Source organism: Chiloscyllium punctatum, chromosome 19, assembly GCF_047496795.1.
Source record: "Chiloscyllium punctatum isolate Juve2018m chromosome 19, sChiPun1.3, whole genome shotgun sequence".
NCBI lineage: Eukaryota > Metazoa > Chordata > Chondrichthyes > Orectolobiformes > Hemiscylliidae > Chiloscyllium > Chiloscyllium punctatum.
The window spans coordinates 21,380,168-21,452,256 of record NC_092757.1 but is presented as its reverse complement, the minus strand read 5'-3'; positions in this window follow the sequence as shown (position 1 = coordinate 21,452,256).

Sequence of the window (72,089 nt, the reverse complement as noted above, 5' to 3'; positions counted from 1 at the left end):
AAACACCACGATCTTTTTTCTTCATTCATATCTTCATTTCTACATATTCTCCCCACTCACCAATCCTGCCCAAGACCACTATCAGGATATTCCCGTCTCCTTTTATAAGGAATACTCCTGTTGGCAGAAAGAGTGTAAATGAGTTTCACCAGACTAATTGTTGGGATGATTGTACCATTGAGAATGCATGAAGATTAATCTGTAGCGCTTTGAGGGAATAGGAGGCGATTGCATTGAACCTTAAGGGGAAGGACTGTCATTCATTATATTCCAAACAGATACTGATACAGTGATAAATTCCATGGCTTGTTTATTACTTGGTGTACATGATTCTCGACGTTTAAAAACTCTGGGAACGTCGATCTCACCCCACGCTACTACCCATTTCGATTGAGAGACAGAGAGAGAGAGAGAGAGAGAGAGAGGGTCAGTGTTTGACTAACCTCTCCCCACATTATGAACGTAATCTACAAATCCCGACAGGAGCCTCAATACTTTCATGCTAAAACAGTCACCAATTCCCATCAGCTTCTGACCTCCATGGAGAACAGGGGTCTGTCTTCAGAGATGGAAGGTGCCTGTTTGAGATTCAGTACACAACATGTGGCTACCTTTCTGACTGCTGGCAAAACATGTTAAACTATCATGTGTCCCACAGGCAATGGAGCCACGAGGAACATCGTGAGCCGTCGATGAGTGCATTCTCTGCTCCATTGTTTTTTCAGGTTGGAGCATCAATGACACCCTCCTGTTCCCGTATAAGTGTCTCGAGGGGCTGAATGGCCTCCTGCTCACATGGAATAGTAGCAAGGGTCTGATTGGGCTCTGTCTGTTCTTGTTTAACAGCTCAATGTAATGACCAGAGCGCTCCGCTTCCTGCGGAACAGGCAGCACGATTGAATGGGTTGTACCTCTTCTTATTCAGTCGTTTCGATGGGCTGAATGGCTTTCACATATCCATGTAAGCAGCATGAGGTGCTGTATGAGCTCCTCTTTTAACTGTGGAAATGTGCAGTGTCTGGCCTTGCTGTTACATGAATGTTACCGACACTTTAACAGTACAAACCTGACTGCTATCCAGGTCTTGCTGCACATGGACACAGAGAATGGTTCAGGAGCTGAGGGGCGAAAAAATGTTCTGAGCATTGTGTGATCTTCAGTGATCACCCTGCTTCTGATCTTATGATGTATGTGGGGAGTGGTGCCAGGGGTGTGGGCACGTAGACATTGACGAAGGAGTTGAAGATGTTTGTGCTGAGAAAGTTAACCTGAGGATCTCCTGAACAGATGTCCTGGGACTGAGAGGATTGTCAGCCATTGCCCACAATTATATTCCTTTGTGTTCTGAAAGACCCCAACCAGTGAGGAGGTTACACCTGATTCCCGTTAAGGTCAAATAAGTAGATGGCCCCAATGACACCCTCAGTCAAATACTGCCGTGATATCAAGGGCATTCATTCTGTCCTGAGCCCCTGTGTTCACCTCTTGTTCATATCAATAGGCGATGCTGTATATGTGTTGAGTCTTTTCCTCTCACAGAGGGGAATCAATGTCAGAAATTATCTGGGCTAGACAGTTAATGGCGCTTAATCACTGAAAGTATTTAAAGAGGAGGTAGATGTATATTTGACCTGTCAGAGAGCTGGCGGCTGTGAAGGATTGGGTATTAAAGAAGTGTTAATGCTAACAGTAGATCAGCCATGATCATATACAATGGCTTGACCGTCCGAATTACCTGCTCGTGTTCCTAATGTTCATATTTTCTGTAATTACAAAGTTCATGTTTGTAATGTACCTAGACTTTCTGTTGTTGAATATTGCAATCAGAGAGAGCAAAGCAATTTTGAGTCATCTTTCGGTGAGGTTAGGGGGCTTTTTTCAGAATGAATCTTGGTCTAGACCATGACCATCCAATGAAGCAGAAGTTGCAGAGAGGAGGCACTCTGTAAAGAGACCAGAGGCGTCTTTCAAACACAGAGTGGATTTCCAAATAACATTTTCCAACCCACACCAAACCGTGTGTGACAGTCTGGAAGGATTGAATGAGATCCTGTGTTACTGTGGACCAGGCATTTGGAGCAAGTAGTCTCCATCTACTCCTGTGCAGGACCTGTGAGGGGATGAATGCAACATGGTAACATGGGACTATGGAGCAAGACTGGGTCATCAGACACTGTGTCACTGCTCCACCACGCACTATGGTCTGTTTATGGTCTCAGCAGCACTTTTTTGTCTGTGCACCATTTTCCTACTATGATTTATCTGTCAAGTGTTTAACGTACACAGTTTTGATTAAGTGGAAATATCCAGTCATCACAAACTTTAACAGCCCTTTGACAATCTCTTGATCGTGTACTGACCAATGTTCGAGGGTCACTGATATCTTTTCCCACTCCTCTCCTGGTGAAAGCAAATTGTAAATGTAACCAGTTGAGTGCTGTGGCCAATGAAATATGTATCAGACTGGGTAATTTTCTACAAAAATGTGGGACGCAGAAATTTGAACTCTGAACGAATTGTAAAATGATTGACTGTCCCAAATTCTTTTCTGCCTTTCGAGTTGTTCTGCTCACACAAATGTCTGGGAATACGAATTTTTCCTGGAACAGTTGGATTTGGCTGAATTACCTTTGCTTCGGGCTGTGGAGAGATTCCTATGAATTGTCACCAGGAATCCTCCAGGAGTGGTAAAGATGACTCAGGGAGTTTCTGTTCTTACACCTTGTTTTCAGGCACATCAAAATAAGATAGAAAGACCAATTGGCTGCTGCTTTAGAGGCATTTAATATTTTTCTCCTTCTCTGTGTGGAAAAATACTGTAATGTCAACTGAACACCAAACTGGGCCATGTGCAATCACCATGAACATTCTCTGGAATGGATGATAATAGACTGTATGCTGCATGTCGGTGCATTATTGCTGTTGTTGTGCTCAATGCCTTTCATTAGCAAAAAAAAGTACCTGCTTTATAATTTCATGATATGTTTATATGTGTCTGCGTAATTTTTATAAATGGGTTGATATCTTCATAAAATTTGTGTTTATATAAACACATCACATTCAAAAAGATATTCTCTAACTTTAGTCTCCATAACAAGAGAAAATATGTATCCAGCTGAAACACTTTTCTGAAAACCGTGGTTCAATAAGATTTCTCATCTAAGACCTTAGCCGATAATCCCTGATAACAAAAGGCCTTCATTTCAGGAAGGAGTAAAGGGAAGTATCTTTGAACACCTTCAAAAGGAATTACATCGTTTTTTAGTTTAGAGGATCAAAACTTCACCCAGTGTATCTGATGTGGTCTCAGCAATGCCATGTACAGATGCAGTAAAACAATACTGATTAAACCCAATACCCGTTGCCACAGACAGCATCATTCCACTTACCTTCCAAATCACTTGCTACATCTGCAGACAGACTTCACATGATTCATGTACCAGGAATATGAAAAAAAACATCTCCATCAGAGAGTTCTGCATCTCTCTCCGTTTAAATTGTTTCCTGCTGTCCTATCCTTCATACCTACTCACATTATATTATTTCTGCTGAAGGATTGCTCACTAAATTTCCCTGTCTTTATCACAATGCAGATTCACTACCTCCATTTGAATATAAATTGAATGATCATCTTGGTGTACAAGGTAATTCAGCTTTGATCCATTCAGTCCCTTCATCCAGATATATGATCTGGATTATTGATCATTGATGACCCTACAGTGATCCCTGAAGCAAAACTAGTTACAGTTTTGTAAAAATATGCATTTATCTCTACTGTCTATTTTCTGTTAGTGACAGCGTCCCTGTTCCTCTGCAACAGTTCACCCGGGTTGAATGGCCTCCTCCTGGGCAGTGTAATGTACTCAACGAGCTGAATTACTTCATTCTATATTCCTGTGGAACTCCTTGGAGGGGAAGAATGGTCTCCACCCATCTCATTGTAACGATCCTGTGTGGCTGAATGGGTTGGTCCCCTACCCTGGAACAGACTCAAAGGGTGGATTGAGGAAACAGAATTTTGGGTAGGGGCAACAGTATATCTCTGTAATAGCGTCGAGGGCTGGATTGAAGGAACAACACATTGGATAGGGGCGGCAGTTAAACATTTGGCTGAACCATTCAGAATGCTTATAGCTGATCCGACTGTGTTTGACCATCCGACTCCTTTCTGTTCCCAATAAACATTGACTCTCCTGTCCAGCAAAGAACAGTCTTGAATATCTTCACTAACCGGGTACTCACTGCTTCCTGAGGATGAGGACACCACAGGTAGCACAACACTAAAGGGAAAGGAACGTCCTTATTTCATAATGGGGCGCATTATTTTAAAACTGTGTTAACCTCACATCAAATGACTGTGCCCTTTCGGATATAAGGATAAAATAACGAGGAATAGACATAAGTCATTCCCGCCCTCCAACTCTATCCCACATTACCACTGACTCTTTCCAATCAAATGTGTATCAAACCCAGCCTCTGCTGCTGTCTCAGGAAGAGAATACCTGATAGCATAACACCACACAAGCATTAAAGAAAGGAACAGAATTAGGCTAGTCGGCCCATCAAGTCTGATGTGCCATTCAATCATTTCTTATATGTTCCTCAACATCATTGTCCTACCTTCTCCCGAGAATCCTTGATCTCCTTATAAATCAAAAACGTATTTATTTGTATCTTAATGACACCAGTGTCTGTGTCTTTGCTCTTTACTCAATATTGTTCCTTACTCGGTTGGTGGGACGTGATGTTTCAGAATCTCCACACAAGGCCTTCTGGTCCTTACTGGCTCTTTCCAGGATCCTCCCCATAGGTCGGGATTGGGGGCTGAGGGAACGGTTATCCGGCACTCCACCACCCGGCTTGGCCCTTTCTGCCCTATTCCATGCTGTATCTCCTGGAATGGGCGAAAGGGAGGGAAGGAATGAGGATGGGAGTCGGTGTACCTGCTGTTAGTGCTGGAGGGGGTGAAGGGTGAAGTGTCTGGAGGGCGTCTGACCACAATGTTGTAACCATGCCGTGTTATTAGTGTGCGGGGCTATTGCGTCAGTGACAGAAAAAGTGGGAGAGGGAAGTTGCTGAATTCAATCGTGAGAGTGGTCGTGCTTGTGCATTACTTGGAGATAGAATGTGAGCCTTGTTCGGGGATATGTGTTAAAACAGATATACAGTGAGTGTGGGGGAGCAGAGAGAATATGATGACTCTTATCCTGGCAGAGTGGGGAGGCTATTCACACTTGTCCTGGGTTGCTGACCAATTCTTCAGATCATCTAAGCGTCGAGGTGAGCCTCTCCAAATGTCCTTTCCTAGTGTATCACGAATAACGTCACAGATCCTGTCCCTCAGATTCCACAGAATCAGTTTGGGTGGATCCAAAAAATAGCAAGGAGAAACAAACATTGGTGTGTTATATATCGATACAAAAACTATGGTGCAAATATTTTGCATCATATGCTCTGGAAATTGGACATTCAAGTATATGCATGGGATAGCAATGACATTGTGATATTATCGCTGGTATCTTAGCCCAGATACTCACGGTCTGTTCTGAGTACCGGAGTTCGAATCCTGCCATGGCAGATGGTGGAATGTGAATTTAATAATTATCTGGAATCAAGGGTTTATGGTGACCAGTAACCCATTGTCGAATGTTGGAAAAACTTATCTAGCTCACCAATGTCCTTGAGGGAAGGAAACTGCTGTCCTTTTCTGGCATGGCCTGCTTGCGACTCCAGACCAAGGCAACGCTGTTGACTCTTAGTGGCCGTCTGCCATGGACAATAAATGCTGGTTATAAATGCGACGCCTTCATCCTGTGAATGAGTGACAAATAATCGTGGGTGCTGCAGTAATACTGGATGGTGACAAGTTGCATCGAAACTGCGATAACTGAGTGACTGCTCATATTGCGAAAAATAAATTCCATTAGTGTATATCAGGTATTTGGAGATTATGTTGTGAACCAAACTAGAGAGCAGTTTATTTCGGATTTGGTGTTGTGTGGTCCGGAGAACTTATTACTAACCTTGCTCTGAAGCAGCTTTGAGGATTCGTGACATTATTATGTTGCATTTCGAATACCGTCTGCATGCAGTACAGACATTTTGAACATTATCGACAAACATCGTGGAAGCCTGGAGGCGAGAGGGTCAAGTTAGTTCCAGTGAGTTGAAAAAGTACAACTCAGTGAGAGACAAGCAATGGTTGTTCAAGTCATAGAGTCCGACAGCATAGAGACAAGCCCTTCGGCCCAAAATGGTCCATTCCGATCAAAATGTTCACTCACACTAAACCCATTTCCCTGCTATTGCCCGATATCCTTCTCATCCTTTCCTATCCACTATTTGTCCAAATGCCTGTTAAATGTTGTTAATGTACCCACCTCAACCACTTCCACTGTCAGCTCATTCCATATGCATACAAACCTGTGTTTAAAAAAAATTGCTCCTCAGGTTCCTTTTAATTCTGTCTCCTCTGACCTTAAACTGATGCCCTCCGGGATTGGCCAACCCTGGGGTAAAAGACTGAGTCCATTCACTCTGTTCATGCCTCCCATGATCTTATATACTTCCATCAGATCCCCCATCATTCTCAAACACTCTAAAGTTAAAAAGAATCCTAGCTTGTCCAACCTCTCCTTAAAATCGAGATATAAGAGCCCTTAGCAACATCCGTGTAAATTTCGTAGGCACTCTTTCCAGTTTAGTAACATCCTTCCGAGAGCAAAGTGAACAAAACTGAACAGAACGCTACAAGTATGGCCTCACCAACATCCTGTATAACTGCAGACTAAACTCCCCCCAATTTCGATGTTCAATGCCCTGACTGATGAAGGTCAGGGTGCCAAAAGCCTTCTTCACTGCCCTGTCTATCTCTGAATCAACTTTCAGAGGTTCAAAGTTTGGGAGAAGATTTGTAGCTCGGGTGCTCGTTGTGGTTCTGTTCACCGAGCTGGGAATTTGTCTTGCAAACGTTTCGTCCCCTGTCTAGGTGACATCCTCAGTGCTTGGGAGCCTCCTGTGAAGCGCTTTTGTGCTGTTTCCTCTTTTAATTATAGTGGCCTGTCTCTGCCGCTTCCGGTTGTCAGATCCAGCTGTCCGCTGTAGTGGACGGTATATTGGGTCGAGGTCGATGTGTTTGTTGATAGAATCGCTTCACAGAAGCGCTTCACAGGAGGCTCCCAAGCACTGAGGGTGTCACCTAGACAGGGGACGAAGCCTCTGTAACACTAATTCCCGGCTCGGTGAACAGAACCACAACAACGAGCACCCGAGCTACAAATCTCCTCACAAACTTTGAAGATGTATTAATTGTGCTGCCAATGGCTGTGTTTTACTTTCCTGCACATTCCAAGAGGTCCGGAAAGCCATTGGAGATACATGGAAGGTAAAAAACGTGATCCAAGCATGGTAGGTAGATGAATGGAATGGATCCAGGCATCTAGAACGGGAAAAAGTGATAGTGTAAAGAAATGCAGTCCAATTAACTTGACATATATAGAGAAACTTTTGAAATCTATGAGGCAGGATGTTGTATTGGATATTAAGAAATTAACAGCAACATTGGAGAGAATCAGTATGCATTTTTACAGGAAACTATACTTGATAACTTCGGAATTTTTTGAAGGTTATTGGGAAGAATATTTGTAAATGGAAAGTTAAAAAGTTGGTTTCACCTTCAATGAAAGGCGTCCGAATATCGGTGCAACAAAATGTTGATGCCGTTTCATCGTGTATTGGTGATGCTGTACCTGGAGTATTGTGTACAGGTTTGGTGAGACTGTACCTGGATTATTGTGTACAGGGTTGGTGAGACTATACCTGGACTATTGTGTGCAGGGTTCGTGAGGCTGCACCTGGAGTATTTTGTACAGTTTTGGTGACCTAATCTGAGAAAGAATATACTGACCACAGAGAAAGTGCAATGGACATTCTCCAGATTCATCCCTCAGATGGCGAGATTGTCTGATGTAGATACTCAGACTGTGTTCTCTGGAGTTCAATGAATGAGAGGTGATTGCAGTGAAATTGAGAAAATACACGAAACATATCACAAGGTGGAAATAAACGGGATGTTTCTCTGGCTGTCTACTCTACATTTAGGGTAAATAATGACAGTATAAGGGACAGACCATTTGAAACTACAATAAAGAAAATCTTCATCAGAGAAGACTGACTAATACAGGGCTTGGAAATTTGCTGGCAGGCAAGCTTAGGGAGAAGCCCCAGGTATTCAACAAGTGTGTCAAGTTGACCAGAATAACTAGGGAATAGGTTGGAGTCATTAGTGACTTGCCAAGTTTAATCTAAATCTACTCTAGTGGTAGGAGTCAGAGAATGGTGGTAGAAGCCTGTTTGTGTGACTGGAGGCCGGTGTCCAATGGTGTACGGCGGGCCATTATTATTTGTGATTCGGAGGTGCCAGTGTTGGACTGGGGTGGACAAAGTTAAAAATCGCACAACAATCAGGTTTATTCGAAGGCACGAGCTTTCAAAGCGCACAACCACCTGATGAAGGAGCAGCACTTCCAAAGCTGGTGCCTCCGAATAAACCTGTTGGACTATAACCTGGAATTGTGTGATCTGTAACCTTATCATTTGTGATATTCATAAATGGTCCATCTGTGAATATGGACGAGGGGTGGGGAGAATGTGATAACTAAGTTTGTGTTTGATACAACGATTGATAGGGTGTTTGGCAGTGAGGAGGAAGGTCTTATGTTACAGGAAGATACAGATAGAATGGTCAGATGGACAGATCAATAGCAGATGGAATGTAACCCTGATAAATTAGAGGTGACGCACTTTGGAAGAAGGAAGCAGACAGGGGAGTACTCAGTGAATGGCAGCACACTAGGGAACTCAGAGGGAACTTCTCCACACATCCCTGAATGTGACCAGACAGGGTAATACACAATATGAGAAAGCAAAGGGGAGCATAAGCATAGCCTTTATTTATTGAGGCACAGATTATAAGAGCTATGCGGACCTTTGGTGAGGCCGAGATGGAATACTTTGTGTAGTTCTGGGAACCACATTACAGGAAATATGCTATTGCTCTGGAGGGGGTTGCAGAAGAGATTCACCACGATGTTCCCTGGGATGGAGCAGATCAGCTATGCAGAGAGGCAGGACATGCTCGGGTTGTTTAGTTTGGAGCAGAGAAGGCTGAGGGGGACGTGATTCAGAAGGATAAGATTGCGAGGGAATTGGACAGGGTGGATAGACAGCAGCTGCTCCTTTAAGTCAGAAGGAGAAGAACAAGGGGGAGCAAACTATTAAAGTGAAGGCTTTGAGATTTAGAAAGCACTTGAGGATCGTTTTTTAACCAGAGGGTTTTGGGGTCTGGAATGCACTACTGGAGAGGGAGTTATCACGGGTAGCCCCACAGCTGTTACAAAGTACTTGACGACCTCCTGTAGTGTCATAACATTCCCAGCTATGGGGCTCGTGTAGAAAGGTCGGACCAATGTAGACCGTGCTGTATTTCTGACAGTGCAGAGTCTATGCTTCTTTGAGTGTTTGGTTGTGCAATGTCAATCATTGAGAAGCTGAAGACAGGAATTGATGTGTTTCAGAACACTCTATATGCACAAGGGTAAGAAGAGTAAACTTACAATAGCTTCAAAAAGTACATCAATGGCATCATTAAAGGAAAATAACGTGCAGCTTCTTTACAGTCTGAAACCACAAAATGGAGAATTGAGAAGAGGGAAATGGCAGAACTATTCAGCAAATATTTCAGTTATGTCCTCACAGAAGAAAACAAAAGATAAAAATAATCTTCCCAGCAATACTAGGAAAGTATAATCTCATGAGAGAGAAAAAGGGAATAAATTAAAATAAAAAAAAAACGTTATGGAGAAAGTAATTTAACTGAAAGCAGTGGGCTGAGAAAAAGGCAACAGAGATTTATCAAATGGCAATCATATTTGAGAAACTCACTTTCAACAAAACTATGGAGAAGCAATCAATGCAATACGATCGGATTTTCAGAAAGATTTTTGATAAATCCCCGAGCCTACTATGCAAATTTGAATCGTATGGGACTGGGGCTAACAGAAGGACATGGATTTGCAATGGGAGAGCGAACAGGAAATAGTGAGTAAGAATAAATCGATGTTTGTTTAGAGCAGAGGACTGGGGGTATAGCATGATGCAGTGCTTGGGCCCTAGCTATTTCAAATACACACCAACGTTTGTTAGAGGGAATCAAAAGCTATATTCCCAAGCCGGCTGATGGAACTAATCGATGTCGGATTGTGAGTGGGTGAGGAGAATGTAAAAAAGCTCCAAGGTGACTGAGGCAACTGGAGTGTCTGTGCAAATACAGGGCAATGAAGAGCAATATGGGTAGATGTGACATTGTACCCTTTGATGGGAAAAAGAGAACGGTAGCCTACCATTTGAAAAAGTTGGAAAATGTTACTGTAAAAAGGGAAATATGCTTCTTTTGTTTCATTCATCACCGACCTCCGCCATCCATATAGGGCAGTGAGTTCTGAATCCAGAAGAAAATACTGGGAATGGCATTGGGACATTTACCAGTGTACATAGACCCACCAGTTGGGTAGCTGTAACATTAAAAATGATATGGATCGCCCTGTACACAAGTCACCGAAAGTAATTTTTCCAGGAACAGAAAGCAGTTAGGAAGGTAAATGGTGTGTTGAACTTAATTTCAGGGGGATTTGAGTCCAGATGTATGGGTGTTTACTGCAGCTGTTCATGGCCTTGGTGAGATCCCATCTCGAACATTGTGCTGTATTGTGAGCAGTTTTTGTCTCCTTTCCTAATAAAGGACAAACCTGACATTGAGGATGAGCAGCAAAGGATGACCAGACTGATCTCTGGGATGACAGGTTTGTTGTGGGAGCAGAGTTTGGGACAACTGGGCATGTATTCCATGGGCTTTAGGAAAATGAGTGGAGCTCTCAGTAAAAGTGCAAAACTCTGACAGCGAGAGAGATTAGTAGCAGGGATGATGATTTTGGAGCCATTTCAGAGACAATTTATCACATGTCTGTGCGTCTGGAGTCACCTTTAGACCTGACCAGGATACCAAGGGAGATTCACTTCCTGAAAGTACATTGGAGAAGCAAACTGCTGTTTACAATCGACATTGGCTTCAGGGTAACTATTACTGGTACCTGATCTTAAGTCTCGATATTTTATTAATTGTTTTTTTAACTTCCACTAGCTGCCAGAGCATTAGCCTGGTCTGAATTAGTAATCCAATGATATTTCTACAGCAGCACCAACTCCACATGGGGAACCGTCTGAAACCACCCTGTACAGGTTATTTCTGTGCTGCTTGACAGCCCTGTCAAAAAGAACTCCCACCAATTTGATTGTCGTGGTGGGACTGAGCGGGAGGTAATTGGTCAGTTTGTAATTATACTCCTCTTCGCGGAATGGACATAGCTGAGTAATTTTCCGCATTGCCAGGGAGATATCAGAGTTGGAGCTGGAATGAGACAGCTTCCTCAGGGACACGGCTTGTTGTGCAGCACAAGTTTTCAGTCCTATTGCAGGAATGGGGTCAGGGCCCATTGCCTTTGTCGTATCTACTGTGTTCAGCTGTATCTTCATGTCAAGTGCAGTGAATCAATTTGGTTGAAGGCTGGCATCTGTGATGCTGTCGGCATCATGGCGAGGGTGAGATGGATCATTGATTCACCATTTCTGGCTGAGAATTGTGTAGGTACTACATCCTTGTCTTTTACACTGATGTGCAGAGCTGTTCCATTATTTCGGATGGGGATATTTGTGGACCCCTTTCCTCCGTCATTTATTTCATCATCCTTCACCATTTATAACTGAATGTGAAAGGACTGCAGAGCTTCAATCAGATCTGTTGGTCAAGTACTGTAGTTTTAATGGGTTAGCACGAGGTTGAGCTTCACATGGTTCTGACCCTGACACTTTCACCCACACTCGTCACTGAACCGTAGATCGTGTTGATGGTAATGGCTGACTGAGGAGACTATCCCGAGCAAAATGTTACAGGTTGTGGTTGAATGCAGGTCTGCTTCTTCTGCTGCTGTGGTCTACAGCACTACATAAATACGCAGTTTTGAGCTGCAATATCTGCAATGCAATTCTGCTGTTTGTCCCTTAGTTCACATCGAGACCCATTCACCCATCAGCCCTGTACTCAGTGACCGACTCTGGTTTCTGTTGTGCTAATACTTTCATTTTCAAATCGTCACTCTCCCTGGGTCATGCTTTCAATCTGACACATTCCTCAAAAGCATTTAACTGATTTTAATTCAATTATTTAATTCATCTGCAGTTTTCCTTCCGTAATGCCATCTTCTGTGTTTAAATTGAATTTGTTTCTCTCTGTTTCTTCCCTGACCATGACTAAGAGCTCTGTGGTGTCAGTGATTCCAGCCGTATGTAGTTTCAGAGCCAATGAATTCTCTGGATTCCCAATCATCTTCACCACATTGTATGTTTCCTCTTTTAGTTTGATGCTTTATCATTCATGGCTGCCTTGTACTCCCATGACTATGTTGCATCTCCTTTGAGATGAATTTCTGATATCCTCCGAATTATCCCCAGAAACTCCTGCCATTGCTGCTCCATGATCTTCACTGTTCGGCTCCCCTTCCAATTAACTCTGGCCAACTCCTCCCACATGCCTTTGTACTTACGTTGCTCACTTATAATCACATTACAACGATAAGAGAGCAATAGATATAAACCGAAAGAAGGGGTTTTAAGAGATGGGACACGAAGAATAACTGGGTGATTTCTTAACTAGATAAAAAGAGAGAACGAGAGACAGAATATAGATGTGGAGATAAGAAAAATGAGAAAATTAGATTATCGACAGAAGTAAATGTACATCCCTCAATATTTTGGCAAATCCTGTGTGCTGTGGGCCTTTGTACAGTACATGTACAACAGAGTAATATTTTCAAATGGTGAGTCTGATGCCATAATTTTTCTCTCCAGTAATGTGACAGACGCTCGCTTTGGAAAGAACCCCGTAGGCCAATATATTTAATTCCTGGTAGAAAGGGGATTAACTGAAATAAGTTGGGACACCATAACCAAGATTGATAATGCACATTCTGAAAAGAATGAGAGACAAGAGTAGGGAATCCCAGAAAAGGGTGAACGTTGAGAGAACGGGAATATATCACTTCAGATGAGGACCAAATAATGTGTTAATGCTTTATAACTGTAATACATCATGTGCACTATTTTTCATTAACTGTGTCTCCGTTGTTCATTCAGAATGTGTTGTACACATATGAGCAAACTACCTTATCTGAACACACTCTGATTAAACAATGTACATAAAATCATTTTTCCTCCATTTCAATCTGTCCTGTTGTCGTGTTACCTGGATACATGAACACCAACTGGTCGCCAAAAGACATGACCCACTATCACTAGTTTCCGTACATACACACAACGAAGGACACCACTTTGACTGGGACTATACACACATCCTCGGAAACGCAAAACAAAGACACGCACGAAATTTCTGAGAGGCATGGCCTACTAACCAGAAGTACATTAATAAACACATCATTTTTGATCCTATCTACCTTCCCTTGATAACAAAATCTGGAAATGACATCACCCAACTTAAGAAACCAAAACCTATAACTGGAGAGGTGGGACATACCACCAGTGTCTCACTGGAGACTCGTACTGATCTGAAAACAAACCTTCCAGCTCATCGACTTAACCTACATACTTATAAATTGTTATTTTTCTTTTAATAGTGGAATTTGAGACTACTTTGTCACTCATGTTTTAACAGAGTATGAGTCGAGGTGAGCTTTTCTGGGCGTGTGGCTTTAATTAACAGAGGGGTTCGACATTGACATCATAACGGTTTGACGGCTCGTTGTATGGGATTTGTACAGATTTGGGGTACAAAAGGACCCAGCACATTCCATCACTTGGCAGTTCGTGACCTATGCCTTCAAATAAGACAGGTGAGAAATGCATTTAATTTTGTTTCCTTGTGGTTGGTTAAATTGACAGAAATGGCTTTTAACATTACTAAAGAGGTTCAGAGGTTTGAAGATGATTCCTAAATTTGCCAAGGAGGCGTAGAAAGACAAAAGAAGGGCAGATTTTTAGGATTAACAAGTAGATTAGAAATGGGTTTCACCAATGACAAAAGGAAGACTGAAATTGTAATGGAGATGGTCAAGCACTTTGGTGTATCAGAGGAAGAGGCAACTGCAGGCGAGTTAGAAAAACTTAATTTGCACATGTGGCAACAGGTGTTAGCCGATAAAGAACGACAGAAAGAGAGAGAGAAAAAAGAGAAAGAGAAAGAGAGGAAAAGAGAGGGAGAGTTTGAAATTCAGACGTTTGGAATTAGGTAAAAAAGTTAAATTAGCAGGATGAAGATGAAGGGAGAACGCAGCGATAAAAACAACTATGTTACTATATTGCCATATTTCGGGAAGGAAAATGTCAAAATCTTTTCTATTATATTTGCAAAATTGAAGTGGCAGATGGCGTGTCCAGTGAACTTTTGGGTAATTGTAGTTCAGACTAAGCTGGTGGGCATAGCTTGAAAGATATGTGCAGTGGTGTAATATGAGGGAGCAAGAGATTATGCAGAAATCAAACAGGTATTTTGAAGCAGTGTAGAAGCATATGGACAGCTGTTCAGAAATATAGAGACGGAACCAGATCAGGCTGATGTTGAGTTTGAAAGAAGGAACCACAGATATTTTGAGAAATGGGTGCAGGCCTTAAAAATGGACAAGAGCTGTGAGGCCCGAAGGGAGATTAATCTGCTGGAGGAGTTTAAAGACTCACTTCCAGAGATGGTAAGAATTTACGTGAATGAACAGAAAGTTCAAAAAATGAGAAGCACGGTAGAAATGGCAGGTAAATATGCATTGGTGCGTGAGATGAAATTTAGTTTCTGGGAAGATTTTCATCTTGTGAGCGATAGAAATTGGGAGCAGGTGAGATCCTACACTACAAAGTGAACAGTAGAGCAGACTGACAATAGTTTACCACAGGTGAAAAAAAACCCCAAGGGGTTGAAAGGGGGCGAAAGGCCTCAGGTGTTCTCACTATAAGGGAGTGGAACTCAAAAAATTACAGTGCCGATGGTTTAAGAAGGGCACTGGGAAATGGTGTTTTCACTGCAGTAAGATGAGACACACCGTGCGGGGCATTGAAGGAAGACACTTTGGGAAAAGATGATGTAAAAGAAGTTAGACCAGTGGCATTTGTGAAGCTGGAAAAGGACACTTCAAGTGGAGCTGAGGAGCTGCAGGAGAGAGGAGAGTGCACAGCCGAGGCTGTGGTTAGGTATGGAATCAGTGCCTGATCCCCATAAAGAATTCGCCTCTGTGGATAACTTTGCAATGAGAACAACGGGGTGGGGAAAGGAGGACTTGAAGTTATAAATTTGTGAGTTACGGGATCTGCATAGTCTCTAATAGTTGAGAAGTGAGGCGCCAGGAAAGCACAACAGATCAGGCAGCATCTGAACAGCAGGACAATCGAATATCAGGCAGAAACCCATCGTCATGAATGTGGTGGGGGGACAAGGGGGCTGAAGGATAAATAGGAGGGTAGGAACTGGGCTGGTGAGAGTGTCACTGGGAACGCGACAAGAAGGTATAGGTGTGAGTGATAGTGATATGTAGGAGGGGAGGGTGGAGTGGGTAGGTGGGAAGGAAGATGGACAATTAAGACAGTTCAAGAGGGTGGTGCTAATTTGAATGGTTGGATCTGGGATGAGGTTGGCGAGGGGAGATGTGGAAATTGGTGAAGTTGATGTTGATGCTGTGTAGTTTGAGGGTTCCAGCTGTCCCACCAACTATCCAATTCACCCTCATCTCTGACCTATCACCATCACCCCACCCCACCTGCATCTACCTATCACCTTCCGAGTTCCTTTCCATCCAGCTCCACCTCCACTCTCCTATTTAATTCTCAACCCACTTCCCTCTCACTTAACCCCACTTTCCTAATGAAGTATTTATGCCTGAAACGTCAACTCTCCTGCCCCTCAGATGCTGCGAATCTGCTGTGATTTTCCAGCCCCACACTTACCAACTCAGATCTCCAGCATCTGCAGTCCTCACTTTCCCTCGACCTCTAATTGTAAGAGATGGAAGTATTTTCACTTTTTCTGACATGTTACTCAAGAGTGTGATTTTTTGTGGAATGTGGACAGAAACTAAGCATTCCCTTCTGTAACATCAGGTTGGAGTGCCAAATCCAGATTGGGGAAGTAACAGGGTGAGTGAGTGACAGGGTGTCCGTTGCAGGAATACAGTATGTTGTTGAGAATGATTTAGCAGGATCCAAGGTGGGAGAGGTACTCCTTGTGGTGGAGAAGTCAAAGGAAGACTAGGGAACTGGCGAGTTAAAATAAAAATAACCAGGGATTTTTCCACACTGTGTAGTAATAAGATCCGACTGTCATAAGTTACAGTAGGAAGGAAACACGAAAGAAAAAAAAAACAAAGGAGTTGAATTCAGTGAACTCACACTCTGATTCAACGATGCAGGAAATTTGTATATATTGTATACACACACACGCACACACACACACACATGGAATTAGAATATATTGTCGAACGTCATTAAAGATAGAATCCTAAAATTTAAATGGAGATCACTACAGATTAGTGCAGAAGGTAAATGGACTGAGGTGCACCAGATTGTGTTACGTGTAGCACATGAACTAACTGCAGGCGGTCACCTCGGTGTACAGACTCAGGCTAAGGTCCAGAAGCATTTCTAGTGGCCTGGAATGCACACGGACGTGGTTAATTTTTTTTGTGCATGTCATACATGCCAAATTGTAGGTACGCCACAGGCACTATTAAAACCAGCACCTTTGTTGCCAATTCCTGTATTCAAAGAACCCTTCACGTGAGCTATGATTATTTGTGGAGCTCCCCTTTCTAAAATAAAACTGGAAACCAATATCTGCTGACCATAATGAATTTGTCTACCAGATTTCCAGGGACAATTCCATTATGGAGTGTTCAGGCAAAAGGGGAGGCTGAGGAGTTGGTCGCTTTCTTTACTCACTTTGGGCTGCGCAGTGTGAATCAGTCAGACCAAGGGTCTCATTTTACCAGCCACCTGCTTAAGGAAGTGATGCATAGATTCAACATACAGCAGTTTAAATCAAGTGCGTCCCATACCAAATTACAAGGAACCTTGGAATGTTGGCATTAGACACAGAAGACTATATTAACAGTGTACTGTCAGAATTACACGAATTATTGGAATAAAGGCGTCTCCTTATATTGTTTGCCATTAGAGATGCCCCAAATAATTCTACTCACTTTACTTCTTTTGAGTTAATATTCGTACATGAAGTGAGAGTTCCTTTGAAATTAATGAAATACAAATTGACAGGACCGAAGTTGGAAATCTCACACTTGGATTATGTATCTGAGGTGAGGGATAAATTAGATGGAGTAGGTGAGTTAGCTAAACAGCAACTGAAGAGGTCACATTATAGAATGAAGCAGGTGGCAGATGCAAACTCTGAAACTTTAACGATTTCCCGTGGGGATAATGTATGAGTATTGCCACCAGTGGTAGGAAATCCCTTCAAAGCCACTTTTATTGGCCCCTTTCAGATTAAAACAAATGAGTCAGTTAAAATATCTGGTAAAGATAGTGGATATGACAAAAAGAATTAGAGTATGTCATGTGAATGAATAATGCTTCAGCCACATTTAAGACGGAGGAACAGGTTATGGACAGAAGAACAAATTGTGCAGTTTGTCTGTGTGATGTAGTGATCTTTAGCAAGTGATTGAAAGCTTAATGTTACTCTTGGTAGAGCATGTTGAACGATTACAACAAGTAAAATTAGTAATAAATGTAAGAAAACAGAATTCATGAAGGCAGAGGGGCCGTTGCTGGGACATTACATTGGCAATGGAAGGTTGACCCCATGGAACACAAGGAATTTCCAAAACTATCCTCGAGGAAAGAGGTGGTTCGATTTTTGGAACTGAGTGGACTCTATCGGAAATTTCTTCCAAACCACAGTAGCGTATTAGTACCCCTGATGGATTTACTAATGAGAACACAGAATTGTGGTGGAGGGAACAATGAAGGGAGGCATTTGAGAATTTTAAAGCAGGATTAGTCACCGCACCAGTTTTAACTGCATCAAATATTTTGAAACCCTTTGTAAATTATGTTTGATGCGAGGTATATAGGGGTCGGAAATGTAATGATACAGAAAGTTGATGATGGAATTGAATGGCCAATTAGCTACTTCTTAAAAAAACTCAATATCCACCAGAAAAAATGCAAAATCTCCAGTATTGAATAAAAAGTTTGAGTTTCATACTAGTTTAAGTTACGGACTGCCCTGACAATATTTTAATGTTTATATGACAAACAAATTGTCGGAGACGGATGTGGACAACAAGGATAAACCTCTCGCATTTTTTGGAATATTTAAAGACATGAATATGAGTCTATTTCATTGGGGTCTTATGTTACAGACTTTAAACTTACAACATGTACATTCTGTGGGTCGTATAAATGTGATAGCAGATGTGTTTTCACGGTTTTAAAGGAAAAGGTGTAGATAAAATTTGACTTATTCCAGTGTTATATATGTTTGCAGAATTAACATGAATGGTATAATTGTGGTTAATACTTTTGTACTTCATAATAATGGGATTAAGAGTTAAAGGAAAAGAAATGAAGCCATATTTTCAATCTGAAGGTTCATTTTATTTCTGGAGGAGGGAGGTGTTATGAAGCCGAAAGCGTGTCTGGTCACTTTAAGACAGAACGGGTTTTGCTGAATAGAAAGTACAGCCACAGATGCCAGCGAAAGGTCACACTGTTCCACGTGTCACCATTAGCTGGGAAATGGATACCCGAGTATTGGTTGCTGTTTTGACAACAATTCAAATACAACCAAATAGTTTAAATAACGATTAGCATACCAGAAGCAAACGGAAATCGATAATAGTGTCTGGACAACTGGAAATTATGAGATTTATTGTAACATGGCAAGTATATGAACCCAGCATTTTGAATACTAGACGGAGAACCACTGCAGAGTAACTGCTGTAGAGCAGGAGTGTTAACTGGCCTTCTCAAACTCTCTCTGTCAAAGATGCATGTTTATGTGAAACCTACTTGCAGTAAAAAAAAGACCCAAGGACATCAGCAGCTGGAATAGTGAACACCGCGGGGAAGAAAGAGACTGTGTCTTCTTGAGTTTCTAATGTTTAATATGTGGGTTGTTGGAACAGCATAATTTTATAGAGTTGGAGTCAGATAGTAAGTAGTTAAGGAAAGAGGTGCTTGTATTTGGGACTAGTTGATGTTTAGTTTTCACTATTAAAGTTAAGAAATAATCTTGTTAATTTTTCCTAATAGTGGAAGGTAGGAGATCTGTATCACTCATATTTTAACATATTACGAGGTGAGGCGATCTTTTCTGGGTATGTGAATTTAATTAACAGAGTAGTTCGACTCCACCATGTAAAAGTACATCCACGCTAATGCCATTTCCTCCAATTGGCCCATATCCTTCCAGTCCTTTCCGATCCACATATTTATTCAAATGTTTTTGAAATGTTGTTAATGTACCCCCTCAACCACATCTGCTTGCAGCTTATCCACGTACAGCCTCTGTGTAAAGAAGTGGCCCTGAGGTTCCCTTTTATTCCTTCCCCTTTAACCTTAAACTGGTCCCCTCTAGTCCTTGATTCTCTATACCATGGAAAAAGACTGAGAGCATTCACCCTATCTATACCCCGCATGATCCTTTACAGCTCTATAAGGGCCCCCCTCAGTTTCCTACACTAAAGAAAAGGTCCAACCTCTCCCTATATCTCAGACCATTGAGTCCTGGCAACGTCCTTGTAAATTTCCACTGCACTCTTTCTAATTTAATAACATCCTCCCTATAACAAACGTGACAAAACTGAATACAATACTCCAAGTGTGGCCTTACCAAAGTCCTGTGTAACTGCAACAAAAATCCCCAACTTTTATACTCAATGTCCTGCCTGATGAAGGCCAGTGTGCCAAATGCCTTTTGCACTGCCCTGTCTGCCTGTGACTCCACTCTCAGGGAACAGTGCACCTGAACGCCAAGGTCTCTCTGCCCACTACACCCCATAGGGCGCTCCCATTCACCATGTAACTCCTACCTAGATTTGAGTTTCCAAAATGCAAGACATCACATATCTATATTAAATTCCATTTGCCATTTCTCGGCCCACTTCCCCGCCTGATTAAGGTCCTGCTGCAATTTCTGATAACCTTCCTCATTGATCACGCTACCACTTATTTTAATGTCATCTGTAAACTTACTAATCGTGCCTTGTACATTTTCAACCAAATCATAGATAACAAACAGCTATGGAACCAGCCTCCAGTCTGACAAGCATCCTTCCACAACACCCTCTGCTTCCTACCATCAAGCCAACTATGTATCCAACTGGCCAGTTTCCCCAGCATTCCACGCGATGTAACCTTCCAGTGCAGCCTGCCCTGTGCAACCTTATCAAAGGCCTTACTGATATCCATAGACACTACGTTTACCGCTCTGCCCTCGTCAACCTTCTTGGTCACTTCATCAAAGAAATCTAACAAATTTGGAAACATGATCTTCCACTCACAACTCTATACTGACCGGTCTAAATCAATAGGGAGTGTTGCTGAACAGAGTGACCTTGGAGTGCAGGCTCATAGCTCCTTGAAAGTGGCGTCGCAGGTAGATAGAATAGTGAAGAAGGCATTTGGTATGCTTTCCTTTATTGGTATTGAGTGCAGTAGTTGGGAGGCTGTGCAGGACATTGGTTAGGCCACTGTTGGAATATTGCGTGCATATCTGGTCTCCTTCCTAATGGAAAGATGTTGTGAAACATGAAAGGCTTCAGAAAAGATTTACAAGGATGTTGCCAGGGTTGGAGGATCTGAGCTACAGGGAGAGGCTGAACAGGCTGGGGCTGTTTTCCCTGGAGCGTCGGAGGCTGAGGGGTGACCTTTCAGAGGTTTACAAAATTATGAGGGGCATGGATAGGATAGGATAAATAAACAAAGTCTTTTCCCTGGGGTCAGGGAGTCCAGAACTGGAGGCTTTAGGGTGAGAAGGGACAGATATAAAAGAGACCCAACGGGCAACCTTTTCATACAGAGGTTGGAATGTGCTGCCAGAGGATGTGGTGGAGTCTGGTACAATTGCAACATTTAAGAGGCATTTCGATGGGTATATGAATAGGAAGGGTTTGGGGGGTATGGGCCGTGTGCTGGCAGGTGGAACTAAATTGTGTTGGGATATCTGGTCGGCATGGACGGGTTGTGCTGAAGGGTCTGTTTCCATTCTGTACATCTAAATGACTCTATGACTAAGTAATGGGTGCAATCAATGGTATGCTGTCCTTCATTGTAAGATGATTCGAGTACATAAGTAGAGCTACCTTCCTGCTGTTGCAGAGCGTTGCTGAGAGAGCATTTGGGGCACTCTGTACAGATTTGATGTCCTTTGTAAGGAATGATCTCCTTACCACAGACACGGGTGATGGTAACATGAGGAAAGAGTGAATAAGCTAAGTGTTTAATCTGTAGAGCTGTGACAGACGAAGAAATGGTGATGCTGAAACATGAGGAGTGGCAGCGATCCCTTATTTCCAAAACAGACGTTGACAGGGAGAGAAATTCCATACTTTACCCAGGATTGATTGGTTTGGTTTATTGTCACGTGTACCACAGTACAGGGAAACACTTTATTTATGAGCAGTGGAGGCTGATCATAGGAAGGATGTTTAGGTAGATCATAGGGTGGATTACACTTGGACAAAGTAAGGCATACAGGATGCACTGAACAGGACATGAACTGGATAAGATTAGCATGAGCAAGATCAGCATTATTTGAACTTAGAGAGTCCATTCATCAGTCTAATGTGGCTTTCCTAATACCTTATATGCCTTAATGAACTCCCCCCACGTTATTGCGTAATTGGCATGTGAACCCGAACTGAACGTCAGGTTGCTCACAATCCCCGACAGCATCCATAATCCCTTCCATCTGAAACAGCCATTCCCACCAGCTTCCATCCTATATAGGGGACACCAGGCTGTCTTCTCAGAGATAAAAGATGCCTTCTTGAGACTTCACACAAGACATATGGCTTCCCTGCTCACCACTAAAAAACTGCATTAAAGTCCACGTGTGTATCATAAGCAAAGGAGCCAAGAGGAACAACATGGATCAGTCTGCCTGTGCAGCCTCTGCTCCGCTTGTTCATCATGTTAGAGCATCAATTAGGAGACAGTGAGGACTGCCGATGCTGGAGATCAGAGTAGAGCGTCGATTGCTGGAAAAGCACAGCGGGTCAGGCAGCATCCGAGGAGCAGGAGAATCGACGTTTCGGGCATAAGACATTCATCGGGAATCAGCATAATTTACCTCATTCTGCCCCGTGTAAGTGCATTGAAGTGGGAATGGCCTCCTACTGTTCCTGTATAAGTGACTCAATGGACTGAATGGCTTCTTCCTCTTCTGATTCGACAGTGCCTCGGGCCTGACTGGTTAAACCCTGGTTCCTGTTTGACAGCTCATTGTACTGACTGTGTGACGATGGTGCTGCTTTAAGAGGTTATTGTGTCCTGGTTTCTTTTAAGAGAGAGATTGATCGCTCGTTTCTAAGCTGGCTCGTTAAGACCACTTGAGTAACAGTTAGGGACGCCTTTTGTTTATTTTAATGCAGCCTGAATGGGTGTGGCCAGCTCTCACAGATTAGGATCTCTGGGTTTTGGTTTCTCAGTAGCATCAGAAACGATTGGGGTCTCCACAGAGTTGAAAGCTTCAGTGAATGTCTCCTGGCTGCTACCCTCACTGAAATTTCTCTTGATGCTGTTTTCAATTCATGGATTGGAGAAATATTTGTGACAATTTGTGCCTGAATATTTCTTTTTGCCAAGGGCTGTGGTTATGGGATTTTCCTTTATTGGAACAGTTCATTAGTAATAGTTCCTAGATCTATTATTCAGTTAACTTGTCCAATAGAATTACGTTATTCTAAATTCCGCTTTCTTTGGTTTCATTTTATCTTTCATGTTTAAGTAGGTGGTGTTTTGCCTCACACCGAGTGATTTGGCCAGTCACATTGCATCTGGAACAGACACTTTACATTTCCTTTAAAATAAGAAAATATTAGAATATACGCTCTCGCCTTCAAATATTTTTGAGGGGCTCTGGTGTGGCCTATCACACAATACTGCTTCTCTTCCCGAGTAATATGCAGGAGGCACTGAATGGGCTGTCCCTGTTCTTCTCCAATAGTGTCAATGGGCTGAGTGAATTCCTCATATTCCTGCAAAACCTGCGTGATGTACTGAATGAACTATTGTTTTACTGTGGCAATGTGCAGTGTCAGGCAGTGCTGTTACATGAATGTTACAGACACTTTAACAGCACAAGCCTGAATGGTGTCCGCGTCTTGCTGCACATGGACACAGACCAGTTCAGGACCTGAGTGGGGATCAAAATGTTCTGAACATTGTGGAATGTTTGGTGACAATCCCCACTTCTGTTCTTATGGTGGGGAGGGTGGGGGCGGGGAGACATTGATGAAGCAACTGAAGCTATTTGTGAAGAGGAAGCTACCCTGAGGATCTCCCACAGAGGTGAACCAGGACTGAGATGATGAATATCTTCCTTTGTGCCATGTTTGACTCCAAACACTGGACAGTTTAGTGTGATTCACATTTGTTCAGCTCCTTGATGTCAACAGAAGTCAACCACTGCCTTGATATCAGGGCCAGTCATTCTTAACTGAACCCGTGAGTTTTGTTCATATCAATAAGCCATGATATAGGAGCAGCAAGTATTTTCTTTAAACAGGTGGCATTGAATGTCAGGATTTCTGTTCTCAAGATTGTTCGGCGACCTAGAAATTATTTGAAGAGGAGGTCGATGGATATTGACCTATCAGAGAGTTGAGGGCAATGGAGAATTGAGTGTGAAAGAGGATTTGAGACCAAGAGCAGATCAGTCATGATTTTAGTGAAGGGTAAAGCAGGCTTGGGGAGTGAACGACCTGCTCCTGTTTCTGATGTTCTCACATTCTGTTTTTGGAAAGTTATTGCTTGCTATTTTCATGAAAGTTATGTTATTGAATATTGCAGCCAGGAAGAACAGATGTTTTTGTGATCCATCTCTGGGTGCGGTATGGGAGCTGTATTCACAGTGAACCTGGGTCTACAATATGACCAACAAGTGAAGCACAAGTTGCAGATAGGGGAAGCTCTGTGAAGAGAAATGAGGGGCTTCTTTCACACCCGTGCCTGGATTTTCCAATTACATTTCCCAAATCACTTCTTGAGAGGCTGATTGGTCTCCTCTGTTTCTGTGCACCAGCTTATATGAGAAGGTGGCCTCCAACTGTTCCTGTCTAGCAGGTATGAGGGGCTGAGTGAAACACAGAAGCATGAGACTGAGGAGCAGGAACAGGTCATTAGATGCTTTGAGCCTTCTCCACCAGGCACTAAGATTGTGGCTGATCAGGTTGGAGTCTCAGCTCCACTTTCCTGACTGCATCCCATGATGCATGACTCACTTCTCTGTCAAATATTTAACTAATGCAGCTTTCAATCAATGTGAACATAGAGGCACGATTAACTTCCAATGAAGAGAATTCCAACTTGAAAGGTCCTTTCAGAATTATTCGTCATCCTTCTTATAGAATCAGAGAGTCATGCAGAACCTAAACAGACCCGTTAGTCCAATCTGTTCACACCGTTTAGATATCAAATCTGATTCAGTCCCATTTGCCAGTATTTGGCCAATATCCCTTCTCTTTCAGATACTTTTTAAATGTGCGATCTTAACCGCCTTCAGCACATCCTCTGACAGCATTTTCTGTACACACCACTCTCTGTGTGAAACATTTATCTTCAGGTCCCTTCAAAATTATTCGCCCTCTCGCCTTCAACTTCTATCCTCTTGTTCTGGACTCCCCTATCCTCGGGAGCTGAACTTGGCTGTTCAGAATATCCATGCACCTGCTGGTTTTATAAACCTCTATATTGTCACCCCTCCATCCCTGACACTCCAGTGGGAAACGTCTCAACCTAATCAACCTATCTCTGAAGCTCAATTTCCAGTCCTGGAACATCTGTGTGTCAGTGATTTCTGCAGAAAACTGAATTGTACGCTGTATTCTTAAAGTGGTCTCACCAACATCCTGTACAGATGCAACATACCACCCCAACTCCTGTACTCAATGCTTCAACTGATTAAGGCAAATGTGCCGAATGTTTTCTGTCCCACTCTGTCCATCTGCGACTCCACTTTCAAGGAACAATGTACCTGCTGCCCTTTGTCCATTTGTTCCACAACACGCCCCAGGACCTTACCATTAAGTGTATAATTTCTGCCCTGGTGTGCGTTCCCAAAATGCAAAACCTCCTATTTATCCATATTAAACTTCACCTGTCACTCCTTGCCCCTTTCTCCCATCTAATTGTGGTCTCATTGTATTCTGTGATACTCTACTACACCACCTTTCTGATGTAATCTGTAACCTTACTAACTATGACCCCAATATTCACATCTAAATCTTTTACATAAATGATGAAATGCAGTGAACTCAGTACTGATTCTTACAGCATACTGCTGCTCACAAGCCTCCAGTCTGAAAAATATCCCTTGTCCTTCAAGCCAATTGTGACTCGCTTCTTCTGTATCCCATGTGACTGAAACTTCCTAATCTGGCCACCAATCGGAATGAAATGCTAACTAAGAAGAGAGACAGAGTAGGTTAGGTTTATTTTCACTAGACAAAAAAAGGAGATTGAGGAGGGACTTGATTGAGGTTTGCAAAATCATGAAGGGTATTGGCAGGGTGGATAGAGACAAGCTTTTTCCCCCGGTGAAGGATTCAGGAACGAGAAGTCGTGCTTTTGACGTGAGGGGTGGAACGTTTCAGGGGGATACACGCGGTAAGTACTTCACACAGAGAGTGGTGGGCGTTTCGAACGCGTTGCCAGCAGAGGTGGTAGAGGGAGGCACGGTAGATTTATTAAAGATGCATCTGGACAGAAGCATGAGTAAGTGAGGAGCAGAAGGATTCAGATACTTAGGAATTGACTGACAGGTTTAGACAGTACATTTGGATCAGCTCAGGCTTGGAGGGCGAAGGGCCTGTTCCTCGGCTGTAAATTTCCTTTGCTCTTTGTTCTTTAAATGAACACCTTGCTGAAGTCCACATAGACAATATCTACCAAAATGCCGTCATCAATCTTCTTTGTTACCTCTTCAAAAACCTAAACCAAATTAATGAGACATGATTTCCCATGCAGAAAGCCATGTTATCTACCCCGATCAGCCCTTGCTTTCCCAAATGTATGTAAATGCTATCCCTCAGAATCCCCTCCAACAACTTACCCACCACTGACATCAGGCTCACCGGTCTATAGTTCCCCGGCTTTTTGGGTCACTATTTCTTTTTCTAGTCCCACTCCTCCACTGCTCACAACAAATGTTAAATGTAACCAGGTTTGTGATATGGCCGATGATATCGGTCTCAGACTGGGTCAGGGTTAGTTTTAGGAAAAATTCAGACTAGTTTCTTTAACGTGCTAAAACAACTCGTTTATGATCCAGAGCAATGTTACTCAAACTATGATGGAAAGATGAATGGCAAATTGTTTGTGTATTGCAAATATATAATCAATATTTACGTTTCTAAAAACTGTCACACACACACACACACACACACACACACAGGAAAAATTGCGAGTATTATGTTATTCTGCTTCTGAAGATATTGTACTCACACAGCTGATAGTAATGGGATGTAACTCAGGGAGATTTGGATTTGGCTGAATTCCCTTTGCTTTCGGCAGTGAGGAGATTCCAGTGAATGCGGGTGAGGGATCACCCAAAGGGTAGCACGGTGGTTAGCACTGCTGTCTCACAGCACCAGGGACTTGGGTTCGATTCCAGCCTTGGGTGACTGTGTGGAGTTTGCATATTCTCCACCTTTCTGTATGAGCTTCTAATGGGTGATCCAGTTTCCTACCACAAACTGTGTTGGTTCGGTGGATTGGTCATGCTAAATGGTCTGTAGTGTCCAGGGATTTCTAGGTTAGGGGCATTAGTCTGCGGTAATTATAGGGGAATGGGTTGGGAAGGTTGGTATGGACTTGTTGGGCCAAAGGGCCTGTTTCAACACTGGAGGGATTCTAGAAAAATAAGAAAGGTAACGATGACTGTAGAGTTTTTTTTTAGCTCGCACACATTGCTGTGATGACAGACAATGAAGGAGAGAGAGAGTGCAATAGACCATTCCTTCTCGGGCAGATTATATTTTCTCCCTCTGAGCTGAATCACACAATAATGTCATTCTCTCCCAAACTGCATCATGTGAGATCTCCTTGTACATTGTCCAAACTATGTCTCCATCACATTCCCTGTTCCATGTAGGTGCATCATTGCTGCTGTCATACACAGAGCCATACACTTAGCAGAAAATGGTCTCGACCGATTTGAAATATGTTTGCATGGCCCTGCATCATTAAAAAATAAAATATTTAATGTATTCAGAATACCTGTGTTAAAATGAATGCATTTTTAAAGAAATACAGAAATTGCTGGTAAAGCTCGGCAGGTCTGTCAGCATCCAGATGCCTTTTACATGCTGTAGTTGTCCCAGCCTCCACCACTTCCTCTGGCAGCTCATTCCATACGCACACCACCCTCTGTGTGAAATGGTGCCCTTTCGGCCTCATCAAAACCTTGTCCCTCTCACTTTCAACCAATGCCCTCTAGATGTAGACACCCCTAACCTGGGGACAAACCCTGACTACTCACCCTACCCGTGACAAATCTGATTTATAAACATTTACTGCTGCGAAATGTGACCCCGATCAACATGAATGGCTGTGGTTTAAATCATCCTGGGCCTAATTTCTGAAATGCAATTCTGACACCTCTTCCTTCTCCATCAAGTTACTATTCTCAACCGGTTTGAATCAGTTCGTTCAGATATATCATGAAACAATTCTGTGGGCTTTACACCTCGACCTTTGTGCCTGGAGGTAGGGACACTAGCATCACTCAGCAATACCCATTAAGCTTTAACATTATTCTCCTGTGTGTTTGTTCATCAGCCTGTTCAGACATGCTATGACATACCTCTGCAACAGGCAGGACTTCAATACAGGCCTTCTAGTCCTCAGGTAGGAACACTATCACATACATTCAGGAATTGGAATCAAATACAGAGCTCTGACTGAGAGGCAGGGACACTACCCTCTCCACGACTATTCCCAGATTTTAGGTCATATTGTAAGTGGCAGCTTTCAGCTCGGTGTGGATTTATTATAATCAGGTTACCATTACTGAACGACACAAAACACTTTGTATTGATAAACAAATACAAAATGTTTGTCTCAACTGTAGGATGTTGAGTGCACATGCTGTGCTATTGCAATTAACTATAAACATCTTGAATTGTTATTATCTGTAGTCTGCAATATCAGGGAAATAAATTCCCCAAAGAAGGATCTTGAATAGATATTTATCACTGAACACCAGAGACGAAGGGAGAACATAATTTCTGGCCCCAAAACACCGAATAGTTTTACCCAACTCTCATGTGTCATTGTCCTCTTCCTGAAAGCATTAAATGATTACTATCCAGCCTCTCCTCCCCACTGACTGTGTCTGCAATCTGTCCCACCTCCCCCTAACCACACAAGGCAAACCAAGCTCAGGGTTTTGTGAAAATCAAGGCCGGAGTATGCAGGCAACCTGGAGAGGGGGAGGGAATTTTAAAATTAAACGGGGAAGGTGAGGGGCGGTAATATCACACACCGGGGTGAGGGGTGGCAGATGGAGTTTAGTTTGGATTAATGCGAGGTATTGGATTTGGTAAATCAAGCAAGGGCAGGACCAATACATTTAAAAGCAGGGCCTTTGGCAGTGTTGTCGGACAGAGAACTAGGCCGTCAGGTATAATTCTTTAAAATTTACATCTCATCTCGATAGTGTGGTGAAGAAGGTGTTTAACACACTTTCTTCGTTGATCAGACCTTTGAGTATCGGAATTGGGACGTCATGTTGAGGTTGTACAGAAAATTGGTGAGACTACTTCTGGAATACTGCGTCCAGTCCGGTAACCCTGCTCGCTCATTCCATTGGCACACCACCCTTAGGTCACTTCTAATTGTTTCCCATGTCACCTTAAAACTATGCACTCTAGTTTGGGTCTCCCCTTCCCTCATAAAATATCTTGACTCTTCACTTTGATATTATTGACCTTGATATTATTAAGCTGGAGAGGGTTGAGTACAGATTAACTTGGATGGGGTTGCGAATGGAGGGAGTGAGCTACAAGGAGAGGCTGGGTAGGCTGGGACATTTTTCATTGGAGAGGATGGGATTAAGGGGTAACTTTACAATGGTTTATAAAATAATGAGCGGTACAGAGAAGCTGAAGGGCTGATGTCTTTTCCCTCGAGTTGGGGATTCAAAACTGAGGAATATTTTAAGGTGCAAGGAAAAAGATTTACAAACGTCATGAGAGGTAATTATTTTAGTCAGAAGCTGGCTTGTGTATGCAATGAACTTCGGGATGAAGTGGTGAAATCAGGGACATTTACAACGTTTAAAGGACATTTAGATCAGTACATGGATAAGACATCAGTTTGGATTGTGCTGTGAGCAACTATCCTCTCCCTCCCCCTCTTTGAATGAATCCCTGTTGGTTTTCACCTTCTGCCAATGTCTGTGCAGAGGCGTGGGGAGGCCAGCAGAGGGGAGCATTGCATTACTTTAAGCACCACAGAGACTGCCAGACCTGTCCCACACAGAGACACACAGATACACACACAGCAATTGTTCGGACACGGCATTGAGCTCATCTGGTAACTTAAATGAAACATTAAGAAATTATCAATTCACCTCGTAAACTGTTAAAATATGTGTGACAGAGAACTCCCAACTTCCACTGTTTAAATAAAAACTTCAATTTATTTTTTTAATTCTCAAAGTGAACATTTTACGTCAACTATTCACAACTCTGGGACCCCCTATCTCTTAACCGCTTATTCCCCAATTCGAACTCTATAACACTATACTCTTTCAATCAGTATAAAATTAAAACTAAAATTTCATCAACTTAATTTCAAAACCACACAGCAGCGGTTGTTTTTGTCTCTTTATCTGTGAGAAGATCTTCCTTGGACATCTTCTTTCTTTTTACTGTGGATATGTTTTATAGGAAAAGATATCTTTGATAGAGAGTGTTTCCTAATTTCTTGGATCTGTGTTGCTCTGTCTTCAATTTTCAAAATTCCTGCATTCTTAATATCCATAACATCGGATTATCTCATTGATTCGATTTTTGAAAAACAATAATTTCAAACTAGATTTGGTTTTACTATCCTGTGGTATTATTTAAACTGATTCAAAGTGTTGTCCAAGGAGCAACCATCTCAGGGATCTATTTCACAGCCAAATGTGACATATTTTCAGTTGTCCTTAATACTCTGGGTATGCCATCCTCTCATATACACAGGCACTTGTAAGCTGTCAGTTCAGAACAGCTTTCCCTCTAACTTAAAAGTACATGCACACTTTCAACTTCATTACATGAATACCCTGATGTCATTGCAGATACTTGGAGCCAATCCGGATTTCTATTGCTCTATGGTTTGTCAATATTTCATTCACTCATTCTAGTTTGTATCAGGACATTTGATGCTCCATTGACAGCATTTCATTATTGGACTTCGTCCGTAGAATATATCAGTATTTCACTTGCTCACACTAGTGAGTGAGGCAGGATTTCAGTTGTTTCATGGGGAGTGTGACACGATGACAATTTCAATGTTTGTACATGGCACCAAACCTGGAAAAATTGTAAAGTCTATGGAGGCCAGTGTAGAGCTCTAACATGACAGTGACACATTGGTGTCGTGTTCAGGTGTATGGCAGATGTGGATCAATGCAGAGCAGTGTGAGGAAAGACTTTGGTAGGAAAGACAATGAAAGACAGGTTAAAACAGGCTGTGCCGTTATAAAGGGGCTGCAGGAACAGAGAGCGCTGGGTGTATATGAGCACAGATTGTTGAAGATGTCAGGACAAGTGGGGAGGGCAGTAACTACCACAGATTAGTTTCAATATCTGAGCTGTTTACAGGGGGAGGTGTAGGATGGAGTCTCCGTGCTCCCTTCCTGGGAGGTGGTGGTGTCGATGTGTTGTGAACCCACCCTCCTGCCCACCGAGACCGTGGGGATTCCATTTGTACCAGCGTGACACAAAATGGAGATGGCATCATGGCCATGGCTTCCAAGTTGTGCCGGGGGGAAACGGAGCTACGAGTGGGTTTAAAGTGAGAATTGCCCCTCACTGAACATTGCTCCTTACTCGGTTGGTGGGATGTGGATGTTTCAGAATCTCCACACGAGGTGTCCCGATCCTTTCCGGCTGCCATCAGGGTCCTCCCAACATGGCAGGGGGACAGGGGGGCGAGGCAAAGGATATCGGGCATTCTACCACCCGGCTTGGCCCTTTCTGTCCTATTCCAACTGTTTCTCCTGGAATGGGAGAAAGGGAGTGAGAGAGGGAGGGTGGAGGTAGGTGGCGGTTGTTATTGCTGGTTTAGCTGAAGATAGTGGCAAATGGTGTGGGAGTCTGTCGACAGTGTTGTATCCATGCAGTGTTATTAACGTGGGGGGTAAAGTCGACGGGGTGACAGAGAGAGAGAAAGTGAGACAGAGAGACAGAGACAGAGACAGAGAGAGAGAGGGAAGGTTATGCATGCAGCATTGAGAGTGGTGGAGCCTTGTTCGGGAGTCGGTGCTATAACAGATATACAGTGAGTGTAAGGGAGCAGAGAGAATACAGTGACCCTTATCCTGACAGAGCGGGGAAGATTATTGAAGTTTGCCCTCTATTGCTGGACATTTCTTCAGACCGCAGATACTGCGGAACTGGAAGGTGAGCTCAGACCATGCTCGGTGGGTCTGGTGGTGTGGCCTTCTCTGGGAAGAGAATGGTCCTCCTCTGTACTAGCCCATCAACCAGGATCTCCTTGCCCCTGTCGACAAACCATCATATATTTGCCCCTTATCTGCCATGTTCGGGGTAAGCTGTGCAGGACAGCTCTGAACTGAGAAAGCTGAACCGTGTGCCCTTTGGCTTTTTAAAGATGGCACCAGTGCCAGGGATTCGTGTCAGGATCTCATGTGTTATCCAGGGATATTCGGCCGATGGTGAGTACCTCCAGCTATGATGTGTGGGAAAATCGGGCTGACATTGAATGAGAGGGACACCATGGGGTGGGGTGGTTAGTAATGAGGTGAGTTCAATAAGATAGCACCAGGAAACTAACATGACCCCTTGCAGACAACCCTCTGTCACACTCAATGAAAATGTAACTGAGACAAGTTATTGTTAGATTCAGCCCAATGAATCGAAGTCTGTGCTGACCCTTCTCCAAGTTATAAAGCTGCAGAACAATTGCGCATCCAATATTCTCCATCACCTGACCTCACACGAATATCCCGTTCGACCATCATTCCTGGGAAGACTGTCTTATGTTGCAGGATACTGTTGAAAAGTTTACGTTTCAACATTCTGGAACCTGGGAACACATCCATCCGTGGCATTGCCGTTCAATTTCGCCCTCTCTGTCCATACCCCAAACTCCTTCCATTCGTTCGCATTTCAACTGATTCCCAGGCGATCGCTCTCTGGCAGTCATGTTCACACCCACAGTACCCCTTATAATGACACAGTGTAGATATGGAGCTGTAAATGGATGGGAGCCTCACATTGTGTCACTCCCAACATGGGCTGCAAGTTTCCCCACGCTGGACAGTAATCTAAAACAGTGTTACTGAGCAATGTACTGGGGTGGTGGACACAGTTCCACACCCTGGTCACTTGTCTTACCTAGGTTTATAGATCAATGCACTGCTGTGGTCTGCATACCTTTCCATTCTGGGTAAATTGTGGCTTTCATTGTACAGTACACCAGTCCGGTCTGCACAGTGCTCCATGCTGAAATTATTTCTGATCTGTGTTTAAAGATCAATGCACTGCTATGGTCTGCCCAGTGTTCCACACTGGAACGATGGCAGGGTTGTGTTCAGCAGTACACGAGCCTGGTCTGGACAGTACTTCATGCTGAACAGATATCTCCTCCGGATTTATGGTGTCACGGCTGGTTCTTTGAGGTGGATTGAGAATGTGATATAACTAATCATTTCAGTCGATATGACAATGCCTTTCTTTTTGTTCTCATTCTTGTGATTGGACCCTCCAAATTCTGAATTTTCCGGCCAGTCTCATTCTTCAATCTACTTGCATATTTTGGCAAATTGTCCCATGAGTAATTATTCAGTTATTATGTGAATAACTGTCCTGTCTATTTCCCTAGTCTTTGACGTTGCTCACTTTACAGCATCGTGATTCAACGCTATAAACTTCAGTCAGGTCATTCCTCAGACGTAACGCTCCCGGGAATATAACCCCAACCTATTCATTTTCTCTGTGTAGGTCAATATTACCCGTTGCCCCAACATCAGCAACATACTTGTTAATGTTTACAGCACCCTTTCATGTTTACCAACATCTTTTCGAGAGCAAGGAGAATAGAATTCAAGGCAGTATTGTGGAAGTGGCTGAACCTAGTGTGTAGGCAGAAGTGAGTACTGCTTATGCTGGAGATTAAAGTCCAGAGTGTGGTCTGGAAAAGCACATCATGTCAGGCAGCATTCGATGAGCAGGAAAGTCAATGTTTTGGGCAAAATCCCGATTCCTTTTGAAGGGGTTTTGCTCAAAATATCGATTTTCCTGCTCCTCGGATGCTGTCTGATCTAGTCCGTTTTCCAGCACCACACTCTGATCCCAGTGTATATCTCAGATGGTCTCCTTCTTCAAAAAACGCAATTTCCCCTCCCACATCGTCGCCGATGCCCTGCAGCGCATCTTCTTCACTTCCCATACCTCTGCCTTCGAATCCCACCCCTACAAAATGCAACAGGAAAATAACAAATCTGTTTCTCACATTCCACCACATCAAACCTCCAGATACAATGTATTTTCCTCCCCCATTTGCGCCACCTACAAACAGATCCCACCACCAGAGATATATTTCTCTTCCCACCCCTATCTGCATTCAAGAAATACCGTTCCCTCTGTGACTACCTCATCAGGTCAACACCCATCCAATCACTCTCCCATCGCAGAACCTTCCCCTGCCACCGCAGGAATTGCAAAACCTGCGTCCTCACCTCCCCCCCCCCTCACCTCCGCCCAAGGCCCAAATGGATCCTTCCATATCCATCGGAATTTTACCTGCACTTCCAGACACTGCACCTACTGTATCCGTTGCTCCCGAAATTGTCTCCTCTACATTGGGGAGACAGGATGCTAACATGCACACTTTAGAGAACATCTCCAGGACCCCCAGACCAACCAAGCCCACTGCCCATTGCCAAACATTTCAGCACACCCACCCACTCCCCCAAGGTCCTGGGCCTTCTCCACCACCACCACCAACCACCTGATACCTGGAGGGAAAAAGCCTCATCTTCCAACTTGGGACCTTGCAACCACACAGAATCAATGTGGATTTCACTAGTTTCCTCATTATCCTTTCCCACACGTTAACCTTCCAACTCAGCAGGGCCCCCATGACCTGTACTACCTGCCCATCTTCCTTCCCACTTTTCTGCTCCACCCTCCTCTCCGACATATCACTTCCACCCCCAACTTCATCTACCTGTGACATTCTCAGCTACCTTCCCCCATTCCCATCCCCTTCCCATTTATCTCTCAGCACCTTTGGGTGATAAGCCTCATTCCTGATGAAGGGCTGACACATGAAATGTGGATTCTTCTGCCCTTCGGATGCTGCTTGAAGGGCTGTGCTTTTCCAGCACCACTTTCTCGACTCTGACCTCCAGCATCTGCCAGCCTCACTTTCTCCATTGTGTTAGTGTATCCAGAAATGAGGAGGTGAAGAAAGCCATCTGAAGTGTACATGGGTTGGGCCAGAAATCTACAGGCAGTGTTTCAGGAACCTAAAAAAAGGTGTCCCTGCTTAAATGTACATTGAGTTTGAAAGAATCAAACAAAGTAATTTTGAAAGGTATATAAGGGTATTAAAAACAAAGCAACCTATGACACTCTTAGAGAGATTTTTACTTGGGAGGAGTTCAAAAATTCACTTTCTGCAATCGTGAGGACTCCTGTGGAAGAGTAGAGAGTTAAAATGGCAAGCCTAGGAGCTGAAATGGTTAATGATTCGCAGTGGTCCATAAATCAAAGTTTCGCTTCTGTGAGGGATGGAGAAGTACGTCCGAGATCTGAAAATATATACCTGTGAGAATAAGGTTTACTGGCCGAGGCCAGGAGTATCAGGTTTCAGCATTGAGCGGTACAGAAGCATGTAAATCTTGGAAGCTGAGACATGAGAAGACATGTCATTTTGAAGGACTATTGGAGAGATGAGATTTGCTCCATTATGTAATGTGTGGTTGTAGTGTCCGGTGAAACCATCAACAGGAATATTTCACAACTGGGGAGGAGGCCTTGAGCTTGATGTTCGCATTACAACATTTCAGCATTTAACTTGTAAATAACGTGCCTGAGACAAATCTGCATACGATCATAACTCCTAAACGGTTTTGGAGAAATTTATGGAGACAACTTCCGGGTTATTCAGATAGTGGTTATTATTGTTGCCATTCAGTTTGGAAGTTCTACAGTTGACAATACGAAAAGCTGCACTTGCTGCCAAGTTGTCGGGACTTGGATGAAGAAAGACAGATGTGTTCTGTGGCCGGAGTAAACTGACTGAAATAAAAGGGAGTTGTGAATGTTTGCATGCTTCGTGTCAATACAATATACATGTATTGTAGTCTACTGAAACAGTAAGAAGAAGGATTTAAAATGAAGTCACCTTTGCATAATGATTGTTCATTTTTTTTCAAAGGGGTAGTTGTGACTTCTATGATCCAGAACTTTCCAGGCAGGATTGGTGACATATCAATCATTTCCCAGTATGTTGACATCAATGTCACTATTCAGGGACGGAGGATATATATGGTGGATGGGGTGAATACAATGTTTTCTCCCTCAGCAGGGATCTGCGGAGTGTATCCTTGTTTTCCCAGTAATATTCCCAATGATGTACATGGCTCTGTGGGTCCGCATGTCATTGAGGAGATGAAGGGTAACTAAAGGACATCTCACTCCATTAATGTTACAGTGCGCTCATGTACAGTACATCATGTTGGTGAATACCCACTGTCCTCGCAGCAGCCACAGCCTCTTCATTCAGATGCAGTCAGACTATTCCTTCATCATCAGTCTCCATGTAGAAAGAAATGATTGGATCTTAAAGGCCGTCCCCTTGATAAACGTTTCAAAACACGTCCCCACTGCCAACCAACAATATTCGGCCCTGGAAATGGCACGGAGCAGACCATCAGAGAGATGGAGCAAAACCTCTCATGTCTGAACTGGTCTGAGTGAACTCCACAATGCACAGTATTACTAAGCCCGGTAATCTGTCTCCATTTCAGTAACATACTCCCTTCCATTCTTCCTGTAAATAAAATGACAGGTTATATCATGTTATATTCCACTGTCTCGCTTAATAATTTAATGTCTAGCTTATCACAGAGTAATCACCAAACGTAATTACAGTATATCTCTTCTGTACTCCTGATCCTTGATATAGATTGCAAATAGTTGAGGATCAGGCACTGGTCATTGCGTGACTCCACTGGTTCCGTTTTGTCAAACTGATGTACGGAGTGCCTGCTTCCTCTTTGATAACCAGTCCTCCCTCATTCCCGTGTAACACATTCGCAGGGCTAAATAAGAACAAGGAACATCAGTCAGTAATTCAGCCGCTCCAGTCTGCTCCACTTCTGAATATAATCATGGCTGATCTCATCGTGGCCTCTGTTCCACTTTCCTTCCAGCTCTCCAATCTGAAACTCTGGTCTGTTGTTGTAGATTGCTGCACGTGATAAAATATCCAGCTCACATCTACACTGTCAATTACTTTTAGCATTTTAGAGATCTCAATGACATCTCCTTTCATTATAATAAACATGAGCCTATAGACCTGAACTGCTCAATCTCTCTTCATAAGACAACCCCCCATCTCTGGAATCAATCTAATGAACCCCTTCTGAATTACCTCCAATGCAAATGCATCCTTTCCCAAGTCGGGTCACGGAAACTGTACTCCAGTTGCAGCCTCACTAAGGTATTGCACAGCTACAGCAACACTCCTTACCTTTCTACTCTCTCCTTTTACAAATAAATACTGAACCTACGCTTGCCTTTCCCATTACTTGCTGTAGCTGCATGCAGGTTTTCTGTGAATGGCACGTGAACACAGAGACCCCTCTGCACCTGAACACATTGAAGTTTCTCTCCATTTAGATAATAATTTGTCTTTCTATTTCGCAGGCCAAATTGAATAATCTCATAGTTATCCACTTTAATTTTCATTGCCAAAGGTTAACCCATTCACACAAACTATCCATATTCATTTTTAAACCTCTTACCTCATTCTGAAGTAATTTCCCGCCGATGTTAGTGTCATCAGAAAAATTGATTATTGTATTTTCTGTCCTGTCAACCGAGTAATAATATGGATGACAAATAGTTAAGGCATGAGTACTGAAATCTGTGGCACTCCACAAGGCACATTTGCCAGAACAAAATGACACATTTATTCTACCTGACTGCATTTTGTTGGTTAACCAATCCTCCAACCAAGCTAATAAATTACTCCTAAACCCATGTTGTCTGATCTTAACACTTACTCCTTGGAGAAACAACATATCCAATGCCTTCTGGAAGACCAGATACATTCTATCTCCATGATTCCCACCATCCACCTTGTTTGTGACATCATCAAATAACTCAAGCAAACAATTCAAACATGAGTTAGCCTTCGTAAAACCATGTTGACTCTGACGGATTGTGGTTTAACTTTGCAAATGTCCTGAACAATGGACTCTAACAATTTGCCTAAATTACAATAGTTTATTGTGACACGTTAGTCCCTAATGTATACCATTATCACAGGTTCTTCCCTTCCCAAAACTTTTACGTTTTCTTTGAATTCCTGTTTAATGGGCACACGTTTTTAAGAGATCTCCTCCAATTGCTGTGTAAGAGCCATGTGTGGCTGAATGGAATCATCATCCTGCTGGTGTGCAAACTCGATGGACTGACGTCTTTCTGGTGTTCCCATGTGTTGTCTCCAAAGACAGAATAACCTCTGCCTGTTGATGTGTTTGAGGGATGGGGGTATATGGAATCTTCCTGGTGCTGTATAGCAGATCGAAGGGATGATGGGTCTTCTCATAATCCTCCATCATAGGCTGGAGATACTGAATGGTGTCCTCATGCATCCCTGAGATGGGAACGAGGGAGTGATTGGTTTTATGTTACCTTGCAACAGACACGTGTCTCAATTACTTCCGCCTTTCTCATGAAAAAAAGTTCCAATAGTTTATATCCTTATCCAATTCACGTGCTATAGGCTCAGTGGGACTGAATAGCCTCCTGTTATCCCAGCATAACAATTTCCAGTCACTGTGTGGTCTCTTCCAGTTCCTGAGTAACAGACTTGACGGGGCTGAATGGACTGATCCTGTTGATGCTTAAGAGGGTACTGGTCCGTTATGGCATACTCTGGGTCCAGGGTTATAGGCTCGAGGGGCTAATCGGCCTCCTCCTGTAACTGTATATCAGGACCCAGGGGCTGGACAGCCTCGTCTTGTTCTGGTGTAACAGTGCTGAAGGCCTGAATATCCTTCTGTTGTTCCTGCATAACAGGCTGGAGAATGACATAGATTTCGACATTATGTGTGTAATTGGCTTCTGTGGCTGACTCCTTCTGGTCATCGATGCTGAAATAAGACCATCTTTCATTTTTCAAAATCCAATGTGTATTAGATGAACTTTACCATTTTTTCATTATAAACGAAAAGCCCCATTACATAAATCAGTTGAGGGAACCATCTCTGAGCTGCTTCCAATATAACAATATCCTTTCTCCAATGAGGAGATTAAATCCAGATATGATCTCACTCAGATCCTGTACAGAAGCAGCAATGCTTCACAAGCCTGTTGTAAGGTTCCAACCCAGGTTAGAGCAGTCTCAGCTGTTGCAGGGAAACACAGGGCAAAAGTGAGGACTGCAGATGCTGGAACCCAGAGTTTAGATCTGACTAGTGCTGGAAAAGTAAAGCAGGTCATTCAGCATCAGAGGAGCAGGAAATGAATGTTTCGGGCAAAAGCCCTTCATCAAGAATTGACGATGAATGGTTTTTGCCTGAAACGTCGATTTTCCTGTTCCTCAGATGCCGTCTGACCTGCTGTGCTTTCTAGCACAACTCTGATCAAAATGCAGGGAATACATAGCATTGTTGAAAGAGAATTGTCCTTCTCTACTCCATCAGCATAACGGGAGATCTAGAGAAAATCTCACAGTAAAGTTTGAGAAGAGCATAAGTGATGTGTTGAGATGGATTCTACCATTAAGCTCCCCAGAACCCACTTCACTGAGATTTCACTGAATCATATAAGATGAAGCTCAGAAACAGCAATGCGGAGCAAAGGTTGATGGGAGTTATGTATCAAAGTGAAAGCTGCAATACATATGTTGGGCATGTTATAAAATAGGAAATGGGATATACACGTATCCGTGTACTGCAGTAATACTGTACTGTTTAAATTATATCTAAGCTGTGCTAACCCAACTGATTGTTAATGCCCAAAAAAATGGCTTTCATGAGCACGTGTGAGATGGATAGCATTAACATTATTTCGAGACCCGAGCTCGGGATCATGTTATTTATTAATTCTTGTTGGATGATCAGAAGAGCTAATTGAAATCTTTGCTGAAAAGGATCTTTTGGGAACAGTGACTTCAACTTTTTATTTGCGATTCGATTCCGTACAGTATGGAAACAGGCCCTTTGGAACAGCAAGTCCACATCAACCCTCCAAAGAGTAATCCACCCAGACCGGTATCCCTCTGATGAATGCACCTGCCACTGTGAGCAGGTTAATATGGCCAATTCACCTGGCCTACACATCTTTGGACTGTGGCAGGAAACTGGAGCAGCTGGAGGAAACCCACGCAGATGCAGGGAGAATGTGCAAACTCCACACAGACAGTCGCACGTGACTGGAATCAAACAGGGGTCCCTGTTATTGTGAGGGCGGCAGGGCTAGACAATAAGCCACTGTGCTGTCTCTATTGGTTTTCCTATATGCTGTTTGAGTTCAGGACAGTTTTTGTTTTATTTAAGTATTGGTCATGAATCTGAGTCATGCAAGCCATGAAGGTGTGAGGAGAAAGTGGGGACTGCAGATGTTGGAATCAGAGGCGAAGAGTGTGGTGCTGGAAAAGCACAGCCGATCAGCCAGCATATTAGTAGCAAGAGAATCGACGTTTTGGGCAGAAGCCCTTCATCAGGAATGAGGCTTATAGGCCAAGGGGGCTGAGAGGTAAATGGGTGGCCGGTGTGGCGGGCGAATATAGCCGGGAATGTCATAGGTAGATGAAGGAGGGGTTGAAAGTGATAGGTGATGAATGGAGACACAAAGGCTCATCTACTGCATTCATTCAACCGTTGTGGTGTCCTCAACATCGACGAGACATCAACTTGTGGATCGTTTCAGAGAGACACTTTGGTACAGTCACACAGACAAACGTCAACACCTTGTGTTTGAACACTTTAACTCCCCCTACCACTCCACCAAGGACATGCAGGTCCTGGCCTCCTCCATCGCCAAACCCTAACCACCTGATGCATGTAGGAAATACGCCTCATCGTCCGCAATGGGACCCTCCAACCATAGGGGTGAAATGTGGATTTCACCAGTTTCCCTATTTCCCCTCCTCCCACCTTATGCCAGTCCAATCTTCCAACTCGGCACCGCCCTCTTGAATGCTCATATGTGCCCATTTTCCTTTCCACCTATCCACTCAACCCTCCTCTCCGACCTATCACTTTCACACCCCCACCCCATCTACTTATTAGAGTAAAGGAAGCAGCTTATAAAAATGCCAAGTAATGTAGTAAGCCAATGGATTCAGAGTAATGTCGGACCCAGCAAAGGAGGACAAAGAAACTGAGAAAAAGATCAAAATGAGACAAAGCATGCCAACAAAAAAAACATAAAAACTGCTAAAAAGCTTCTATCAATGCATGAAACGACAATAAAAACAAAGTCATATGTGGAACAGTGAATATGCGGACAGGATAATTTATTGTAGAGAACAGAGACATTACAGGGAAAATAAACAGTTTATTTGTGTCTGTCTTCATGGAAGAATATCCAGAAATTCTCCCAGAAATACCAAGTGACCATGGGACTTGTGTAAGTAAAGTCTAAGATCATTCATATCTGTGATGAGGTAAGATTTGAGAAGATAATTGGATTGCGTGTTGATAAATCTGACAGACCAGATTTACTTCATACAAACATTTCAGTGGAAGCATAATAGTCATAATGTTTGCAATTCGGATTTTCACATTATTTTTCAACACATTCCCGAAAGGCAGATAACCAATCGGGATAAGGTTCGGTTATAAATATTATCTGCCAGTTTAAGTAAGGATGAAGATGGAGAGTGGTGAACTACAGACCAGTAACTTGTCATCCGCAGTCGGGTGTCTGTTGGACTCGATTACAAAGAACATGTGACTAGATATATAGACAGCACTAGAAAAACTGGGGAGCATTATAACACATCGATGAAAGGAAAACCATAAGTGGCGAACATTTTTTTGGAATGGTTTGAAGATAATTCTTATCGACATGAGCAATGAAAAACCAATGGATAACGTCTAGTTGGATATTCAGGAGCTTTTATTTAAAGAACTCACACACAAATATCATAAGAAAAGTTAAAGCAAAAATTATTGTGCAGATGGGACAGTAGAAATTAGGTTTACATTCATGTGAATTTAATTGGAATATAGAAGATATCGTGCACCCTATGCATAGCGTGTTGCTGAGACAAAACTGAGAATATTGTGTACTGTTGTGCAGACTCCATCTAAGAAAGAATATACTGAGTACAGAGTAACTGCAAAAGGCATTCTCCAGATTAATCCCTAAAATGGCAAGATTGTCTGAGTGGGAAACTCAGCCTGTGATCTCGAATTTCAAATAATGAGAGGTGATCGAAGTGAATCTTAGAAAATTAGAAACATAGAGGGGACTGAATAACAGAGGGGTAAGGAGAAGTGCAAGCAGGCGAGATGAGGGAGAATCCCATGATATTCTACACGGACAACAAGTAGAACAGAGTATTCAGTGAACAGTTCTTCTCCATTAGAAACCTAGGGGGGAGTCTGTGTGTGAAGCTGGAGAACATTGAGAGTTTGTGACATGAGAGATTCACATCTGTTTTACTTGGGCGAAGGAGGAGGCAGCTACAGAATTCGAGACGATGGATGGGGAAGATCTTGAACAGATTGATGTAAAATGCGAGCAGGAATTTGAGGCTTTGGCTGATAGATAATTGGACTGATTGCCAGGTCTGACTGAGTTGTATCACAGGCTGTTGTGGGAGACCCTGACGGAATATTTTAATTAGAATCTGACCATAGGGTAGGTGCCAAAGGACTGGAGAACAGCTATTGCGATTCCACTTTACAGTAAGGGTGGGAGAGATAGACTGGGAAGTATAGACAAGCAAGTGTTAGATCACTGTTCGGGTTACTACTGGAGAAAATAGTGAAGGAGAAAATTGAACCCCAATCAGAGTGGCAAGGCTTGATGAGGGATAATAATCATGACTTTATCAGAGGGAAGTCACTCCTACCGAATGTGAATTAGTTTGAGGAGTTCGCTTTATTAGTTTTACAGCAAGGCCCTTGTCAAAGCTCCACATGGGAAAATGAAAAATAAAGTAAAATCTCATGGAATCAAGGATAATTTGACAAGTTACAACGAAAATTGTCTCAGTGGCAGCAGTCAGAGGGTGGTGGGAGAAGGCTGGTTGAGTGACTGGAGACCAGTGTCCCCTGGTGTGCCACAGGGAGCAGTGCTGTGCCCCTTATTGTTTGTGTCATTCATAAATGGTGCAGATGTGAATGGAGGGAGGTGGGTGAAGGGGGTGGGGGTTGTGATAAGTAAGTTTGTGATTGCCTGGTTGGTTGGTAGTGAGGAAGAAGGTCTTCTGTTACAGAAAGATACAGATGGAATGGTCAGATGGGCAGATCAATGGCAGATGGAACGAAAACCTAATAAATGTGATGTGATACATTTTGAAAGAAGGAAACAGAGGGGAGGACTCAGTGAATGGCAGCAAACTAGAAAGCTCAGAGGGTGCTTCTCCACACACCCCTGAAAGTGACTGGAAAGGGTAATACGAACGTTAAGAAGTGGACCTTGGATGTATCAATTATTAATTGGGGCATGGACTATAACAGCTGTACAGATCTTTGGTTAGACCAATATGGAGTACTGTGTGTAATTCTGGGAGCCACATTACAGCAAGGACGTGATAGTCCAGCAGGGTGTGCTGAGGAGATTCACCAGGATGTTCCCTGGGAAGAAACATAGCAGCTATGGAGAGAGGCTGGATAAGCTCGGGTTGTTTAGTTCGGAGCAGAGGAGGCTGAGGGGGATGTGATTCAGAAGGACAGGATGATGAGGGGCTTAGAGAGGGTGGATAGACAGCAGCTGTTCCTTTTCGACAGAGGGTGAAGAACAAGGGCGCACACTTTTAAAGTGAAGGGGTTGAGGTTTAGTGAGGATTAAAAGATAGTTTTCTTTCACCCAGAGGGTGTTGGGGTCAGGAATTTAATTCCTGAGAGGAGACATCACGGGTATTCTCACAAGCATTAAAAAGTGCTTGGATGACCTATTGGAAGTGTCATAATATTCCAGGCTACGGGCCTGGTGTAGGAAAGTGGGACTACTGTAGATCGTGCTGTATTTCTGACAGTAAAGAATATATGCTCCTGTGAGTGTATGCCTGTGCAAGGTCAGTAATTGAGCAGCCTAAGGCAGGAATTGATGGGTTTCTGAAAAGTATGTTCACAATGGTTATAATAGTGAACTGTAATATCATGTTAAGTCATGTCAACGTGAGAAGTATGAGAAAACAATTGCAGCTTCCTTACAATCTGAAACCAGAGAACACGCATGGGGAACAGGGAAATGGCATAACTATGAAGCCACTACCTCAGTTCTGTCTTCACAGAACTTTCAAACAATAGGAGGAAAACGAAGTCTGGTGTGGAAAATGATATAGTACATGGAACATAGAACATGAGAAGTTAATAGTTTTGGAGAAATTATTGGGAGTGAAAGTAATGATCATAGACAACACTTACATGGATTTATGAAATGGGAATTATGTTTGAGAAACGACTGGGAGACAAATAAAACAGAAGCATTGGATGTAACACATCTGCTTTTTCAGAAAAATTAGGTAAATCTCCAAGCCCAGTTAACGAAATTATATCTTAGTTGATTGGGGCTAATATATGGCCATATTTCTAGAATGGGACAGCTGGCAGGAAACAGTGAATAGAAATAAACAGACTCGGCAAGCAACAGCCTGACATTGTCTGTAAGGTATGATTCTGTGAGTATGACTATGTCCCAGACTCCCCATCACCTTCCCCAGATATCTCCTGTCTCACCGGCAGGGCAGACACAGCAGATGTGGTGGCACAGTGGGATATAGTTGGAAGGGAATTGCTATGGGAATCCTCAACAGTGACTCCGTATCCCATGATGTCTCATCGCGTTAGTTTATACATGGGAAAGGAAACCTCCTGCGGATTACCATGTACCAGCCTTATTCAACTGATAAGTCCGTACTCTTCCATGCGGACCAACACTTGGAGGAAGCACTGAGTGTGGCAAGGGTGCAACATGTTCTCTGGTGGGGTTTTTTTAATGTCCACCACCAAGAGTAGCTCAGTTGCAGCATTATTGATTGAGCCGGATCCTAAAGGATGTAACTGCTAGACTGGGTCTATGACAGGTGGTGAAGGAACCAACAAGAGGGAAATATATACTTGACCACATCTTTACGAATCTGACAGTTGCAGGAGCATCTATCCATCACAGTATCGGTAGGAGTGACCACCGCATAGTCATTGTGGAGACAAAGCCCCACCTTCACATTGAGACTAATCTCCATCATTTTGGGTGGCACTATCACCGTGCTAAATGGGATAGACTTCAAGCAGATCTAGCAGCTCAACTCTGGGTTTTCATAAGCTGCTGTGGGTCAGCAATAGCAGCAGAATTGTTCTCCCGCGCAATCTCATGGCCTGGCATATAGCCGTCACAACAATTACCAACAAGCCAGAGGATCAACCTTGGATCAATGGAGATTGCAGGAGGACAGGAGCAGCACCGGGCATACCTGAAAATGAGGTGTCAGCCTGATGAAGCCACCAAACAGTACAACGTGTGTGCCAAACAACATAAGCAATCAGTAATAGACAGAGCTAAGTGATCCCACAAGCAACGGTTCAGATCTAAGCTCTGCAGTCCTTCCACTTCTAGTTGTGAATAGTTGTGGACAATTAAACTAGTCACTGAAGGAGGAGATTCCACAAATATCCCCATCCTTAATGATGGGAAAAGCCCAGCACTTCATTGCGAAAGATAAGGTTGATGCATTTGCACCAATCTTCAGTCAGAAGTGCTGAGTGAATGATCCATTTCAGCCTCCTTCAGTGGTCCTCAGCAAATCAGTTACCAGTCATCAACCAATTCGATTCAGTCCACGTGATATCCAGATTCAGTTGGAGACACTGGATTCTCCAACGGGTAGATACCCTGACAACATTCTGGCTATAGTACTAAAACCTTGTGCTGTAGAACTTGTCACTGCCCTAACTAAGCTATTCCAATATCGTTAAAACGAAATTTCTCCAATTACGTGGAAAATTACCCAAGTATCTTCTTAACATAAAAAGCAGAACCAATCCAATCCGGTCAATTACCAAACCATTAGTAAAGTGATATGAAGATCAGTGCTTTCAATCAGCACCTGATCAGCAATAACCTGGTCAATGACGCTCTGTTTGGGCTCCACCAAGGCCACTCAGCTCCTGATCCCATTACCTTAGTTCAAACATGGTCAAAAGAACTGAATTCCAGAGGTGGGCTAAGAGTGACAGCACTTTAAAGCAAGGCTGACTTCGACCTAGTGTGGCATCAAGTGGCCTTAGCAAGACGGAATCATTGTGTATCAGACGCAAATTCCCTGCTGGTTAGAATCATACCTGACACGTAGAAAGATTGTTATGGTTGATAACAGTGAGTCAACTCACCATCAGGACAAGTCTGTAGGAGTCCCTCGGGCAGAGGCCTCGGCCCAAACATCTTCAGTGCTGCTTCATCAATGACCTTACTTCCATTTTAAGGTCAGAAGTGGGGTGTTTGCTAATTATTTCACAATGTTCAGCAACATTTGTGGCTCCTCAGATACTGAAGCAGGCCATGTCCAAATATGACAAGATCTGGACAGTATCCAGGCTGACAAGTGGCACGTCATATTCAGGCCACACATATTCCAGACCATGCCCTTCACCACTAAAATACAATCTAACCACTGCCCCTTGGCATTCAATAGTGTTACTATCACTGAATCAGCAGTGGACTGCAACAGTTCAACGAGGCAGCTGACCACCACCCTCTCAAGGGGCAACCAGGGAAAGGCAATAAATATTGGCCCAGCCAATCACACCCAGATTCAGGAAATAAATATTAAAATGAATAACCTAGGAAGGCTGCTTAGATATCATAGGGATCAGTGCTCAGGTCCCAGCTGTTCACAGTACCCATTAAACATTTGGTTGTGGGAATCAAATACAATATATCTCAGTCTGCGGATAGAACTAAAGGATGTTGGATTGTGAGTGGGTGAGGAGTTTGTAAAAAAGCTTCAAAAAACTAAGACAAGTAGAGTGTTTAAGCAAATACGTTGCAGATGGAGAGCAATGTGGGGAGAGGTGACGGTGTGCCCTTTGGCGGGAACAATAGACCGGAAGCCTATCGTTTGAAAAGGGATTGTTTGAAGCATGTTGATCAACAAAGGGACGTATGCTCCTTTTTGCTGTTTCCTTCTGCGCAGCCTCCAAGGTCCCTGCAGCGCAGTGAGGTCTGAACCCTCTTTATGGGTATTTAAGCGGGCAATGGATAGGTATATGGAGGATAGTGGGTTAGGGTAGGTTAGGTGGGCTTTGATCGGCGCAACATCGAGGGCTGAAGGGCCTGTACTGCGCTGTATTCTTCTATGTTCTATGTTCTCTGTTCTATGTCAATACTGTGAATGACATTTGCACGCTGATCAGTGCACATACACCCACAAAGTGGCGAGCTGAGACATTGCAAAGGTTCTGGATTTCCCTGTATACCAGTCACTGAAAGCAATATTGCAGGGACGAACGCAGTTAGGAAGATAAATGGTGTATTGACCTTCATTTCAGGGGGATGGGAATCCAGGAGTAAGGGTGTCTTACTGCAGCTGTACAGGGCCTTAGTGAGACCCCATCTCGAACATTGTGCAGTATTGTGTGCAGTTTTGGTCTCTGTACCTAACAAATGACAAACGTGACAAAGAGAGAGAGCAATGAAGAATGACCAGACTGATCTCTGCGATGACAGGCTTGTTGTGGGAGCAGTGTTTGGGGCTACTGGGCCTGTATTCCATGGGCTTTAGGAAAATGGGTGGAGATCTCGGTGAGATATATAAAACTCTGACAGGGCATGACACATTGGACACAGGGGTCATAATTGCCCAGGATGTGTTGTCTAAAACAAGGGGCCGCAGTATTAGGTACAGACAGGCCATTCTGCATTGAGATAACAATAGTTGACTGCACACAGAGACTGGTGAACCTGGGGAATGCGATGGAACCTGGAAGCCAACCCACTGAATATAAATACGGATTTAGAGACAGGAAAGAGATGGTGGGAGAGCAGGAGAACGGTGTGAAAATAAAGGGCCAACCAATATTATATCGAATTGGATAGCAAATTCGATGGACCAAAGGGACGACTGCACTTCCTATTTTATAGCTTCCCACATTAACGAATATATTCATTGTGTGGGATAAGTGCATTGCGGAGATGTTTGAACATGGACGACACTGAGGAACGCTCAATATGGTGTATGGCCCACTCCATTCCTGATGATTCTGTGGGAAACCTCTGTAAATGCTGTCACAAGCTCTCAGATGGTTAGGAAAGAGGTCTCTGCAGTGTCAATATGACTGTTTTCCGTTCCTTTTCCATTCCTTTTCCGTTACTGAGTCTGTGGCTGGGTGCTCTGTCCGGGTTTATCCTTTAAGACCTCGGAGCAGTTTGGTACAATAGAGTGTCTTGCTTGGCCGATTCAGAGACCACTGAAGAGTTTATCACATGTCTGTGTGTCTGCAGTCATGTTTAGGCCAGACCAGGAAAGCATGCAGATTCACTTCCTGAAAGTACATTGGGGAAAGAAATTGATGTATACAATCGACATTGGCTTCAAGGGCACTGTTACTGACACCAGATTTTGCATTTAAAAATTTTGTCAATTGTTTTTAATTTCCAGAGTATTAGCCTGGTCTGGATTAGTAGTCCAGTGACATTTCCACAGCAGCACCATCTCCATATGAGAACCTGTCGGAAACCACACTGAGCAGGTTATTTCTGTGCTGCTTGACACCTCCGTCAAAAATATCTCCCACCAATTTGACTGTCGTGATGGGACTGAGGGAGTTGTAATTGGTCAGATTGTCGTTATTCTCTTCTGAGGGGTCTGGACATAACTGAGTAATTTTCCACATTGGCAGGGAGATGTCAGAGCTGGAGCTGGAATGAAACAGCTTCCCCAGGGACAGGGCTTGTTGTGCAGCACAATTCGTCAGTCCTATTGCAGGAATGGGATCAGGAACCATTGCCTTTGTATCTACTGTGTTCAGCTGTTTCTTCATGTCATGGGCAGCGAATCGAATCGGTTAAAGACCCAGAATGCACTGGGTTGGTGTACACAGTTGCACATCTTGGGACAGTAACTGTTCCTGGTTTACTTATCAATGCACAGGGGCGTTGTACTGAGCTCTACATGCTGGGAGGGTAACTGCTCCTGGTTTACAGATCAATGCACTGGGTTTGTGTACACAGTCCTACATGCTGGGAGGGTAACCGCTCCTGGGTTACAGATCAATGCATCGGGATGGTGTACACAGTCCTACATGCTGGGACGGTAACTGCTCCTGGTTTACTGATCTATGGGGTGATCACCCCACACCACTGGGGTAGTGTGCACAGTCCTATATGCTGAGAGTGTAACTTTTCCTGGTTTACTGATTTATGCATTGGGGTATTTAACACAGCTCTACATGCTGGTAGGGAAACTGCTCCTGGGTGACAGATCAATGTACTGGGGTGGTGTGCACAGTCCTACATGCTGGGATGGTAACTGCTCATGGTTTACAGATCAATGCACTGGGATGGGATAAATAGCCCTACATACTGGGAGGGTAACTGCTCCTGGTTTACTGATCAATTCACTGGGGTGGTGTACACAGTCCTACATGCTTGGAGGGTAACTGCTCCTGGTTAACAGATTGATTCACAGGTGATCACTGCACATTTGCTGTGCAGGTCAGACTATAGATAATGCAATGATATAGTCTGTGCAGCTCCCCATGCTGGATAGATATTTGTTTCAGGTTCACACATTAGTGCCATGTTGAGCTCTGCACAGCTCCTCGAGCTGCACAGGTATGGAGCCTGTGCGAAGTACATCATGTTGGTGGGGTGGATAGGAGGAAAAGCTGACGGACAGGTCAAGCAGCTACCCGGAAAGTTCTGTCCCCAAAATTCTATAACTGACATTCCCTGGAATATTCTCTCCCTAACATTCTATAACTGATATTACCCAGAACGTTCTATCCCTGACATTCTATAACTGACATTCCCCGGAACGTTCTATCCCTGACATTGTTTGTGAACGGCCGGATATCCGTGAATTGAACAAACGATAAGATTACGAGGGAAGAGATCCCGTTCCAGAGAGAAGGAGACACTGTTCCGAAGGCCCCTTAGGCAATAAAAGGTTTGAATATGTTTTCCCTGCGTTTACATTTCTTCCCGACACAGGACCGAAAACAATTTCGATCAAAATACAGAAATTCCCAAACTCCGTTTGTCTTCAGGAAACTGGGAGAGAATCCTTCAGTCCAGCAACGGTTCCAGCCTCCGTCTTAGGAACTGGGAAGGAGTGACCTGTACCTGTTCTCAAGTGATCGAGTGTGTGGAAATGTTCTAGAAACCATCTGTCCTTATGGATGTGTCTCTGTGTGTTTGAGGAGGGAGCCTTTCCTGTGATTTATGTCACATTTTTGTCAGGAATTCAAACCTTCCCATTTGTATATTCCAGCTCCAATTATTTAATAAATCCCTGAATACAGGGACACATTTGAAAAATTCACTGGTTCCCCGATCAAACGGGTCCCTTTGCCTCCAGGCTGATGGATAATGGGTTTGTTTTCCTTCCTCACAGTTAACGTAGTGACCATCTATGTCCTGCTTTATAAAGATTGTGGATTGTCTCCATGTGTCAGACGTTACCTGGGGGCCATGGCAGCGACGGATCTCCTGGTCATTATCCTCGACCTGATCCTGAGACACATTCCCATTGTTTATTCGGAACAGTTTTATTTCCTGAGGGACTCGGTCCCCGTGTGTAATATCCACGCCGTCCTGCTTTATGCAGCCACTGACTGCTCTGTCTGGTTCACCGTCAATTTCACCTTTGGTCGGTTTGTGGCCATTTGTTGCCAGAATCTGAAAAGTAAATATTGCAGTGAGAAAACGGCGGCTGTGGTTCTGGGAGCAGTGTCTGTGCTGAGCTGTTTAACGAACATTTTTTGGTATTTTCTTCTCACGGCTCGGTATCGGCTGGGGAACGTCCCCTGGTTTTGTGTTGGAACAGCTGCTGTTCTATCCTCTAGTGTTTGGGTCACAATAGAGTTCCTCCACTACATTCTAACCCCTTGTGTGCCATTTCTCCTGATTCTGCTGCTCAATGTTCTCACCATCAGACACATTTTAGTGACCAGCAGAGCCCGCAGGAGACTCCGCGCTCACACCAAGGGGGACTCTCAGTCTGACACAGAAATGAGAAACCGAACAAAATCCATCATTTTACTGTTTGTGATCTCGGCCAATTTCATCCTGTTATGGTCAATGTTAGTACTCTTTACTATATGTTTCCGGTTGTGTTTGATTGGGTATCAGTCTGTGTATTTCGATTGGTTTGTGCAGGCGTTGGGCTTCATGCTGCAGCTCCTCAGTTGCTGCACAAACACCGCGGTTTATGCCGTGACCCAGACTAAGTTCAGGCAGCAGCTGAAGAATGTGCTGAAATATCCCTTCACCCAAATCCATCCATCAATCAAATTCCCTCATTAATCAATCCATCCGGGATTTTCTCATTTCAGTTCAGTGTTTCAGCGATGGAGCAGCCTGTCGCTATGGTAACAGACTGAGGGTAGCGCTGGTTTGTCCATCCTTATCCCACAGGCGGGTTACAAGGAAATATTTCAATGTTTCTCACAACTCAGGGGCCAGTGAGAAAAGGCACCATCCCACTGACTGTATCCATCACTTCCATTTGTAAACAATAAAAATGTTCATTAAAGTGTGCTGAGCAGCAGAGTGAACGATGTTGTTGTGTGTCTTTGTGTTGGAGAAACTGAGCTGGAGAGGGACAGACACAGCCCCAAGTCCTGGTCCTCAGGGAAGGGGAGTGCACTGCGCCCTGCGCTCAGGAGATGGATTTAACTCCCTCTCACCATACTTTCCCTTCTGGGTCACCCACTCCAACTTGGCTCTCAGCAGAATTCACCTTGCTCCCTTTGTAACGCTCCCTCCTTATATCCCTCCCACTATCACACTGCACTGCTATTTCTCTCTCCTTTTCTCAGTTACACACTCAATTCCACTGTCCTTGCCTTCCCCAATCTCATTCACTCTCTCTCCAGCTTGTGATCATTATCTCCCATTGTTACTGTCTTCTTCCAAATCCTTCGGTGTTGGGGTAACAGAAGAGGGTGGTCGATCTTCATGCCGATGTTAGGGAACAGAGATTGGGACGGCATATCAGGCCATTGCCAGGGCAATAGTATGGAGCTCGGGCCAAACGCAATTGCTCAGGGACATAGTGAGTGTGAGAACACCAGTGGTTACTAGGGGGTAACCGTAGGCTGTGGTTGAGACTGGTACAACAGGATATCACAAACAGAACACATTGTATGGGACATACTGTCTGTTTCTCAGGGAAGAGAATGGGAATGGGGTCAAAGGCCGTTAAGAGGAAATCAACTGGGTCGGTGTTCACAGGCAGGAGATCAGTTGAATGCGTGTGAGGAGTGCGATGGTGGGTACTGCGTGGGCGTGCGAGTGTGATGCTGGGGCAGTGTGCGAGGGAATGAGCCTGATGTTAGGGAAATATGTTGGGGAGAGAGCATGACTGAGGGGGAGAGTGTGAGGAAGTGAGAGTGACGGTGGGGGCGTGTGCAGGGGAGTGAATGGACAATGGGAGTGTTTGGGAGAGGGAGCGTGATGGTGGGGGAGTGTGCAATGGAGTGAATAGGACAATGAGAGTGTATTGGAGAAGGGGAGTGATGTGGGGGAATGTGCAAGGGAGTGAACTGGAAAATGGGAGTGTGTGGGAGAGAATGTGTGATGATGGGGGAGTGTTCAAGGGAGTGAACGGGATGATAGGAGTGTGTGGGAGAGGGAGCGTGATGGTGGGGGAGTGTGCGAGGGAGTGAATGGGACAATGGGCCTGTGCTTAAGAGTGAGCAGGAGAGTGGGGGCATGTGCGAGGGAGTGAACGGGACAATAGGAGTGTGAGGGAGAGGGAGTGTGATGGTGGGGGAGTGTGCAGGGGAGTGAACAGGACATTTTGAATGTGTGGGAGAGTGAGCGTGACGGTGGTGGAGTGTGCGAGGGAGTGAACGGGACAATGGGAGTGTGCGGGAGAGTGAGCGTGACGGTGGGGGCATGTGCAGGAGAGTGAATGGGACAATGGGATTGTGCGGGAGAGTGAGCGTGATGGTGGGGGAGTCTGCAGGATAGTGAACTCGACAATGGGAGTGTGTGGGAGAGTGAGCATGATGGTGGGGGAGTGCACGGTGTCTGAGAATCAGGTTGGGGCTGTGTGTGGGGAGTGAGCGATACAGTGGAGGAGAGTGTGTTTGAGTGAGTCTCATGGTGAGGTTTTCTGCAGGATAAGTGAGCATGACAGTGGGGCATTGTGTGGTGGAGTGAGTGCGATGGTGGAAAAATGTGCAGGAGCGTGAATGTGATGGTAGGGTAGTGTGGGAAGAATGGTGGATTGGATGGGGATAAGTGTGATGGTGAGTGTGGTGTGGGGTTGTGTGTGAGAGGTTGGTGGTGTGTGTGCGAGTGAGCGTGATGGTGGGGGTGGTGTGGGTGTCAGCGTGATGATGACGGTGGTGTTGGGCAGTGTGCATGAGGTTGGTGGAGTGAGTGGGTGTGAACGTGACGTTGAGGGTGGTGTGGGGCAGTGTGTGTGATGGTGGTGGAGTGTGTGGGGGTGAGCATGAGGTTGGGGGCTGATGTGGAGCAGTGTGTGTGATGGTGTTGGAGTGTGTGGGGGAGAGGGTGTCCGTTGAAGTAGTGTGGGGCAGTGTGTGTGACGGTGGTGGAGTGTGCAGTTGAGTGTGATGTTGAGGCTGGTGTGGGGCAGTGTGTGTGATGGTGGAGGAGTGTATGGGGGTGAGCACGGCACTGGGGGTGCTGTAGGGCAGTGTGTGTGAGGGTGGTGGCTTGTGTGGGGTTGAGCGTGATGGTGAGGGTGGAGTGGGGCAGTGTGTGGGGTTATGTGGGGTTGAGCGTGATGGTGGGGGTGGAGTGGGGCAGTGTGTGTGATGGTGTTGGATAGTATGGAGGAGAGCATGACGGAGGGGATGGTATGTGTGGGGGTGAGCGTGTCGGTGGGGTATGAGTGGGACAGTGTGTGTAATGGTGGTGGAGTATATGAGGATGAGCGTGACGGTGAGGGTGTTGTTGGGCAGTGTGTGTGAGGGTGGTGGAGTGTGTGGGGGTGAGCGTGATGTTGGGGTTGAAGGGGACAGTGTGTGATGGTGGTGAAAGTGTGTGGGGTGAATGTGACGGAGGAGGAGGTGTGGGGCATTGTGTGTGAGAGTGGTATGGCACAGTGTGTGTGAGGGTGGTGGAGTGTGTGGGTGTCAGTGTGACGGTGGGGGTGGAGTGGGGCAGTGTGTTTGATAGTGGTGGAATGTGTGTGGGGTGAGCGTGATGGAGGGGGAGGTGTGGGGCATTGTGTGTGAGGGTGGTGGAGGGTGTGGTGGTAAGCGTGGCGGTGGGAGTGGTGTGGGGCAGTGTGTGTGAGGGTGGTGTGGGGCAGTGTTTATAATTATGGTGGAGTGCGTGCGTGTGTGCGTGACGGTGGGGATGGTGTGGGGCAGTGTGTGTGATGGTGGTGGAGTGAGTAGGTGAGTGTGAAGGTGAGGGTGGTGTGGAACAGTGTGTGTGATGGCGGTAGAGTGTGTGTGGGGTGTGTGTGACGATGGGGATTGGTGGGGCGGTGTGTGTGATGGTGAGCGTGACGGTGAGAGTGGTGTGGGGCATTGTGTGTGATGGTGGTGGAGTATGTGGGGGTGAGCGTGACGGTGCGGGTGGTGTCGGGCAGTGGGTGTGATATTGGTGCAGTGTGTGGGAGTGATCATGACGGTGGGGGTGGTTTCGGTAAGTGTGTGTGATAGTATTGGAGTATGTGTTGTTGAGTGTGATGGTAGGGATGGTGTGGGGATGTGTGTGTGAGTGTGGTGGAGTGTGTGGGGGAGGTCATGATGGTGGGGGTGTTGTAGGGATGTGTGTGACGGTGGTGGAGTGTATGGGGCTCAGCGTGAGGTGAGGATGGTGTGGGGCATTGTGTGTGGGTGTGGTGGAGTGTGTATGGGTGAGTGTGACAGTTAGGATGGTGTGGTGCAGGTTGTGTGATGGTGGTGGAGAGTGTGAGGGTGAGCGCAACAGTGTGGATGGTGTGGGATAGTGTGTGTGAGTGTGGTGGAGTGTGAGGGGGTGAGCATGATGGTGGGGGTGGTGTGGGGCAGTGTGTGTGATTGTGGTCGAGTGTGTGTTTGTGAGCATGATGGTGAAAGTGGTGTGGGGCAGTGTGTGTGAGGGTGGTGGAATGTGTGGCGGTGAGTGTGACGGTGAGGATAGTGTGGGGCAGTGTGTGTTAGGGTGGTGTGGGGCAGTGTTTATAATTATGGTGGAGTGCGTGCGTGTGTGCGTGACGGTGGGGATGGTGTGGGGCAGTGTGTGTGATGGTGGTGGAGTGAGTTGGTGAGTGTGATGGTGAGGGTGGTGTGGAACAGTGTGTGTGATGGCGGTAGAGTGTGTGTGGGGTGTTTGTGACGATGGGGATTGGTGGGGTGGTGTATGTGATGGTGAGCGGGATGGTGAGAGTTGTGTCGGGCATTGTGTGTGATGGTGGTGGCATGTGTGGTGGTGAGCGTGACGGTGAGGATGGTGTGGGGCATTGTGTGTGAGGCTGGTGTGGGGTAGTGTGTGTGATGGTGGTGGAGTATATGGGGGTGAGCGTGACGGTGGGGGTGGTGTGGGGCAGTGGGTGTGATGTTGGTGCAGTGTGTGGGAGTGATTATGACGGTGGGGGTGGTTTCTGTCAGTGTGTGTGATCGTGCTGGAGTATGTGTTGTTGAGTGTGATGGTAGGGGTGAGGTGGGGATGTGTGTGTGATGGTGGTGGACTGTGTGGGTTGAGCGAGACTGTGAGGGTGGTGTGGGGCAGTGTGTGTGATGGTGGTGGTGTGCGGGATTGAGCGTGACAGTGGGGGTGGTGTGGGGCATTGTGTGTCGGGGTGGTAGAGTGGGTGAGGGTGAGTGTGACGGTGGGGGTGGTGTGGGGCAGTGTGTGTGATGGTGGTGGTGTGCGGGATTGAGCGTGACAGTGGGGGTGGTGTGGGGCATTGTGTGTCGGGGTGGTGGAGTGGGTGAGGGTGAGTGTGACGGTGGGGGTGGTGTGGGGCAGTGTGTGTCGGGGTGGTGGAGTAGGTGAGAGTGAGTGTGACGGTGGGGTGGTGTGGGGCAGTGTGTGAAAGGGTGGTGGAGTGTGTGTTTATGAGCGTGAGAGTGAGTGTGTGGATGGGCAGTGTGTGTGATGGTGGTGGAATGTGTGGGGGTGAGCGTGATGGTTAGGATGATGTGGGGCAGTGTGTGTGAGGGTGGTGGACTGTGTGTTTGTGAGCGTGACAGTGAGAGTGTTGATGGTGGTGGAATATGTGCGGGTCAGCGTGAGGTGGTGGGCATTGTGTGTGATGGTGGTGGAGTCTGTGGGGGTGAGCATGATGGTGGGAGTGGTCTGAGGCAGTGTGTGTGAGGGTGATGGAGTGTGTGTTTTTGAGCGTGACGGTGACAGTGATGTGGGGCATTGTGTGTAATGGTGGTGGAGTGTGTGGGAGTGGCTGTGAGGTGAGGGTGGTGTGGGGCAGTGTGTGTGATGGTGGTGGATTGTGTGGGGTTCAGCGTGAGGTGACAATGGTGTGGGGAAGTATGTGTGGAGGGTTGTGGAGTGTGTGGGCGTGAGTGTGATGGTGAGGGTGGTGTGGAGCAGTGTGTGTGATGGTGGTGGAGTGGGTGGGGTTCAGCGTGAGGTGAGAGTGGTTTGGGGCAGTGTGTGTGATGGTGGTGGAGTGGGTGGGGCTGAGCGTGACTGTGAGGATTGTGTGGGGCAGTGTGCGTGATGGTGGTGGTGTGTGCGGGATTGAGTGTGACAGTGGAGGTGGTATGGGGCATTGTGTATGGGGTGCTGGAGTGTGCGAGTTTGAGAGTGACGGTTAGGATGGTGTGGGGCAGTGTGTGTTGGTGGTGGCGAGTGTGAGAGTGAATGCGACTGTATGGATGGTGTGGGGCAGTGTTTGTGAGTGTGGTAAAGTGTGTGGAGGTGAGTGTGACTGTAAAGGTGGTCTGGGGCAGTGTGTGGGATAGTGGTGGAGTGTGTGGGGCTGAGTGTGACTCTGCGGATGGTGTGGGGCAGTGTGTGTGATGGTAGTGGTGTTTGAGGGATTGAGCGTGACATTGGGGGTGGTGTGGAGCATTGTGTGTGGGGGTGGTGGAGCGTGTGAGTTTGAGCGTGATGGTTAGGATGGTGTGAGGCAGTGTGTGTGATGGTGGTGGAGAGTATGAGGATGAGCATGACATTGTGGATGGTGTGGGGCAGTGTGTGTGAGTGTGGTGGAGTGTGTGGGGGAGGTCATGATGGTGGGGGTGGTGTGGGGATGTGTGTGACGGTGGTGGACTGTATGGGGCTCAGCGTGAGGTGAGGATCGTGTGGGGCATTGTGTGTGAGTGTGGTGGAGTGTGTAGGGGTGAGTGTAAACGGTGAGGATGGTGTGGGGCAGTGTGTGAGGGTGGTGGAGTGTGTAGGGGTGAGTGTGACGGTGAGGGTGGTGTGGGGCAGTGTGTGAGGGTGGTGGAGTGTGTAGGGGTGACTGTGACTGTGAAGGTGGTGTGGGGCAGCGTGTGTGATGTTGGTGTAGTTTGTGGGGATCAGCGTCAGTTGAGAGTGGTTTGGGGTAGTGTGTGTGAGGGTGGTGGATTATGAAACGGTGAGCATGACGGTTAGGATGGTGTGGGGCAGTGTGTATGATGGTGGTTGAGCGTGTGTTTGTGAGCGTGACAGTGAGAGTGGTGTGGGGCAGTTTGTGTGAGGGTGTTGGAGTGTGTGGGGATCGGAGTGAGGTGTGGGTCGTGTGGGGCAGTGTGTGTGATGGTGATGGAGTGGGTGGGGATGAGCGTGACTGTGAGGATGTTGTGGGGCTTTGTGCGTGATGGTGGTGGCTTGTGCGGGATTGAGCGTGAAAGTGGGGGTGGTGTGGTTCATTGTGTGTGGGTGTGGTGGAGTGTGTGAGGGTGAGTGTGACGGTTAGGATGGTGTGGGGCAGGTTGTGTGATGGTGGTGGAGAGTGTGAGGGTGAGCGCAACAGTGTGGATGGTGTGGGGCAGTGTGTGTGAGTGTGGTGGAGTGTGAGGTGGTGAGCATGATGGTGGGGGTGGTGTGGGGCAGTGTGTGTGATTGTGGTCGAGTGTGTGTTTGTGAGCGTGACGGTGAGAGTGGTGTGGGGCAGTGTGTGTGAGGGTGGTGGAACGTGTAGGGCAAGAAGTGAGGTGAGGGTCGTGTCGGGCAGTGTGTGTGAGGGTGGTGGAGTGTGTGGCGGTGATTGTGACGGTGAGGATGGTGTGTGGCAGTGAGTGTTAGGGTGGTGGTGTGTGTGGTGGTGTGTGTGACTGTGATGGTGGTGTGGACAGTGTGTGTGATGGTGCAGGAGATTGGAGCGGTGATTGTGGTGGTGAGGGTGGTGTGGAGCAGCGTGTGTGTGAGTGTGGTGGAGTGTGTGTTTGTGAGCGTGACAGTGAGAGTTGTGTGGGGCATTGTATGTGATGGTGGTGGAGAGTGTGGGGGTCAGCATGACGGTGGGGGTGGTGTGAAGCCGTGTGTGTGATGGTGGTGGAGTGGGTGGGGGAGAGCCTGACAGTGTGAATGGTGTGGGGCAGTGTGTGTGATTGTGGTTGAGTGTGTGTTTGTGAGCGTGATGGTGAGAGTGGTATAGGGCAGTGTGTGTGAGGGTGGTGGAGTGTGTGGGGCTCAGAGTGAGGTGAAGGTGGTGTCGGGCAGTGTGTGTGAGTGTGGTAGAGTGTGTGGGGGTGAGCATGACGGGTGGGTGGGGTGGGGCAGATTTTGTGAGGTGGTGGAGTGTGTGGAGTTGAGCGTGAGGTGAGGGTGGTGTGGGGCAGTGTGTGAGAAGGTGGTGGACTGTGCAGGGTGGGTGTGAAGGTGAAAAGGGTGTGGGATTGTTTTTTTTTTGGGGTGGTGGAATGTGTGGAGATGAGTGTGTCTGTGTGAGTGGTGTGGGGCTGTGTGTATGATGGTGGTGAGTGTGTGGGGGTGAGTGTGAAAGTGAGGGTGGTGTGGGGCAGTGTGTGTGACGGTGGTCGAGTTTGTGGGGATCAGCGTGAGTTGATGGTGTTTTGGGGCAGTGTGTGTGGGGGTGGTGGAGTGTGTAGGGTCAGCGTGACAGTGTGAGTGCTATGTGGACGTGTGTGTGATTGTGGTCGAGTGGGTGGGGGTGCGTGTGACTGTGAAGATGGTGTCGGGCAGTTTACGTGATGGTCGTGGTGTGTGTGGGATTGAGCGTGACAGTGGGATTGGTGTGGGACAGTGTGTGTGTGGTGGAGTGTGTGGGGGTGAGTGTGACTGTGAGGAAGGTGTGGGGCGGTGTGTGTGATGGTGTTTTAGTTTGTGGCGATCAGCGTGAGTTGAGAGTGGTGTCAGGCAGTGTGTGCGAGGGTGTTGGAGTGTGTGAGTATGAGAGTGATGGGTAGGATGGTGTGAGGCCGTGTGTGTGACGGTGGCGGAGTGTGTTGGGGCTGAGCGTGACTGTGAGGATGGTGTGGGGCAGTGTGTGTGATGGTGGTGGTGTGTGAGGGATTGAGCGTGACATTGGGGGTGGTGTGGAGCATTGTGTGTGGGGTTGGTGGAGAGTGAGTGTTTGAGCGTGACGGTTCAGATGGTGTGAGGCAGTGTGTGTGACCGTGGTGGAGAGTGTGAGGGTGAGCGTGATATTGTGGATGGTGTGGGGCAGTGTGTGTGAGTGTGGTGGAGTGTGTGGGGGAGGTCATGATGGTGGGGGGTGTTGTGGGGATGTGTCTGTGACGGTGGTGGAGTGTATAGGGCTCAGCGTGAAGTCAGGATGGTGTGGGGCAGTGTATGTGCGTGTGGTGGAGTGTGTAGGGATTAGTGTGATGGTGAGGATGGTGTGGGGCAGTGTTTGTGATGGTGGTTGAGCGTGTGTTTGTGAGCATGATGGTGAGAGTGGTGTGGGGCAGTGTGTGTGAGGGTGCTGGAGTGTGTGAGGATCAGAGTGAGGTTTGGGTGGTGTGGGGCAGTGTGTGTGATGGTGATGGAGTGGGTGGGGGTGAGCGTGACTGTGAGGATGTTGTGGGGCTTTGTGCCTGATGGTGGTGGCTTGTGCGGGATTGAGTGTGACAGTGTGTTGCGTTATGTGTGCTGATCCCCACAAACTAAAACACCATCACACACACTGCCCCACACCACCCTCACAGTCACACTCACCCACACACATTCCACCACCCAAACACACACCGCCCCACACCTTCCTCACCATCACACTCACCCCCACACACTCCACCACAAACACACACTGTCCCACACCACCCCCACTGTCACGTTCAATCCCGCACACACCACGACAATCACACAAACTGCCCCACACCAACCTGTCACTGTCACGCTGGCCCTACACACTCCACCACCCACACACACACTGCCCCAAAACACCCTCAACTCACGCTGATCCCCACATACTCGACCACCATCACACACACTGCCCCACACCACCCTCACTTTCACACTCACCACCACACACTCAAAACCATCATACACACAGCCACACACCACTCTCACAGACACACTCACCTCCACACATTCCACCACCCTAACACAAACAACCCCACACCATTTTCACCGTCACACCTACCCCGCACCCTCCACCACCTTCTCACATCCTAACCCTCACGCTCACCCTCACACACTCCACCACACCCACCCCGTGTGTTGAGAGTGGTTTCTGGCAGTGTGTGCGAGGGTGGTGAAGTGTGTGAGTAAAAGAGTGATGGGTAGGATGGTGTGAGGCCGTGTGTGTGATGGTGGTGGAGTGTGTTCGGGTGAGCGTGACTGTGAGGATGGTGTGGGGCAATGTGCGAGATGGTGGTGGTCGGTGCGGGATTGAGCGTGTGTGGGGCATTGGGTGTGGCGGTGGTGGAGTTTGTGAGGATGAGCGTGATGGTTAGGATGGTGAGGGGCAGTGTGTGTGATGATGGTGGAGAGTGTGAGGGTGAGTGCAACAGTGTGGATGGTGTGGGGCAGTGTGTGTGAGTGTGGTGGAGTGTGTGGGGGCAGGAAAGACGGGGGGGCGGTGTGGGTCAGTATGTGCGATGGCGGTGAAGTGTGTTGGGTTAGCGAGACAGTGAGGGTGGTCGGGGAAAAAAGGTGTAATCGTGGTGGAGTGTGTGGGGGTATGCATGACGGTGAGGGTGGTGTGGGACAGCGTGTATGAGAGGGTGGTGGAGTGTGTGTTTATGAACGTGAACGTGAGATTGGTGTGGGGCAGTGTGTGTGATGGTGGTGGTCTGTGTGTTTGTGAGCGAGACTGTGAGAGTGGTGTGACGCAGTGTGTGATCCTGGTGGAGTGTGTGGGGGTCAGCGTGAGGTGATAGTGGTGTGGTGCAATGTGAGTTAGCGTGGTGGAGTGTGTGGAGGTGAGTGTGACTATGAGGGTGGAATGGGGCAGTGTGTGTGTTGTTGGTGGAGTGTGTGAGGGTGGGTTTGGTGGTGAGGTTGGTGTGGGGCAGTGTGTGTAATGGTGGTGGAGTGGGTGGGGGTGAGCGTGAATGTGAGGATGGTGTGAGGCTTTGTGCATGATGTTGGTGGCTTGTGCGGGATTGAGCGTGACAGTGGGGGTGGTGTGGAGCATTGTGTGTGGGGGTGGTGGATTATGAAAGGGTGAGCGTGACGGTTAGGATGGTGTGGAGCAGTGTGTGTGATGGTGGTGGAGAGTGTGAGGGTGAGTGCGACAGTGTGGATGGTGTGGGGCAGTGTGTGTGATTGTGGTTGAGTGTGTGTTTGTGAGCGTGACGGTTAGAGATGTGTGGGGCAGTGTGTGTGAGGGTGGTGGAGTGTGTGGCAGTGAGTGTGACGGTAAGGATTGTGTGTGGCAGTGTGTGTTAGGGTGGTGGTGTATGTGGTGGTGTATGTGACTGTGAAGGTGGTGTGGGGCAATGTGTGTGATGGTGGTGGAGAGTGGAGGGGTGATTGTGGTGGTGAGGGTGGTGTGGAGCAGCATGTGTGAGAGGGTGGTGGAATGTATGTTTGTGAGCGTGATGGTGAGACTGGTGTGCGGCATTGTATGTGATGGTGATGGAGTATGTTCTGGTCAACATGACGGTGGGGGTGATGTGAAGCCGTGTGTGTGATGGTGGTGGAGTGTGTGGAGTTGAGCGTGACAGTGCGGGTGGTGGGGGGCATTGTGTGTAGGGGTGGTGGATTATGAAAGGGTGAGTGTGATGGTTAGGATGGTGTGCGGCAGAGTGTGTGATGGTGGTGGAGAATGTGAGGGAGAGTGCAACAGTGTGGATGGTGTGGGGCATTGTGTGTGACTATGGTGGAGTGTGTGGGGGTGAGCATGATGGTGGGGGTGGTGTGGAGCAGTGTGTGTGATTGTGGTTGTGTGTGTGTTTGTGAGCATGACGGTGAGAGTGATGTGGGGCAGTGTGTATGAGGGTGGTGGAGTGTGTGGGGATGAATGTGACGGTGAGGATGGTGTGGGGCAGTGTGTGTTATCGTGGTGGAGTGTGTGGTGGTGAGTGTGACTGTGAAGGTGGTGCGGGGCAGTGTGTGTGATGGTGCTGGAGTGTGGGGGTGGTGAGTGTGGTGGTGACGGTAGTGTGGAGGAGCGTGTGTGAGAGGATGGTGGAATGTGTGTTTGTGAGTGTGACGGTCAGGATGGTGTGGGGCAGTGTGTGTGATGGTGGTGGAGAGTGTGAGGGTGAGTGCGAAAATGTGGATGGTGTGGGGCATTGTGTGCAAGGTGGTGGAGTGTGTGGGGGTGAGCATGATCGTGGGGGTGGTGTGGGGCAGGGTGTGTAATGGTGGTCGAGTGTGTGTTTGTGAGCGTGACGGTGAGAGTGGTGTGGGGCAGTGTGTGTGAGGGTGGTGGAATGTTTGATGTGGAGAGTGGTGGTGAGCGTAGTGTGGGGCAGTGTGTGTGATGGTTTTGGAGTGTGTGGCGTTCAGCGTGAGGTGAGGGTGGTGTGCGGCAGTGTGTGTGAGCCTCGTGGAGTGTGTGGGGGTGGGTGTGACGGTGAGGATGGTGTGGGGCAGTGTGTGTGATGATGGTGGAGAGTGTGAGGGTGAGCGCGACAGTGTGGATGGTGTGGGGCTGTGTGTGTGATGGTGGTCGATTGTGTGTTTGTGATTCTGATGGTGAGAGTGGTGTGGGGCTTTGTGTGTGATAGTGGTGGAGTGGGTGGAGGTGAGCGTGATTGTGAGGGTGGTGTGGGGCTTTGTGCGTGATGGTGGTGGCTTATGCAGGATTGAGCGTGACAGTGGGGGTGGTGTGGGGCAGATTTTGTGAGTTTGGTGGAGTGTGTGGAGTTGAGCGTGAGGTGAGGGTGGTGGGGGGCATTGTGTGTGGGGGTGGTGGATTATGAAAGGGTGAGCGTGACGGTTAGGATGGTGTGGGGCAGTGTGTGTGATGGTGGTGGAGACTGTGAGGGTGAGTGCGACAGTGTGGCTGATGTGGGGCAGTGAGTGTGAGTGTGGTGGAGTGTGTGGGGGTGAGCATGATGGTGTGGGTGGTGTGGGGCAGTGTGTGATTGTGGTTGAGTGTGTGTTTGTGAGCGTGACGGTGAGAGTGGTGTGGGGCAGTGTGTGTGAGGGTGGTGGAGTGTGTGGGGCTCAGAGTGAGGTGAGCGTCATGTGGGGCAGTGTGTGTTAGGGTGGTGGTGTGTGGGGTGGTGTGTGTGACTGTGAAGGTGGTTTGGGGCAATGTATGTGATGGTGGTGGAGAGTGGAGGGGTGATTTTGGTGGTGAGGGTGGTGTGGAGCAGCGTGTGTGAGAGGGTGGTGGAGTTTGTGTTTGTGTGCATGATGGTGAGACTGGTGTGTGGCATTGTATGTGATGGTGATGGAGTGTGTGGTGGTCAGCATGACGGTGGGGGCGGTGTGAAGCCGTGTGTGTGATGGTGTTGGAGTGGGTGGGGGTGAGCGTGACTGTGAGGATGGTGTGGGTCTGTGTGCGTTATGGTGGTGGTGTGTGGGGGCGTGAAAATGCCAGTGAGGGTGGTTTCGGGCAGTGTGTGATGGTGTGGGTGTGTGGGGGCATGAGCGTGACGGTGAGGGTGGTGTGGGGAAGTGTGTTTGATGGAGGTAGACTGTGTGGGTGAACGTGACGATGGGGATAGTGTGGGGCAGTGTGTGTTATGGTGGTGTAGTGTGTGGGGGTGAGTGTAACGGTATGGTTGGTATGGGGCTGTGTTTGTTATGGTGGTGGAGTGTGTGTTCATGAGTGTAACGGTGTGGTTGGTTTGGGGCTGTGTGTGTTATGGTGGTGGAGTGTGTGTTCGTGAGTGTAACGGTGTGGTTGGTTTGGGGCTGTGTGTGTTATGGTGGTGGAGTGTGTGGGGGTAAGCGTGAGGTGAGGGTGGTGTGGTGCAGTGTTTGTGATGTTGGTGCAGTGTGTGGTAGTGATCATGACGGTGAGGGTGGTGTCAGTCAGTGTGTGTGATAGTGTTGGACTATGTGTAGTTGAGTGTGATGGTAGGGGTGGTGTGGGCATGTGTGTGTGATGGCGGTGGAGTGTGTGGGGTGAGTGAGACCATGAGGGTGGTGTGGGGCTGAGTGTATGATGGTGGTGGAGTGTGAGTTTGTGAGCGTGACGGTGAGAGTGGTGTGGGGCAGTGTGTGTGAGGGTGGTGGAGTGTGTGCGGGTCTGCGTGAGCTGAGGTTTGTGTGGGGCAGTGTGTGTGAAGGTGGTGGAGTGTGTGGGGGTGAGTGTGGTGGTGAGAGTGCTGTGGGGCACTGTGTGTGATGGTGATGGAGGTTGTGGTGTCAGCGTGACAGTGGGGGTGGTGTGGGGCCGTGTGTGTGATGGTTGTGGAGTGTGTGGTGTCAGCGTGACGGTGAGGGTGGTGTCGGGCCGTGTGTGTGATGGTGGTGCAGTGGGTGGGGGTGAGCGTGACGGTTAGGATGGTGTGCAGTAGTGTGTGTGATGGTGGTGGTGTGCAGGATTGAGCGTGACAGTGGGGGTGCTGTGGGGCATTGTGTGTGAGATTGGTGGTCTGTGTGTTTGTGAGCATGACAGTGAGAGTGTTGAAGGGCAGTGTGTGTGATGGTGGTGGAATGTGTGGGGGTCAGCGTGACTTGCGGATGGTGTGGGGCAATGTGTATTATGGTGATGGAGTTTGTGGGGTTGAGCGTGACGATGCTGGTGGTGTGGGGCAGTGTGAGTGAGGGTGGTGGAGTGTGTGGGTGTGAGCGTGACGGTGAGGGTGGTGTGGCGCAGTGTGTGAGGGTGGTGGAGTGTGTGGGGTAAGTGTGGTGTGGGGCAGTGTGTGTGTGGATGGTGGAGTGTGTGTGGGTGAGTGTGATGGTAAGGATGGTGTGGGGCAGTGTGTGTGATGGTGGGGGTGGTGTGGGGCCGTGTGTGTGATGGTGGTGGTGTGCGTGGGGGTGAGCATGACAGTTAGGATGGTGTGGGGCAGTGTGTGTAATGGTGGTGGTGTGCAGGATTGAGCGTGGTGTGGGGCAGTGTGTGTGAGGGTGGCGAACTGTGTGTTTGTGAGCGTGACAGTAAGAGTGTTGATGGGCAGTGCGTATGATGGTGGTGGAATGTGTAGGAGTCAGCGTGAGGTGCGGATGGTGTGGGGCAGTGTGTGTTATGGTGGTGGATTGTGTGGGGTTGAGCGTGACGATGTGGATGGTGTGGGCCAGTGTGTGTGAGGGTGGTGAAGTGTGTGTGGGTGAGAGTGACCGTGAGGGTGGTGTGGGGCAGTGTGTATGAGGGTGGTGGAATGTGGGGGGAGAGCGTGAGGTGAGGTTGGTGTGGGGCAGTGTGTGTGTGTAGGTGGTGGAGTGTGTGGGGGTGAGTGTGATGGTGAGGATAGTGTGGGGCAGTGTGTGTGATGGTGGTGGAATGGGTGGGGGTTAGTGTGACTGGGAGGGTAGTGTGGAGCAGTGTATGTGATTGTGGTGGAGTGTATATTTGTGAGCGTGATGGTGAGAGTGGTGTTGGGCAGTGTGTGTGATTGTGGTGGAGTGTGTGGGGTGAGTGTGGTGGTGAGGGTGGTGTGGGGCATTTTGTGTGGAGTGTGGTGGAGTGTGTGGTGGTGAGTGTGATGTTGAGGATGGTGTGGGGCGGTATGTGTGATAGTGGTGGTGTTTTTGGGATTAGCGTGAGGTGAGAGTGGCTTGGGGCAGTGTGTTTGATGGTGGTGGAGTGGGTGGGGCTGATTGTGATTGTGAGGATGGTGTGGGGCAGTGTGTGTGATGGCGATGGTAAGTGCGGGATTGAGCGTGACAGTGGGGTGGTGTGGGGTATTGTGTGTGGGTATGGTGGAGTGTGTGATGGTGAGCGTGGCGGTTAGGATAGTGTGGGGCAGTGTGTGGGAGGGTGGTGGAGAGTGTGAGGGGGAGCGCGACAGTGTGGAATAGGTGGGGCAGTGTGTGTGATGGTGGCGGTGTATGCAGGATTGAGCGTGACATTGGGGGTGGTGTGAGGCCATGTGTGTAATGGTGGTAAAGTGGGTGGGGCTGAGTGTGACTGTGAGTATTGTATGGGGCAGTGTGTGTGATAGTGTTTGTTTGTGCAGGATTGAGCGTGACAGTTGGGGTGGTGTGGGGCATTGTGTGTCAGGGTGGTGGAGTGTGTGAGGGTGAGCGAGACGGTTACGATTGTGTGGGGCAGTGAGTGTGATGGTGGGAGAGTGTGTGCGGGTTAGCATAAAGGTGTGGATGGTGTGGGGCAGTGTGTGTGATGGTAGTGGAGTGTGTGGGGGTGAGTACGACGGTGGGGGTGGATGAGGCAGTGTGTGTGAGGGTGATGGAATGTGTGTTTTTGAGCGTGACGGTGACAGTGATGTGGGGCATTGTGTGTAATGGTGGTGGAGTGTGTCGGGGTCAGCGTGAGGTGAGGGTGGTGTAGGGCAGTATGTGTGGAGGGTGGTTGAGTGTGTGGGGGTGAGTGTGATGGTGAGGATGGTGTGGGGCAGTGTGTGTGATGATGGTGGAGTTTTTGGGGATCAGCGTGAGGTGAGAGTGGTTTGGGCAGTGTGTGTGAGGGTGGTGGAGTGGGTGGGGTTGATCTTGATTGTGAGGATAGTGTGGGGCAGTGTGCATGATGGTGGTGGTGTGTGCGGGATTGAGTGTGACAGTGGGGGTGGTGTGGGGCATTGTATGTGAGGGTGGTGGATTATGAAAGGGTGAGCGTGACAGTTAGGATGGTGTGGGGAAGTGTGTGTTAGTGTGGTGGAGTGTGTGGGGGTGAGCATGATGGTGGGGGTGGTGTGGGGCAGTGTGTGTGATTCTGGTTGAGTGCGTGATGGTGAGAGTGGTGTAGGGCAGTGTGTGTGAGGGTGGTGGAGTGTGTGGCAGTGAGTGTGACGGTGAGGATGGTGTGGGGCAGTGTGTGCAATGTTGGTGGAGTTTGTGGGGATCAGTGTCAGTTGAGAGTGGTTTGGGGCAATGTGTATGAGGGTGGTGGATTGTGCGGGGACAGCGTGATGATGGAGGTTATGTGAGGTCATGTGTGTGATGGTGGTGGAGTGTGTGGAGTTGAGCGTGACAGTGCGGGTGGTGGGGGGCATTGTGTGTGGGGGTGGTGGATTATGAAAGGGTGAGTGTGATGGTTAGGATGGTGTGCGGCAGAGTGTGTGATGGTGGTAGAGAATGTGAGGGAGAGTGCAACAGTGTGGATGGTGTGGGGCATTGTGTGTGACTATGGTGGAGTGTGTGTTTGTGAGCATGATGGTGAGAGTGGTGTGGGGCAGTGTGTATGAGGGTAGTGGAGTGTGTGGGGATGAGTGTGACGGGGAGGATGGTGTGGGGCAGTGTGTGTGATGGTGCTGGAGTGTGGGGGGGTGAGTGTGGTGGTGACGGTAGTCTGGAGGAGCGTGTGTGAGAGGGTGGTGGAATGTGCGTTTGTGAGCGTGGCGGTCAGGATGGTGTGGGGCAGTGTGTGTGATGGTGGTGGAGAGTGTGAGGGTGAGTGCGAAAGTGTGGATTGTGTGGGGCATTGTGTGCAAGGTGGTGGAGTGTGTGGGGGTGAGCATGATCGTGGGGGTGGTGTGGGGCAGGGTGTGTAATGGTGGTCGAGTGTGTGTTTGTGAGCGTGACGGTGAGAGTGGTGTGGGGCAGTGTGTGTGAGAATGGTGGAGTGTGTGATGTGGAGTGTGGTGGTGAGGGTAGTGTGGGGCAGTGTGTGTGATGGTTTTGGAGTGTGTGGTGTTCAGCGTGAGGTGAGGGTGGTGTGCGGCAGTGTGTGTGAGCCTCGTGGAGTGTGTGGGGGTGGGTGTGATGGTGACGATGGTTTGGGGCAGTGTGTGTGATGGTGGTGGAGAGTGTGAGGGTGAGCGCGACAGTGTGGATGGTGTGGGGCAGTCTGTGTGATGGTGGTGGATTGTGTGAGGGTGAGTGTGGTGGTGAGGGTGGTGTGCAGCTTTGTGTGTGATGGTGGTGGCTTGTCCGGGATTGAGCGTGACAGTGGGGGTGGTGTGGGGCATTGTGTGTGGGGGTGGTGGATTATGAAAGGGTGAGCGTGATGGTTAGGAAGGTGTGGAGCAGAGTTTGTGATGATGGTGTAGACTGTGAGGCTGAGCACGACAGTGTGGATGGTGTGGGACAGTGTGTGTGAGTGTGATGGAGTGTGTGGAGGTGAGAATGATAAGTGGCGGTGGTGTGGGGCAGTGTGTGTGATTGTAGTTGAGAGTGTGTTTGTGAGCGTGATGGTGAGAGTGGTGTGGGGCAGTGTGTGTGAGTTTGGTGGAGTGTTTGGGGCTCAGAGTGAGATGAGAGTGGTGTGGGGAAGTGTGTGTGAGGTTGGTGGAGTGTGTGGCGGTGAGTGTGACGGTGAGGAAGGTGTGGGGCAGTGTGTGTTAGGGTTAGTGGTATGTGTGGTAGTGTGTGTGACTGTGAAGGTTTTTAGATTAGATTACTTACAGTGTGGAAACAGGACCTTCGGCCCAACAAGTCCACACTGACCCGCCGAAGCGCAACCCACCCATACCCCTATATCTACCCCTTACCTAACATTACAGGCAATTTAACCTGGCCAATTTACCTAACCTGCACATCTTTGGACTGTGGGAGGAAACCGGAGCACCCGAAGGAAACCCACGCAGACACGGGGAGAACTTGCAAACACAACACAGTCAGTCACCTGAAGCAGGAATTGAACCCAGGTCTCTGGTGCTGTGAGGCAGCAGTGCTAACCAGTGTGGAGAGTGTGAAGGTGAGCGTGACATTGTGGATGGTGTGGGGCAGTGTGTGTGAGTGTGGTGTAGTGTGTGGAAGTGAGCATGACAGTGGGGGTGGTGTGGGGCAGAGTGTATTAGTGGTGGAGTGTGTGTTTGTGAGCGTGACGGTGAGAGTGGTGTGGGCAGTGTGTGTGATGGTGGAGGAATGTGTGGGGGTTAGTGTGAGGTGAGGGTGGTGTAGGGCAGTGTGTCAGGGTGGTTGAGTGTGTGGGGTGGGTGTGATGGTGAGGATGGTGTGGGGGAGTGTGTGTTATGGTGGTGGAGTGTGTCGGGTGAGTGTGACTCTGAGGGTGTTGGGGGCAGTTTGTGTGATGCTGGTGGAGTGTGTGGGGGTGAGTGTAGTGGTGAGCATCGGGTGGGGCAATGTGTGTGATGGTGGTGGATTGTGTGGGATCAGCATGACTTTGGAGTTTGTGTGAGGTCGTGTCTGTGATGGTGGTGGAGTGGGTGGGGGTGAACGTGGCTGTGAGGATGGTGTGGGGCTTTGTACGTGATGGTGGTGGCTTGTGCGGGATTGAGCGTGACAGTGGGGGGTGTGGGGCAGTTGTGTGGGGGTGGTGGAGTGTGTGAGTTTGAGAATGACGTTTATGATGGTGTGGGGCAGTGTGTGAGAAGGTGGTGAAGTGTGCGGGGTCGGTGTGACGGTGATAATGGTGTGGGGTAGTGTGTGTTAGGGTTGTGGAATGTGTGGGGGTGAGTGTGTCTGTGAGAGTGGTGTGTGGCTGTGTGTATGATGATGGTGAGTGTGTGGGGCTGAGTGTGGAAGTGAGGGTGGTGTGGGGCAGTGTGTGTGATGGTGGTGGAGTTTGTGGGGACCAGCGTGAGTTGAGGGTGTTTTGGGGCAGTGTGTGTGGGGTTGGTGGAGTGTGTAGTGTCAGCGTGACAATGTGAGTGCTGTGAGGACGTGTGTGTGATTGTAGTGGAGTGGGTGGGGTGCGCGTGACTGTGAGGATGGTGTTGGGCAGTGTATGTGATGATCGTGGTGTGTGTGGGATTGAGCCTGACAGTGGGGTGGTGTGGGGCAGTGTGTATGTGTTGTGGAGAGTGTGTGGGTGTGTGTGACTGTGAGGGTGGTGTGGGGCAGTGTGTGTGATGGTGTTGGATGTGTGGGGTGACTGTGGTCGTGAGGGTGGTGTGGGGCAATGTGTGTGATGGTGGTGGAGTGTGTGGTGGTGAGCATGACGGTGGGGGTGATGAGGGGCAGTGTATGTGATGGTAGTGGAGTGTGTTTTATGAGCGTGACATGGGTGGTGTGTGGCAGTGTGTGTGAGGGTGGTGGAATGCGTGGGCGTGAGTGTGACGTTGCGATTGTGTGGTGTATTGTGTGATGTAGTCAGTTTGAGGGGGTCAGTGTGACGATAATGAAGTGAGTGTGAAGGGATACAGGATGATGGTAATGACGCGAGTGTGAGGTAGTCAGGGTGACAGAGATGGAGTGAGAGAGAGTGGGTCAGGGTAATGGTGATGGAGTGAGTGTGATGGGTTCAGTGTGACGGTGATGGAGTCAGTGTAAGGTTGTCAGGGTGAGGATGATGGAGTGAGTGTGTGAAGGTCAGAGTGATTGTGACGGAGTGAGTGTGAGGGGGTCTGGGTGATGGTGACGGAGTGAGTGTCAGGTTGTCAGGGTGAGGTGATGGAGTGAGTGTGAGGGGATCAGGGTGGCAGTGATAGAGTGAGTTAAGGAGGTCAGGATGACGGTAATGGAGTGCATGTGAGGGGGTCAGGGTGAATGTTATAAAGTGAGTGTGAGGGGTTCAGGGTGAGGGTGATGGAGCGAGTGTGAGAGGGTTTGTGCGACAGTGATGGAGTGAGTGTGAGGTGGTCAGCTTGACGGTGATGACGTGAGTGTGAGGGGGTCAGGACGTCGGTGACAGAGTGAGTGTGAGGGGGTCAGTATGACACTGATATAGTGAGTGTGAGCGGGTTCAGCGTGACGGTGATAGAGTGAGTGCGAGTGGGTTAGTGTGACAGTGATGGATATAGTGTGAGGGGTTCAGCGTGATGGTAATACCGTGAGTGTGAGGAGGTCAGGGTGACAGTGATGAAGTGAGTGTGAGGGTCATGGTGACGGTGATGGAGCAAATGTGAGTGGGTCAGGGTGACTGTGGTGGAGTCTGTGTGTGGGGGACAGGGCGACAGTAACGGAGTGAGTGTGAGTGGGTGAGTGTGACTGTGATGGAGTGAGTGTGAGGGGTTCAGCGTGATGGTGATGGAGTGAGTGTGAGGAGGTCCGGGTGATGGTGATGGAGTGAGTGTGAGCAGGTCAGGGTAACAGTGATGGATAGAGTTTGAGGGGTTCAGTGTGATAGTGATGGATTCAGTGTGAGGGGGTCAGGGTGACAGTGATGGAGAGAGTGTGAGGAGGTCAGGGTGATGGTGATGGAGTGAGTGTGAGGGGGGTCATGGCGAAGGTGAAGGAGTGAGTATGAGCGGACACATGTGACGGTGATGGAGTGACTGTGAGGTTGTCAGGGTGAGGTGATGGAGTGAGTATGAGAAGTTCAGGATGAGGGTAAAGGAGTGAGTGTCAGGATTTCAGGGTGACGGTGTTGGAATGAGTGTGACGGGTTCAGATTAACGGTGATGGAGTGAGTGTGAGGGGGTCAGTGTGAAAGTGATTGAGTGAGTGTGAGGGGATCAGGGTGATGGTGATGCAGTGAGTGGGAGGGGCTCAGGGTGACAGAGATGGAGTGAGTTAAGGAGGTCAGGGTGACGGTAATGGAGTGCGTGTGAGGGGGTCAGGGTGAATGTTATAAAGTGAGTGTGAGGGGGTCAGGATCAGTGTGATGGAGTGAGTTTAAGGGGGTCAGGGTGAGGGTGATGGAGCGAGTGTGAGAGGGTCTGTGTGACGGTGATGGAGTGAGTGTGAGGTGGTCAGCTTAACGGTGATGGAGTGAGTGTGAGGAGGTCAGGG